The following is a 72089-nucleotide window of genomic DNA, read 5'->3' as shown; positions in this document are numbered from 1 at the left end:
GCCCCCCCCCCACTTTTGTGCTGTATTACTTCTAACTAGCAAATAGTGGTCTGTGGCCAGCCTTCAATCACAAAACTGATCCCCTGTTCAATTTCTGACCATTTAAAGGCACAGTAAAAGGCCATAAGAAAAAAAAAAACACTGAACAGTGCTACTTCATATGGAGAAGCACATATCCTTGGGATGGTTCATAGGTTCTTAGGTGTTTACTAAGCTAATGACCACAAGGGCCTATTTAAGCCTACCCATGCATCCCAATGGCAACCCATAGTTTCTGCAAAACTGTAGCCCTATGGGGTACCTTTTATTTTGCCTCCTAGGTTATTTCCTCCCCCAGCCTTTAAGCATAGCATGCACTTGAAATGAGTTTGCTAAATCACCTTATCCTGATGAAAACATCTCAGTGCTGACAATGAACTTCTTGTCATTCCAAGACCACACCCATTATTCCCTCATCATCAGAATATAAGCTCTAACTGGGTACAGTGGAATTGGACAAGTAGCTTTCCAGCCTTGAATTCTGGTTTGCAGAAGTTGCTGTATATCCTTGTTATACATTGCCCTTGTTCTTTCACTGACAAAAATACTCATTAACCACCATTCTCATCTGTCCATATGGACCACAGTTAATCTAACAGTCGATCTGGCTTTGGATTTGCATTTGGAGCCAGCATTCTGAACCGGAATCACTGTAAACAAGAAAAGGAGTCTGCCGATGAGTTATCTATACTTTTGTATATGCTGTGCTTTAAATGCCATGTTTAACTTTAAACATACAAGGGTGATGTGCCTCATCAACCTGCCCAATCTGGCCATTTGCTATATAAATCATACTGCTATTATTTGAATTATGCCACTCCAACCAGTTCTTCATTGGTTCTCTCTCTATATTTCTAAGGCCACTATTGCCAGAATAACTGGAATTCCATTTCTGCAATTGATCTTCATTCCATGTATCTGACTTTCTATGGTCAGGCCCCACTGAACACAGCACCCAGAATTACCCATTCTAAAGACTTAAACCTTGACTGTGATATAAATAGGACCTGCTGGACAGATAGGTATTGTTAGAAAAATATGTATTAGTAATATGCATGCTTAGTGCATTTGAGGTTTAAAAGGGTTAATACATTTATTCTGTTCACACTGCATGAATCTGCACAGCTATTAGAAACATAACAGGGAGCATTTGATTTCTGCTAATGTCATGAAAATAATAAGAAGTGTTTCATTTCTACTAGTATCATGAGACTTAACAAAGAGTTATTGATTTTCTGCTTATGCCATGAGAAAGTACACAGCTGCTAGAAGCTATTGATAATGAAAACAAAGGATGCTTGAAAGTTTAGACCGTAGTCAGCATTACTTGTACCTAAAATAGAAATGTACCTTGAATATAGGCAAAATGTAACACATATATTAGAACTGTACAATTGAAGAATAGAAAGTGTGTGGTGGGCTAAAATAAGCCCCAAGGTCAGGTTGTTTTTTCTCAAATATTTTGCAAATCAGCAGTTATTCTCAACTAGTCAGCAATTAGTCTAGTAACATTTTCTGTAGAACAATACAGAAAGCTGTGTTTAACTACGTCAATAGAATAGTAACATTTACTGTGTGACATGGAAAGAACTGTATAAAAGTACCATACTAATCATTAATGTTCAGACAAATCATTCTGCCTGCATGCTTTGTCTCCTTGCTGCAAGTTAATAAAGGGTGCCTTACTTGAGCCTTACGTGAATTGGTCTTTGCAGTTTTTTCCTTTGACAGATTGGTCCTTCGGACCGGAACCTTCTCTTCTTCTCGGATCAGACGGGCCAGGTGGTTGAAACCGTATGGGGAAGAAACCAAATCGGTTCTTCTTATATGGAAAGCCCTCCGACTCAATTGTCGTACAAAAGAGGCCAGCCACTTTCTGATCTGCGACTGAAGGACGGGTCTCTGTGAATCAGGTGATCAATCACGTAGGCTCAGGTAAGGTGAATCTACTTTTTTCTGTTTTCTGTTTTAGATCAGGGACTAGATTTGTATTGTTTTCCTCAGGACTGTATTTCACAAGTCAGGGACAGAAAAGATTACTGTCTTATCATAGATCAGGAGAAACAGAATAAGTAGGCAGTCATTCTGAAGAGACTATAACAAAATCCATGGTACCACGTTAAAAATAAGAGAAGTTACGTAATGATCAAAAGGGTAGAACAAAATGGGTAATAATTGCACAAAAAGACCCCAAAATCCGCCGTTAACAGAAGACGCAAAATACATGCAGTCGCAGAGCGCCGACAATATTAAATATTATTCAAAATGGGTTAATAAATATGAATTCGATGGAAAATTAGAAAAATCCCCGCTTATCAAACTCGTCAAACATCTCAAAACCGATTCAAAAGGTCGGGTAAAAAAGCAACGCAAATTAGGAATTCCTCAGGCACACAGGTGGATTGAGGAAGTAAACCGTAGGGAACAAAAGAACAACAATTCAAAAACAATGTTTTTAGATAAGGAGGACAACAACTTAGTAATAGCATCGGCCCCTCCGCCTCCCTTACCCGAATATGAAGCAAGTGAACAGGTTAGTCCACCCCCACGATATCCTGTTGTCACTGAAAAAAAGATACATTATAAAAGTAAAACCATTTATTAGAGATCCCATCGGGACCAGGTCTCGAACAAGGGCAGGTAACTCAAATGAAGGCATTGAGTTATATCAAATGGTTAAAAATTCACGATCTATGAGTGAAGAAGAAATATGCCCACTTATAGAAGTACCCAATCCTCAGGCAGGACAAGATAATCAGGACCCAACTATTTTAGTGTATAGACCCTGGACTCCGGAAGATATCTGGAAAGCCACTGAGGGAATTCCCCATCCAAAAGTTAATTTTAGAAAATTCTCAGAAGATTTACAAGGAATGAGGCTGAGTTATAACCTAAATGGAGAAGAGGTAGAAAAAGTAGTTAGACAAATTATGGGGCCAGATTGGCACATGATTAGTGGCAACTGGAATCCCTGTGACACTGCACAAAGACCCCTCCCACATAGCAGCGCAGAACTAGACAACAGAGTAAAAGGTCTTACAGACCGCATCTCTGAAAAATGGAAGCCTAGGGCAGACTGGACTTGCATTAATCAATGCATCCAACAAGAAGGTGAAACTATTGACTGGTATTATGCCAGATTATTAGAATGTTTTAATAACCACTGTGGAATGCAGGTTCCTGAAGATCAAACACAAGATTCCCCATATGAACAGCAGTTAAAGAATGCATTTTTAAAAGGCAGTATTGCACCCATAAGCAGTTTTATTGCAAAGCACATGGTAGACCATCGTACCAGCACGTTACAGTCATTACTTGAATATGCTAGGCATGCCGAAAGGCATTTTAATAGCAAAAAGAAAAAGAAAGCTCAAGTATTTTCTGTAGAAGATGGAGCAGAAGTTTATGTAGTACAGTCCAGGAAAACGGGCAAGAAAAACGCACAGGGAAACAAACAATCTGATCAGCGATCAGAGGACTTTGAAGGGCGAAAAAAAAGGGGGAGAATGTTTCAAATGCGGTAAAAAGGGACACTTAGCAAAGGATTGCAGGAAAAATAAGAAGGCAACCATGGAAGACAAGGAGGGTGAGGACTGACTATATGGTAGTCGGGAATCACTAGAAGGGGCTAGCGAAGAAAGGACAAATGAGAATGTGATAGAGGGAGTAGAGGATGTGACAGAAGAGATAGAGGAAGTGCAAGAAGTTGGTGACAATGAAGAAAATGAAATATTAGACCTAGCTTTATTGAGCTTGGAGCTCTATTTAGCAGACACAAAACCAGAAGTTACACTCTTGGTAGAAGGGAGGGAAGTCAAATTCTTGTGTGACTCAGGGGCATCACGAACCCTGATACATCCCCCCAAACTGCCAGAAAACACAGAGTCACCTGATTACATACTGGTAAAAGCAGCTAATGGACAGCTGTATCGGGAGCCCCTCTCCTGTAATATTGCAATAACTGATTATAGGTACATAGGTAGATACCAGGCTATCTGCCCTAGGACATTTATAAGCCTAGCCATAGTGTATTTGGCTTCCACCTCCCTATTAGATTTGCCTCTGTAAAGTATGTCACAGAAGGTACCCTTTTAAGATTAGTTTACTGTGCCTCTGTCTAGCAGGGACACAGAAGAGATCCCATGGGTGAATTTGCGATTTCCCGTCCACACGTCCAGATTTCGCTTGAAGAGGGTCAGCGAGGGGCTATGTCTAACATGAATTGGGATTCTATTCCAGAGTGAGGGGAGCCTCTGGGAAATGAGTCTGTCCCTCCAGCATGTCCTATTTATTTTTGTGCTGAGGTTTAGGTCCCTGGAGCGTGTAGCTCTAAGGGACTTGGATTTTTTAGGTGGAGCATGTCCATTAATTCAGGGTTTGACATGGCTTTGTACGTCAGGCATAGATCGCCTCTGAGTAGGCGGTAAGCAACTAAGTAGAGCTAGAGTTTCTTTAGTCGAGCTGCATAGGACATCTGTTTGTAGCCCATGATCCTCTTGGTGAGGTACTTTTGGGGTCTCTCCAGTTGCTGCAGGTGTTGGGTAAGGTACATCCCAAAAGGGGCATTGTATTCAATTATGGGCCTGATGAGTGACGAGTAGAGGGGCACAATGACCTCTCTTGATCTAGATGCGAACCCTTTCGTGATAAGGTGGGCTATATAGAAGGTCTTTCTAACCACTTTGGCAATGTGATTATCAAAGGAGAGATTACTATCTACGTTGGTCCCCAAATCTCTAATTACTTCTTCCGTACTTAATGGATTACCACCCATGTGGTAATTTGTGGGCACCTTGTTTTTCCCAAAGGGGATGACTATGCACTTTTTAGCATTTAGCTTGAGGCTGTGGCTCTGGCACCAAGCATCCATCTCTGTGAGACCCTTTTGGAGGATGCTTGTGTCAGCTGGAGATTCGATTATGGCCCCCAGTTTGCAGTCATCTGCAAACTTTGTCAGCCATAATCCCCCCATGTTAGCCTGAACCTCAGAGACGTATATACCAAACAAGAGAGGTCCCGGAACTGAGCCCTGTGGGACGCCACTTGTAACTGGTTTGGATTCGGACATGGCACCTGCGATTCTGACCATGTGGGTTCTATCTCTGAGCCAGTTTGTAACACATCTTGTGATATAGGGTTTGATATTTAAGCTGGTAAGCTTATTTATGATGCCCGAGTTGGGTATTGTGTCGAAGGCTTTTGCGAGGTCCAGGTAGGCTGTGTGGACTACCTTGCCCTCATCTATGGCTTTGGTAACTGTTTCAAAGAAATCAACTAGGTTTAAGAGGCAAGATCTGCCCTTAACAAAGCTGAATTGGGTAGGGTCCAGTGTCTGGAGGCTCCCAATGTCTTTGTTTATGAGTTCCATGATAATATGCTCCATAGCTTTACAGACCAGACTAGTCAGGCTTATGGGGTGATAGTTTCCGGGGTCAATTGTGGCACCACCTTAGTGGAGTGGGACCACTGTAGCTGTACGCCATTCTTTGGGTACATATCCTGTAGTAAGGCTAAGTTTGAACAGTGACTTAATGTGAGGGTTCAGTTCTTCTTGGAGCTCATGTAAGACACAGCCTGGGACACCGTCCAGTCCCATAGATGCTGTGTTTTTTGCTTTGGAGAGGGCAGCTTTCACCTGTGCATCTGTGATGTCAGGGAGGTTACATTCAGTTGGGATAGGCATTTGCTCCTTTGGGGGGGAAGGGGGGGAGAAGTTTGCACTGAATCTGTCTGCCAGGATGTTGGCTATGTCTGTAGGTTCAGTATATTTTGTACCGTTATGCAACAATTCAGAGCATATCTGGGAGTTTCCGCCCATGTTCCTGACATAACTAAAGAAGGCCTTGTGATTATCTTTAGTGTCTAGGGCAATTTTTCTTTCGAAACTGGCCTTTGTTGATTTTATGAGGGATCAGAGTTTCTTGCTAATACTGATCAGAGATGCCTTCCCTTTTTGGGATTTTGCTCTGTCATGTAGTAGTTTCCTCCTTCTGTTGTATAGCTTATTTATGGTCGGGGTCCACCAGACCGGTCTCCTGTTTTTGGAGGAGTGAGTCTTGGTTTTATTTGGGATAGCACAATCCATGCATTCCTGCAGGTGCTCATAGAATGCATTTGTAAAGGATTTTGCAGATTGGGCTGTATTATCCTCTGGACCAGGGGCTTTGAAGGATTCCACCTCAGTCTTGAGAAGTGCAAAGTTGGCTTTTGAGAAATTCTTTACAGTGATTTCCTTGGCTGGGGGTGGGGACGGGATATGGATGTCCAGGGAAATTTGTTTATGGTCTGATCTTACCAATGAGGGGTTTACCTCTGGTGTGGAACATAGAGTCCCCATGTTGGTGATGACCAGGTCCAATATGTTGTTCCCTCTTGTGGGAGTGGTGACCAGTTGTTCCATTGCTTTAGAGTTTATAAATTCAAGGAACCGTTGAGCGAGGGTGTTTGGGCTTGAGTAGTTTTCCCAGTCAATGTTTGGGTAGTTGAAGTCACCCAATAACATAGTGTTTGGAGAGACCTTCATATTCTCCAGTGTTCTCAGGAATGCCAAGTGGGGTTCCTGTAATAGGGAGGGTGTTCTGTAGCAGGCTACAAACTGAAAGGCAGTTTTTCCCACTGTTAGTTGCACATGGATGGTTTCCGATGCTTCGTGCAGTGCCACTAACCAGGAGGTGTAGGTATCTTTGATGAATATAGATACTCCCCTTCCTTTTGTGCTTCGGTCCGAGTTTTGGGGCCGAAACGCATGGTATGAGTTATAACCTGGTAGTGCTGGGGTGCTGTCAGGAGCCTTGAACCAGGTTTCTGTTACTGCACAGACATTGATTTTCTCCATACTGAGGAGAGCCTCAAGTGCGTGCATCTTGAGGTTTAGACTTCTGGCATTGAGTAGCATTACCTTTAGTTTTTTTATCCTTGGGTTGTCTATGGAGGTGGGTTTGTCCTTTGAGCCTTGCCTAAAAAGGCACTATGGGGGTGGCAAGAGCCTTGGCCAGTATACAAAAGCCTAAGGGTGACAGGTGCAAGCCATCCCTAGTGAAGCAACGTGGCTTGTCGAGCATGTCATCCCAGGCTGACAGACACTGGATCCCCTTTGAATGACACCAATACTTTAGCCAATTGTTGAAACTGATCATTTTGTCTTTATACTGTGGCATCATTCTTGGTGAGGGCAAGATGCTACTCAAGGTCAGGGTCATACCAGCCTGGGCTACATGGTCAGAAAGCTCCTCTATGTCTCTTTTCATGTAGTCCAGGGAGGTACGTCTCAGGTCATTTACACCAGCATGGACAATGACGGAGTCATACTTGTACTTGTACTTGCTTTGGAGTGACCTGAGTGCTTTCATTATGTGGTGGATCCTGGCACCTGACAGGCAGCTTACAGTGACCTTCTCCTTGTTCAATCTGGTGAGCGGGACGTCAGTGTGCCGGACAGTAGAGTCCCCTATAGCAAGTGTATTTGGTGTGTTGTTTGGCCTTAAGGACTGTGACTGTGAGGCACACTGATTTTGTGAGATGTGTGATTCGTGGGTATTGTTGAGGGGTGGCTGTTGCTTGGATATCTGCTTAGGAGGTCTTTGCTGTTTAGGCAGATTTTTATTTAGAGCCTCCGAGTATGTTTTGCGTGTTTATGTGTTGGGTATGCAGATGCAATAGGTCTGTGTGAGACTGGATTTGCGGTGTGGGTGGTTACCTTTTCCTCCTGACTGACTGTGCCAGTCTTGGGATGAGAAAGCTCTGCCTCCAGTTTGGCTGTGTAACTGCATCTCTCACATGTATTAGAGTTTGTTGGAAGGAGGAGAGGGTTGTTTGTAAACATAAGGCAATTGTAACATTGCCTCAAAATTCCCAGATTTACCAGCTGGACTGGAGAGTAACCTTGAAACTGACCCTTGGACATACCAGATTGTATAGGGAACTGTTTTTTTACTGATCAGATTAGGGAAGGGAACTGATTTTTCACTTGATCAGGAAGGACCAATCGGGAGCCTAATACTTATGAGAAGTCAAGGAGGGTGCAGTGCTTTAGTTAGTTAGTGTTTCCTTATAAGAGCTGAGCAAGTGCAGGGCTTTAGAAAGAGAATAGAGTGATTACTTTGAGAGTTTGAACAGTTCTAAGGGAAAAAGTGAAGAGCAGACTTTGTGGAGCCTGGAATAGTTTAAACCTGTTTAGGCGGCACTGCCCGACACTGCTCAGTGCGCAAAACCGTGCAAAAAGAGAGCTGTAGGATTTTAAGAGAGACAGATCAAGGAGTTTAGAATTGACCCAAAATGGCCAATAAAACTACAGCTTCTAGGTAGTAACCACTCCTCCAGGGACAGGCAGGCTGTTCAGTGTTAACCACTCCCACTGGTGAACACAGAGACTTCCCTTTAGCTCAAGCAAGCACTGGCCTTCTAGAAACTTCCAAACAGTTCAGAACAGCAAATCTGTAACTGAACTTTCTTAACTTTCAGAAAGTAGGAAAAAAGCAAGATTTTTTTTCTTTTGTTGTAGTTTAAAGGTAGCAGAGACACACAAGCAGCAAAATAATCACAACAGTGCAATAAATGACCCCACATTTGAGTGCTAGGCCAAAATCAGGTAAAATGCAGTTTTTAGAGAAAAAACGATTTTAAATTAAGTGCAACACAGGAAATGCAGTAAACAGGCTCTAGATGTGTTCCAAGTACTGTTACTGTTACAGATATAAACTTTAGCAAGCCGGAAAATGCCAAAAAGTAGGCAGCAAAGCAGTAAAACTTAACAAAAAATCAGAAGAAAATACTTCCTCTTTCAGGATTGACTCAGAAAAGTAAAATTGTCATTAATGCAAAATGCCCAGTAAACCTCTTGGGCAGAGACCTCATGCAACTATTTGGTATAGCAGTAGTCCCAACCATGCAGGGTATGGAAGCACAGCGGCAAATTGATACCTTTGCAGTGCAATCGAAGGGTGAAATGTTTTATTGGTACAGCCAGGACTTGGTTACGACTGGTCCAGGGACTGTGACCGAAGAATTAATGAATATAGCCATCAGCAAGTTCCCCTCCCTTGACACTGATAAGCAACACCTCTTGCACTGTACCCTGTATTATTGTAACGCACCAGGACCTGATAAGGAATATGAGCAAGAATTGTTTAAAAATCATGCAAACAGATTGATATTATGTAACCTGTACTGGAACACAGAAGGGAACAGTGTAGCCAGCTGTTCATTGCCCCAGGAGTTCTTTACACTTTATAAATCTAATTGATTACCACATGTTAGCTTAACCAAGAACAAAAACATAGAATGGGCAGACCTAGGAGAAAAAGTCACGAAATGGAAGAAACAGACAGAATTAGAACTGTCAGAGCATGGAATACAAATACAGAAGTTGAATTGGATAACTCAGACCAACCCAGCTGTACACTTGCAGTCTAGCAAGGACAGCTGATTAGCACTCCTATTAAAGGAGGAAGAAAATGCCTTACAAAATATACCAGAAACTCTCTGGTCAACAGGAAAATCAGATGTAGGACTTATTCGTACAGCGGGACCAGTAACTATCATGCCAAAGTCAGCATTCAGACCACAGAAAAGACAGTATCCCTTAAGAAAAGATGCAGAGGCAGGGATAAAGCCTATTATAGCAGCCTTACTTAAAGGAGGGATACTAGTAGAATCTCCCGATTCACCATGTAACACACCCTTATTTCCAGTTAAAAAAGCAAATGGAGAATGGCATATGGTCCAAGATTTACAAGCTGCAAATGATGCAGTAATACCAAGGGCACCTACGGTGCCAGACCCACACACCCTGTTGAATGATTTAAAACCTCAACAGAAGTATTTTTCTGTGGTAGATATCAGCAATGCGTTCTTTTCGATACCAATACACCCTGACAGCCAGTATTGGTTTGCATTCACATTTCAGGGGAAAAGGTATACATATACGCAACTACCACAGGGATATTGTGAAAGTCCAACAATATTCTCACAAGAAATGGCAAGCAACTTGGCGGGATTTACCCCACCAAGAGGCAGTCAGATTTTACTTTATGTTGATGACATCTTGCTGGCAGCCCCCACCCAGCAAGATTGTAGAGAAGATACCATAGCGCTATTATGATTTTTAGCCACTGAAGGACATAAGGTAAATAAAAATAAACTGCAGCTTTGGAAAAAACAAGTCAAATACCTGGGATATGTAATATCCAAGGAAGGCAGAACACTAGATGAGGACAGAAAAGTAGCAATTTTGCAAGCACCAAAACCCACTACCAAGAAGGAAATGATGTCCTTCTTGGGTACAACTAATTTTTGCCAGAGCTGGATTCCAAACTATGCCTTGGAATCTGCACCTCTGACTGACCTGATATATAAAAAGCCTATGGCAGCACAGGATTTGTTACAATGGACACCAGAGGCAGAATCTGCTTTCTGCAAACTGAAACAGTTAATAGCGTCCTCATTAGTTCTGGGATTACCAAACTACCATAAACGTTTTTTCCAAACTGTAGATTGTAAGCAAGGTTATATGACATCAGTGGTAACACAACAGCATGGGGACAAGCAATGCCCCATTGCTTACTATTCATCACAACTAGACCCAGTGGCACGGTCCTTACCCCACTGTGTACAAGCAGTAGTTGCAGCTGCAATGACAGTGCAGGCTTCAGCCTCAGTAGTTTTATTCCACCCTCTCACTTTGAGAGTGCCTCATGCAGTCGCGATTATTTTACTGCAAGAGAAGGTAGTATATCTTTCCCCTGCTAGGCATCTTTCCTGTATGACCATATTGTTGAATCAGCCTCATATGACAATTGAACGATGCACGACTTTGAACCCTTCTACCTTGCTCCCAACCCCTGCAGACGGCACACCACACCGCTGCCTGCAGGTAATTGAGCAAAAGACACTACCCAGAAAAGATCTCACGGATGTCCCCTTGGATGATGCCGAGGTGACATACTACGTGGATGGTTCGTGCAAAGGGGGTCCTGCGGGACAGAACCTAGTAGGATATGCAGTAGTTTCTGACACTGAGATTATGGAAGCAAAACCTTTACCACACCACTTATCTGCACAGGCAGCAGAATTGATTGCCTTGACACGGGCATGTACCTTAGCAAAGGATAAATGTGTAAACATTTTTACTGACAGCCAGTATGCTTTTTCTACTGTACATGTTTTTGCACAACAGTGGAAAAAATGGGGAATGATAACATCTACTGGCAAACCTATCAATCATGCACAGTTTATTTTAGATCTTTTAGAATCTATTCAGTTACCTCAGAAAATAGCCATTTGTAAATGCACAGCTCACACCAAGCAACAAGATAAGATTTCAAAAGGTAATGCGAGAGCTGATGCGGCTGCAAAACAAGCAGCTACAGAAGTATTTCTTATAAATAAGGAACTACAACCCTCTGAGATTTTAGACTTAGAAATGTTAAAAACAATGCAGACACTCACTACGCATGCTGAAAAACAAAGATGGATAAAATGAGGAGTAATCCTCGAAAAGGGGCTGTACATCTCTAAAGAGGGAAAACCGATACTACCCTCTAATTTGTTTAGATATGCAGCTTTGTTGAGCCATGGGCAGTGCCATGTCTCGACAGGCGGGATGGTACAGCTAGTAAACCAAGTGTTCACAATGTACGGATTTACAAACTACTCTAAAAAATTCTGTTTGATGTGCCAAATTTGTAACAAACATCATGCACAGGGGGCGATAAAGCCCAAGCAAGGGAGTTTCCCTACACCACCATACCCGTTTCACACTATCTGTATGGATTTCATAGAATTGAACAAATGTGAAAATAAGAAGTATTGTCTTGTCATTGTAGATATGTTTTCCAGATGGGTGGAAGCCTTTCCAACCAAAAATCCAGATGCAGCCACGGTGGCAAAAGTACTTGTCAAAGAAATCATCCCTAGATTCGGCATTCCGGAAAGGATCTACAGTGACAATGGTACACACTTTGTAAACCAAACCATACAGCAGTTAAGTAAGCATTTTGGTATTTCTTTAAAAAATCATTGTGCATACCATTCGCAATCTGCAGGGCTAGTTGAGAGACATAATGGTATATTAAAGAACAAACTGAGAAAGTTAATAGCTGAGATAGGAAAGAATTGGCTGTATTGTTTGCCCCTGGCACTGTTGAGCATGAGAACTGTTCCAACTGCAAAAGGATTGACTCCTTTTGAAAAACTATTTGGAAGGGCTTATTATACACCCCAGTGGAAACTTCTCATGTCCTCAGACCAGGAAGCTGATTTTATGAAAAAGTCATGAATTCTAAACATCTGTTGCAGTCAAATTCTGTTTCAGATAAAGAACAAACCGAAACATCGGAAGTGGCAGTGATCCCTGGGGAGTGGGTGTGGGTGAAGAATATAAAGAAGAAGAATTGGTCATCACCAAGGTGGGAAGGTCCATACCAGGTGCTTCTTTCGACACCCACTGCAGTCAAGATAGCAGAGCGAGCTTCGTGGATCCACCTGACGCACTGCAAACTAGTTAAGAACTTTGAACTGGACAAAAATCTTACCTCTCCATTGGGGCCCTCAGCACAAAGTCTGGCTACAAAGGGGGGTCAGATCAATAGGACTGATCCATCTCAACCCCAGTGAAGAAACCATCCGTGCTGAAGGTCCTATTAGGGCAGAGAGTAAGATCACATGTCAAAAGCGAAAATGATGGCATCCAGAAAAATCCAAATAAAACTACTCGGAAGAGTCGGAGAAAACAGGAATGCAGATCAACCATTTCCTCAGAAGTATTGCATAATCATCCTGTTGACTGTACTAGTGACAATGATCTTTTTGTTGTGGCCATTCCTTTTCCCAGCCACGCAAATTGAACTGAATAAGCATGAAGAGTTGCACGTAGAGTGGCACCCAAACTTCAACACTTACCAGGCAATCAAATATGTGTATGCTGAGACCTTCAATGTTTCGAATTGCACAGCTTTGCCAACAGCATATGGGGGGGTATTGTTAATTTCAGTCCCCCTAGGAGCCAATAAGACCTGGGAAAATTTAGTCTATGATACATCAGATGTTACATCACAAGATAAAGTAGCACTTCACTTGTCTGTTCGACAGAAGGGGACTGTGTGTTTTTACAAAAATGATACAGTTCAGGTGGGTTGGAGCAATTGCAACGTGACTGTTCCCTATAGATGCTACAATAAAACTGATAACACAGGTTCCTATTGCAACACAAGCTATGATTCATTTTTTGAACTGATGCATAGGACAACTGATGAAGTAAAACATAATGCTGACCTCTATAAACAATTGATTATAGTTGACAAAAAAATGTTTCATCCAGAGCCAGGACATAGTAAAGTTACTACCAAAGTAGAAGACTGTTATTTTGTATGTGGTAGGAAAGCTTACAAGTGGTTACCTGAGAATTGGTCTGGCAGTTGTTATTTGGGGTACCTGGTTCTGGCCATACGACACACAGCAGTTTTGCCTCAGGGGAAAATTCAAAATGTTCAACAAGAAATCAAGAAGCCTGTCAATCCAGTGGGGCAAATCAATGCAGGCTGGAAAAATCATCATGCTGTGGGCCTAGGGAAAAATGGACTGTCGCATATGGACTTGGGTGATACCATCATCTCGTGGGCAGGTGTACTGCCAGCATATGGAGCAACAAAATCAATCTGGGAACTGAGAAAACTGTCTAAACTTCTCGAAATAATGAGCAATGCAACCTTTTCTGCTCTAGAATTGGTGACTGATGAACTGACTGCCATGAGGACTGTAGTGCTTCAAAACCACATGGCTCTTAACTTCACCCTAGTGGCGAGAGGAGGTACTTGTGTTTTAATCCAGGAGGAGTGCTGTTCATATATTCCTGACCTCAAACATGAGATAGACAATCACCTTGATGTAATTCAGCAAGTGTCGGCTATGACCAAACCAGGACCAAATCCACTGACAGACTTTTTCCAGAGACTGGGGGGTGGGGCAGTATCCTGATGGACATCCTGATTGCCATCTGTGTAGGAATGATCCTGCTGGTGGTATGTGTGCTGCTGCATCCCCTGCATGAAAAGACTGATTAAAGACTTTATAGACATGTCAGTTTCAGAAACCTTATACCAAGGTGCTGAACTTGAAGAATTGTTGAAAAATTGAAAATGCTTTCATAAGTTTAAACTGAATGACTCTCTTAACTGCAAATCCTGAGTGGGAAGAGGTTAGGAGAAGAAAAACTGTTTATGCTTATTTTGAAAGTAGAATAAAAGTATTAAAAGGGGGGAAATGTTAGAAAAATATGTATTAGTAATATGCATGCTTAGTGCATTCAAGGTTTAAAAGGGTTAATACATTTATTCTGTTCACACTGCATGAATCTGCACAGCTATTAGAAACATAATAGGGAGCATTTGATTTCTGCTAATGTCATGAAAATAATAAGAAGTGTTTCATTTATACTAGCGTCATGAGACTTAACAAAGAGTTATTTATTTTCTGCTTATGCCATGAGAAAGTACACAGCTGCTAGAAGCTATTGATAATGAAAACAAAGGATGCTTGAAAGTTTAGACCGTAGTCAGCATTACTTGTACCTAAGCTAGAAATGTACCTTGAATCTAGGCAAAATGTAACACATATATTAGAACTGCACAATCGAAGAATAGAAAGTGTGTGGTGGGCTAAAATAAGCCCCAAGGTCAGGTTGTTTTTTCTCAAATATTTTGCAAATCAGCAGTTATTCTCAAATAGTCAGCAATTAGTCTAGTAACATTTTCTGTAGAACAATACAGAAAGCTGTGTTTAACTACGTCAGTAGAATAATAACATTTACTGTGTGACATGGAAAGAACTGTATAAAAGTACCATACTAATCATTATTGTTCAGACAAATTATTCTGCATGCATGTTTTGTCTCCTTGCTGCAAGTTAATAAAGGGTGCCTTACTTGAACCTTACGTGAATTGGTCTTTGAAGTTTTTTCCTTTGACAGGTATGTATCCCAGAGACTACCCCATCTATGGAACAGGCTCCCCATCCATGTGAAGCAGAGTTTCTCTCTAACTCAATTCAATTGCAACTTGGACAATTGGATGGGAAACCAGAACTTCATCCCTGGTTTGGCACCTATGTCTCTAATGGACAGAGGTAACCTGTAAATGGTTAATCTTCCAGGCCCATACACTTATCAAGGGTATCAGAACTTGTCAGTGATTTGGGATGCATGGCTAGGCTTAAAAAGGCCCTTGTGGTCATTAGCCTAGTAAACACCTATGAGCCTATGAACTACTAAGTATAGAAGTAGCCCTCCAAAAAACAATGCCCCTCCAGCATCTGTGAATATTTCCATAAGGGTCTGCTTGTCCCTATCCTGCCATGGTGCTACCCTGTTGTAGTCCTTCAGAATCCTGAATCAAACCTCCAAATCCTTCTTCTTCTCCTGAGGTATCTTGGTCCTGTGATGTGGCTTTACTTCATATATCCCATTCCCTCAGCAGTTATCTGCCTTATGAATGATCAATCCACTGGCATTACTCTGCATGCATAATTCATCAATCCTGTTAGTTCTTGCAGTTCATAGGATCATAGGAAGTTACTAGGCTATTGGCCCTGAGACCCTTACAAGCCAAGACAAGAATTTAGCCATGTTCCAACAAGTCAGCACCCTATGCCACTGTCCAGCAGGGACATATGTGGAATCCTAGGGGTGTATTTTCTGTTCCCCATTCAGTTATCCAGGTTGCGCTTAAAAAGGTTTAATGAGGCACTCTGCTTTACGTGGAAATGGAGTCATTTCGACAAAAAGGTGAGTCTCTGGGGCACAAATCTGTCCCACCAGCAAGTCCTATTGATGTCACAGATCAGGTTTAGGTCTCGCATGCGGGTTACTCGAATGGAGCTTGACTTGTGGATATGTAGCAGTCCCATCAGGGCAGGGTCTGAGATTGCTTTGTATGCCAGACAGAGGTCACCTCTGAGGAGTCTGTAGGAAGGTAAGGAATCTTTGTGGTCTCTCCACCTGTTGCATGTGCTTTGTGAGGTACATGCCGAAAGGGGCATTGTATTCAATAATCAGTCTTACAAGGGAAGAATACAGGGATGTTTTGACTACCTTGTCCCTGGATGAGATACCCTTACTAATGAGGTGGGCCTGGATGAGATACCCTTACTAATGAGGGTTGCTTAATTGTCATTGTTTATTGTTCCAGCACTTGATTCAGACATATGCTCAGTTTCTGAATCTTGTCCCTCTGTAATCTACATAGCCATTCTGCAGTGTCAATTTCTATGCCTAAGATTGATGGTTGATTTGTTGGGCCGTCTGTTTTATCTTCCACCAGTGGTAACAATAGTTCCTTGCACAACTGAGCAAAGGTATCAACTGTTCACTGACATTCTCCTGTATCCTTCTGTCCCATAAAAAAAAACAAAAAACAACTATATAAATAATGGTCAGTATTGTCTTCCCCCACCCTCTGGGCCACCATCCAATGCAAAAAGGTACGGAACTTCTCAAATGTGGCACAAGAAACTGGGCACCCTATTAGCATACATTTGTCCATGTAATAATGTCTCTCCAATACCATGCCCAGTCACATCTGGTCTATTGGAGAAATGAGTATGAGTCTGAAATTTGATTCAATGTCCACTTTTCCCATTAAGACCCCTTTCCCTTTCTTCTGTACTTTACCAACTGCCTCATCACGTGAAGCATAGTACAATGAAATCTTACTGTCACCTCTTCAGGCCTCCTTGTGAAAAACACATTGTGATCACCCTATTATAATTTGTCGACATGGTCTTCTCTTTACTGGGGATCCTCTTGCCCAAAAGTTCTGCATTTATAGGATACCCAATAGCCCAATTCTCCCACATCTGTCTTCTGAAATCTTTTCTCATTTTCTGTACAGCAAACCAAGCATTCCTACCCCTATTTTTCTCATTATCTTCCTCTTCCCTATTCATCAAAGAAACTATATCTTCATCCTTACCCCCAGCAATGTGCTGCTTCCCTTTATCACTCAAATGAAAGCCAAGAGGCTGATCCAGTGTGACAGCCCATAGCACACCTGTACTGCTCCCCCTGTTTTCTCCCATGTATCTCCTCATTTTCACCAAATATGATGATCTTTTGCCTCTTCATACTCCTTTTGAGATGACCTATCAAGGACCCATTCTGGTCTAAAACTGCCCCTCCTAATGATGGCACTTCCACTCCTATTGCCCTTTGACTACCTGGCCTCCCAAGCTCTTTGTTGTTGCATGCATTGTTCAGCCCCCATCTTGCAAACCTGTAATTGCAAACCAGTAACTACTGGCCTTAGATTCATTTAAAATCACATCCTTCCTCCTTAAAAAACTCTGACACTGCAACTATTTTAAAAATATTTGATCATCATTAGCAACCAGCTACCCTCCTCACCACCTACCCTCCTCTGCTTTTTACATGTTTTTTTTTCTTGTGTTAACTCTTCCGTGACTTCTTGCTCCCTTTGGAGCCTTCCTCTGTGCCCCAATCACTCCTGCTAGGCCCTACTCACACAGGCTTCCTACCTGGTGGTTACCCGATGATGATACTTGCTGTTGTCCTGACCCCATCTTCTTCCAGAATAAGTCCTCCCACCAATCCTTCACTATAAGATCAAGCATAGCCTGCCACTGCACTTGTATTTGTTATTCCATCTGAATGAGAAAAACAAAAGGATATTTATGCTTAATAACTTGTAACCCTTCTGTCTATGCCCACACTAGCTTATCTATATTATTCCATACCTTCCTTATGAAGCCCCCATCACTCAACCATAATCTCTCTTTCTACATACATTATATGTGTGTGTGTGTGTGTGTGTGTGTAACTAAATATTATACATAAATAACCTATCAAAATTCCCTGTAGAGACAAGCCCACCTACCTTAACACGTATACTAAAAATATATCTAACATGCTCTGTCTATTTCTCTATCTCTGTTTTAATTAAATTTGTAACTTATATGTGTGTGTGCAGCTTAAACTCACACTCAGCCCTTAATAACTAATTTTGTATTGCTTAAAAATCTAAAAATCTCAACCCTCACAATGACCAGGAATCAAACTCTGCACCTCCCACATCTCACACCAAGAGTTGTAGAGCTGAGTTAATTATATTAACGTGTAACTAAATGTATCCTTAATCTTAACTCCCACCCCTTTTATCACATATTTTTATATGGTATTCATGCTTGTGTGTTTACAGGAAAACATACATCCACACCCTTCCTTCTGGCCCATGGCCTGGCTGATAGCATTGCCCTCTAGGACAAAACTAGATTGTGTAGAAATGATATCCCTTACTTTTGGAATTGCTTACCAGACCTAACATTTTTTATGTTACTCACCTGTTATTAATTAAAATGTAATGCAATCTTTAGAGTGTCACTCAACTGATATTCTTTAAAATGCAATGCAACCTAAACAACCTACAAAAACCCGAACCTCATAAACATTCCTCACTACCAACAGTCTGTATGGACTGACAATTGTTGAACTACAGCGAAGAAAATCCACCTAACTCCATCTCAATTACCTGTCTATGCTTCAGCCTGGCCTGCTCACTCCCTCACAAAATCTTTCTTCTTGCCTACCTCCCTGCCAGTCCAGACATATGTCGCTGCCCTTAAAATTAGGCTAGCATGAGAGCCTACCTGCCACCTACTGCACCAAAAAGTACACTGCCCTAACCCTAGACAAATAGTAAACCACCACCACAGATGCACTGACAAAGACTTATACCTTACCTCGGTTTCCAAGACCACCCATGATGTAGCTCATAGGAGAGCCAGAACAGCCATCAATGAGGTAAGTGTTGAAAAGGGTAACCATATGAAATGTTGGAATCTGCTACACAGACTCCCAAAAATACAGAGACTGAATGGTCGAAAGAACAGACTTGCATCTGCTAAGTCCAACATGCCATTTATTTGGAATTTCCTTTTCTCAGAGGTATATAAATTTAGGGGGTGTGAGAGCTTGCCCCCCTAAAAAAGAAGTTTAAAGGAGAAGAGTGATTGTTGAGATTCATGCTTCTCCTGTGTTTTTGATAGTTTTTTTCCTGGCTTGTCAGCCCTCAGCATTTCAAGTGCTGAAATTTCAATAAGGAGCTGTTGAAAAGACCAATCCACCTCTGGGTCAGGACTTTTACTTCTTCTCTCTCTGACTAGCCCTCCACTACTTCACTCTCCAGACCTATCCTGACCCTACCTGCTCCAACCATCCCTACACTTCAACACCTGGAGTCCAACTGACCCCCCCCCCCCCTCAGACAAATGACATCTCATTGTGACAGACTAGTGAGTCATGGTTTTATGAAGTGGAATGACATAGTTTTCTTTTTGGGAAGTTTATACATAGAAAATTATACACAGAGTTTTTATTCATTTAATTAACATTTGTTTACAGGGAAAGTCTGAGTGGGACTGAGCCCATTTTCAGTGGAGGTCCAGGAAGAAACCCTCCAGACACGTCTTTTGAATGTAGGAGGAAACCGGAGCACCCGTAGGAATCTACGTGAACACAGGGAGGACATGCAGACTCTGCACGGAAGGCAACCTAGCTGTGAATTGAACCAGAGAACCTCTTGCTGTGAGGTGACAAAGCTAACTGCTGTACCACTGTGCCACCCTAAATTCCAGATAAGCTAAGAAAAATAGCAAATTCAACCACTAAACCTTGCTGGAGATGCAAGTCTAATGTCATAGTTGACTGTGACCATATTATATACAATTGTTCTTTGTTGCAATATTTCTGGATACGATTCTATGCTTTTGGTCAAGCAATCTGGAAAGATAATTGTTAAAAAGTTCAATATTCTCTTTTTAGAGTATTCTAGCAATAGCTAGAAAACAAGCACAAGAAATACATCACCATTACAGAATTTCTCAAATTGTTAAGATTAGTAGATGAAAAAGAAATTGAAACAATTAAACTAAGGTCGACATCTCAGATTACAAAAAATATAGAGCTAACAGAGACATTTGAGAGTGGGGTTGTTTAGATTAATACATCATCTTACATGTATTCCTCACTTGTTATTAGTGCTAGAAAATATTTCAGTCTTAATTTGACATATTAATTAATAATTATACTAGCAAAATGTAGCATGCAATGCACAATCTGTATATAGTTAGTTGATGGATTAGGTATTTAGTCTGACTATTTTCATGATGAAAATGGCTGAAATATGTATTTATGTTGCATATTAAAACTTCAAAACACATCACAGCTCTGTCTCTTGTGAGTCAGGCAGAAATTGTTCCCCACCCCCACACACTGTCACTGTTGTGTTCTTAAATACCACTGTATTTCTAGTTGCCTGCCTGTTGTGTTAATTTGACCATATATCTCATTTCCTCTCTGCTTTCACTGGCTTGTGTGAGTAAGCACAAAATTATCATTTTGTGAAATCACTCCCCTTCAACTATTTAAATTTATTGGCCATTCTACTGTATCCCATAGTACCGGAATACAAAAGTGATCACCCCCTTTCAATCTATCTTGCTGTTTTAAAAATGGTGACTCTCCACTAAAACTTAACTTTTTAGACAGGTAAAACTTAAGTTACCTACTTTCACATCTAAATTCTCTAGTGCACACTGCAGTGTTTAGGATAAACCATTTTTTTTCATCTTACCTTTAAGCATCCCTGTGACTAGCACTTGCTCTAATATCTGCTGGAAAGCACTAGGAAGCCTTAAACTGATACAAGCACTCAACTCTCCTTATTAAGGAGAAATTAATCATAGGCACTAAACAGCCTATAATTGCAAAATACCTTGCTAAGGTAAGGGAAAACAGCTCTTGTACTTTAAAAAAAAAAAAAGCACCAAACCAGGCATGTCCAAGGTCAGCTTCCATTGATTTCTCCTGTCCACCTGGTGAATCTGGGCATACTGGGGCAATACAGCAATTGCCTCATGTACACAGACAACCCTCTCCTCCTACCACCCAACACTACAACCTGTGAGAAATGCACTTACATAGCCAAACTGGGACCTGAGACGTACCTCCCTGGACTACATGAAAAGAGACATAGAGGAGCTCTCTGATTATGTAGCCCAGGCAGGTATGACCCTGACCCTGAGCAGTATCCTTCCTTCACCAAGAATGATGCTACAACATAGAGACAAGATGATCAGCTTTAACAATTGGCTTAATTTCTGGTGTCATTCAAAGGGGATCCAGTGTCTGTCTGCCTGGGATGACATGCTTGACAAGCCACGCTGCTTCGCAAGGGACGGCTTGCACCTGTCACCCCTGGGATTCTGGATATTGGCTAAGGCTCTTGCCAGCCCCATAGTGCCTTTTTTAGGCAAGGCTCAAATTCTAAACCTACCACCCTAGAAAACAAAAATGGGAGGAAACTAAGGGTAATGCTGCTCAATGCCAGAAGTCTAAATCTCAAAATGCACGCTCTCGAGGCCCTTCTCAGTATGGAGAACATCGATGTCTGTGCTGTGACTGAAACCTGGTTCAAGGCTCCTGAGAGCACCCGGCACTATCAGGTTTTACCTCATATCATGTGTTCCGGCCCCAAAACCCGGACCACACCACAAAAGGAGGGGGTGTATCCATATTCATCAAGGATACCCACACCTCCAGGTTGGTGGCAACGCAAGCATCGGAAACCATCCAGGTGCAATTAACCATAGGCAAAACTGCTCTACAATTTGTAGCATGCTACAGGCCACCCTCTCAAACTCAGGAACCCCACACAGCCTTCCTGAAGACACTGGAGGGTATAAATGTATCTCCAAACACCATTATATTGGGTGACTTCAACTACCCGAATATAGACTGGGAACATTACTCAAGCCCCAACTTTCTAGCCCAAAGGTTCCTGGAGTTCATAAATTCAAATGCCATGGAACAGCTAGTCACCGTTCCCACAAGAGGAGAAAATATACTAGATCTCATCATCACAAACATGGGGACAAAATGCTCCACACCGGAAGTATATCCCTCATTGGTGAGATCAGATCACAAACTTATCTCACTGGAAATCCACATCCCGCCCCCCCCCCCAACAAAAAGACCACAGTGAAGAACTTCTCTAAAGCAAACTTCACACTACTCAAGACTGGTGTGGTATCCTTCAAGGCCCCCGAGCCAGTGGAAACCACAACCCAAGCTGCGGAAGCCCTTACAAATGCCTTCTACGTACACCTCCAGGACTGCATGGATCAGGCAATCCCTATTAAAACCAAGACTCTTTCCACCAAGGGCAAACGTCCAGTCTGGTGGACCCCAGCCGTAAACAAACTTTACAATAAGAAGAGAAAGCTGTTACATGATAGAGCAAAATCCATAAAAGAGAAGACACCCTTGATCATTATTAGTAAAAAAATACGAGCATTCATAAAATCATCCAAGGCCAAATTTGAGAGAAAAATTGCAATAGATTCAAAAGACAATCATAAGGCCTTCTTCAGCTATGTTAGAAACCTGGGTGGAAACTCCCAGATTGATACAAAATCACTGAACCCACAGACATTGCCAGCATACTGGCAGACAGGTTCAGTGCAAACTTCACCCCCCCCTCCCCCCCAAAAGGAGAGATAACTATCCCACCGGAGTGTAGTCTCCCCGACATCTCTAATGCGCAGGTGAAAGCTGCTCTCTCTAAAGCAAAAAACACAGCATCAATGGGACCGGATGGTGTCCCCGGCTGTGTGCTACACGAACTCAACGAGGAATTAAACCCGCATATAAGGCAGCTGTTTAATCTTAGCCTTACCACAGGATACGTGCCCAAGGAGTGGCGTACGGCAACTGTGGTCCCACTCCACAAAGGCGGTACCTCTACGGACCCTGGAAATTACCGCCCCATAAGCTTAACAAGCCTGGTCTGCAAAGCTATGGAGAGGATCATAATGGAACTCATAAACAAAGACATAGGGGACTTGCAGACATTGGACCCGACCCAGTTTGGCTTTGTCAAGGGCAGATCATGCCTTTTGAACTTGGTCGACTTTTTTGAAACAGTCACCAAGGCCATTGATGAGGGAAAGGCAGTCCATACAGCCTACCTTGACCTTGCAAAAGCTTTCGACACAATACCCCACTCGGGTATTAAAGAGAAACTTACCAGCTTAAATGTAAACCCATATGTCACAAGATGGGTTGCAAACTGGCTAAAGGACAGAACCCACAGGGTTAGAGTTGCTGGCGCCATGTCAGACTCCAAGCCGGTCACAAGTGGGGTCCCACAGGGCTCAGTCCTTGGCCCCCTGTTGTTCGGCATCTACTTCTCAGAAGTACAGGCAAACATAGGAGGACTATGGCTGACAAAGTTTGCAGATAACTGCAAACTGGGCGCCATAGTGGAAAGTACATCGGACACAGATATCCTTCAGAGGGGTCTCACGGAAACTGATAACTGGTGCCAGAGCCATGGCCTGAAGTTAAATGCCAAAAAATGTATAGTCATACCCTTCGGGAAAACAAGGTAACCCCAAGCTACCATATAGGTGGCAATCCATTAAGCACAGAAGAGGTTATCAGAGACCTGGGGACCCAGGTTGACAGTGGCCTTTCTTTTGACACTCACATTGCTAAAGTGGTTAGAAAGACCTTCTACATTGCCCACCTGATCATGAAGGGATTCACATCCAGATCAAGTGATGTCATTGTTCCCCTGTACTCTTCACTTATCAGACCAATGATCGAGTACAATGCCCCATTCGGGATGTATCTCACCCGACACCTGCAGCAATTGGAGAGACCCCAAAAGTTCCTCACCAAAAGGATAAAGGGACTCCAAAATCTGTCATATGCTGCCAGACTGAAGAAACTCCAGCTCTATTCAGTTGCATACTGCCTGCTCAGAGGTGACCTGTGCCTGACATACAAGGCCATGTCCAGCCCGGAATTAATGGACATGCTCCACCTCAAAAAATCCAAATCTACCAGATCCACTAGAGCAAGCGACTTAAACCTTAGCACGGATATAAATAGGACATGCTGGAGGGATAGATTTGTCACCCAGAGACTCCCTATGCTGTGGAATAAAATCCCAGTCCATGTGAGGCAGAGCACCTCGCTGGCACTGTTCAAGAGAAATCTTGACTGGTGGATGGGAGATCGTAGGTTTACTCCGGGAATCATCTCTGTGTCACTGCTGGACAGAGGCACAACAAACTAATGGGCACAGTATTTTTTAACATAAGGGGTAGCGTAAGCCACAAAACTTTGGGCTAGGCTTATAAATGCCTTAGGGCAGATAGCCTAGTATAAACCTATGAACCTATGAAGATTGTGTTAGACAGTCAAGAGGAGAAGGTTAACACCCGCACTACACCTCAAGCAACACATAGCCCTTCTAAACTCACACCACCAACACCCACACATAGCAACACTAAATCCACATATGTGGAGGCCCTTAACTGTAACCTGCCCAAGCAACAAGGACCTCCGAAGCTGAAACACAAACAAACACCAATCTCAACCAAAGTGTCACATAGCTCACAACACCATTGTGCCACCCAGCAACAGCCCCTAAGGCAAGATAACGTACCTAACACTTTAGTCATAGGTGACTCTATAGTCAGGCACACTGATGTCCCACTCACCAGGCTGAACAAGGATAAAATTACAGTGAGCTGCCTGTCGGGTGCCAGGATCCACTACATAACTCATGCACTCAAGTCACACCACAAGTACAAACATGACTCTGTCATTGTCCATGTTGGAGTGAATGACTTGAGACGTACCTCCCTGGACTACATGAAAAGAGACATGGAAGAGCTCTCAGATCATGTGGCCCAGGCAGGTATGACCCTAGCCCTGGGTAGCATCCTGCTTTCACACAGAATTATACCACAATATAAAGACAAAATGATTGACTTCAACAACTGGCTAAGCTTCTAGTGTCATTCAAAGGGGATCCAGTATCTTTCTGCCTGGGATGACATGATAGACAGACCACGATGCTTTGCCAGAGATGGTCTGCACCTGTCGCCCCTGGGATTCAGGTTACTGGCTAAGGGTCTTGCCACCCCTTTAGTGCCTTTTTTAGGCAAAGTTCAAAGGACAAAACCACCACTGTAACAGGTACAAGCATGCAAGATCTTAAGGTAATACTACTCAATGCTAGAAGTCTAAACCTCAAAATGCACTCACTCGAGGCACTCCTAAAGATGGAGAACACTGATATCTGTGCAGTAACTGAGACCTGGTTCAAGGCTCTAGAGAGCACCCCTGCAATACCAGGCTACAACACTTACCACACTTTTCGGCCATCAAACCAGGATCGAAACACTAAAGGTGAGGAGTGTCCATATTCACCAAGGATATTCACATCGCCAGGTTAGTTGCCCAACACAATGCGTCTGAAATTCTTCAGGTTCAACTAACCACTAGGTAAGACTGCAATCCAAATTGTAGCTTGCTACAGATCCCCCACCATGCCCCAAGATTCTCACTACACCTTTGTAAACATACTGGAAAATATTAATATACAACCAAACACCATAATAATGGGTGATATCAACTACCCTGCCATTAACTGGGAAAACTACTCATGTACCAACACCTCTGCCCAACGGTTCTTGGAATTCATAAATTTCAATGCCCTGGATCAACTAATCCATAGTCCCACCAGGGGCTCAAATATCTTAGATCTGGTCATTACCAACATGGAAAATTTATGTTCCACACCTATGGTTATCCCCTCGTTGGTCAGGTCAGACCATAAGCTAATCACCCTTAACATCCACATCCCACCCCCACCCCCACCACCTAGTAAGGAAACCTCCATAAAAAACTTCTCCAAAGCCAACTTCATGCTACTCAAGTCAGAAGTTACAAACTTCATGACACCCATGCAGACGGGAACTGAAAGTTCGACTGCTGAGTCCTACACTAAGGCACTGTACGAGCACATCCACTCATGCATGAATCGTGCCACCCCAAATAGAACCAAGATGCTCTCCTCCAAAAAAAGGAAGCCAATCTGGTGGTCACCTGCCATAAACAAACTTTACAACAAAAGAAAGAAACTGTTGCAGAAAAGAGGAAAATTCCAGGATGCAAAAAACTCCCTTACCAGCCTCAGTAAGAAGCTGAGATCCTTCATAAAATCCTCCAAAGCTAGTTACGAAAATAACATTTCCAAAGATTCCAAAGACAACCACAAGGCATTCAATAACTATGTCAAGAATCTAAATGGCAATGCTCAGATCTGCTCTGAGCTAAAACAGAATGGCATTAAATATACTGATCCCAAGGATATTGCCAATATCCTGGCAGATCGAGTCAGTGCCAACTTCACCCCCCTCTCACCCCCTAAATGGCCCATTTCAATACCGGAAGATTGCCAAATTCTGGTAATAATGGTCACACAGGTAAAAAACGCACTCTCCAAAGCTAGGAATACAGCATCCATGGGACCAGATGACATCCCAGGCTGTGTACTACATGAACTACAAAATGAACTGGCACCTCACCCAAGTGTCATGTTTAATCATACCCCCACCTCAGACTTCATGCCCACTGAGTGGCGCACAGCTACAGTTATCCCACTCCACAAGGGGGGATCCACCTTGGATCCCGAGAACTACCGCCCCATCAGTCTGACGAGCCTGATCTGCAAGGCCATGGAACGTATTATCATGGAACTTATAAACAAAGACATTGGCAACCTTCAAACACTGGACCCCACCCAATTTGGGTTCGTGAAGGGCCAACTTTGTCTCCTGAACCTGATTAACTTCTTCGAATCACTCTCCAGGGCTGTGAACAAGGGTAAGGCAGTCCACACAGCCTATCTGGACCTCGCCAAGGCCTTTGTCACCATCCCCCACTTTGGAATCATAGATAAACATACTAAGCTGGGCATTAATCCCTACATCACTCAATGGGTTGCCAACTGGCTTACTGACAGAACACACACTGTAAAAGTAGCTGACTCCAAATCCAGCTCCAGACAAGTGACAAGTGGAGTACCTCAGGGTACAGTCCTGGGACCTCTCTTGTTTCACATCTACTTTTCTGAAGTACAGGCCAACACTAAAGGACTCTGGCTCACAAAGTTCGTAGATGACTGCAAACTGGGAGCCATTATTGAATCCCCAAATGATGTGGATACTCTACAAAAGGGCCTTACAGAAACAGATGCTTGGTGCCAGAGTCATGGGCTCAGGCTCAATGCCAAGAAATGCATAGTTATCCCCTTTGGGAAAAACATGTACCCATGAATTACCACATAGGTGGCAGTACACAAAACACCGAAAGTGTGATAAGATACTTAGGGACACAGGTGGACAGTGGTCTCTCCTTCAATAACCACATTGCCACAACATTCAGGAAATCTTTCTATGTGGCACACCTCATCACTAAGGGCTTTTCATCCAGAAAAAAGGAGGGTATTGTCCCACTGCACTCATCCCTCATTAGACCCATTATAGAATACAATGCCCCATTTGGTATGTACCTCTCAAGACATCTGCAACAACTGGAAAGGCTGCAGAAATACCTCACTAAAAGAATCACAGGTCTAAAGCAGATGCCCTATGCTGACTGCCTTAAAAAACTCCAGCTATACTCTGTTGCATATCGTCTACTCCGAGGCGATCTCTGCTTAACATATGAGGCCATGTCAAACCCAGAGCTGTTGGACATGCTACACTTAAAGAAATCCCAATCCCTCAGAGCCACATGCTCCAGGGATCTAAACCTTGTCATCACAATAAACAAAACATGCTGGAGGGATTGGTTCCTACACAGAGACTCCTAAGACTCTGGAATAGACTGCCCCTACATGTCAAGCAGAGCGCCTCTTTGGGCCCTCTTCAAAAGGAACCTTGATAATTGGATGGGAGAAAGGAAATTCACCCCGGGGATCACTTCAGTCGCCCTGCTAGACAGGGGTCCAGGGAAGTAAATAGTGTGGGAAGAAATAGCCAGGGAATTGTTATGGCTAGGCTTGCATAGGCCTTAGGGCCGATAGCCTAGTACCAACCTATGAACCTAATCTGTCTGCCTAGGAAGATATGGTCAACAGACCACACTACTTTGCCAGAGATGGTCTTCACCTGTTGCCTCTTGGCTTTCAGTTACTGCCAAAGGTACTTGCCTCCTCCAAAGTGCCTTTTTTAAGAAATCTCATAACAACAAAATCCAAGTAATCTCCGTGGTATCCCCGAAGTCTCAAAACAACCCACTAAACAAGTGTAGTAAGTCCAAAAACAAAACAGTGTAAGAAACTTCTCTGTGTGGAAGATTTTCAGTCCATATATTTCTAGTTAATTACTGTATATTAATCAGATCAGACAATAGTAGTAGAAGTAGCGAACTTAAACTCGTCTTAAGTCAAAACAGAACAAAGCAAAAAATAATAGAAAATATATAATTGAACAGCATTACTAAGTATTCAAAAGTAATCCAAGTAAGGCAGGCAGTCTATTTCCAGTCGAAAATCCTTTATTAAGTACACAGACAAGCGATCCAAGTAAAACAAAAATAGAGTAATAATTTCCTCACAAGCTTTCTAAATATATATATACTTTTTATCAGGCATGGGAGTGGTGTATTGTGCTGCAAAACAAAGTGTTATTGGTACACATGTTAAATTCACATCCCTTCCCCCATCAGAGTGACATTCGAGCTGGTCCTACTGTACTTAGAAGCTGTCATAATAATATAACCCTTATATACTTTAAATAAAATTTATAATTATGTGGTACCTATTATTTAACAAGATTATTAAATCTGTGATTTTATCCAAGACAATATACTACATGGCTGGAAATATATCAACCTTAGTTCATTTGGCAATCAAAAATATATATATAAATATATACATATACATTTTGCATGTAAAAATCAGTTTCTATTTTCAAAACCTATTGTTAACAAAGATCGCTTTTGTCCTTCTAGACTTCTTCAGGTCTGTGTACAAGAACCCTAAAAACAATCTATAAAAATATATAATTGCATAATTAGTTAGTATTGTTATTACACATCATTTTGAATAAAGTGGAAAAAAGAGAAAAGAGCCAGAAAAAAACAAACAATTAAATAAATAAAAATATGAAAAAATGTATGTATGATGATAGAAACAAAATATACACTTAAATTACAACTGATTTAAAATGGTATTTAAAGACAACTGGTAGAATAAAATAAAATAGAATTAGTCATGTAAAAAATGTGGCAATTTTTCTAAGTTCCTGTGCACTTTTAATTGAGCAGTAGTAGTTTAGTCCAGGCTTCCTAAAAGAGTTCAGCTTTAATTGCCACGAGTTCATGTTTCTCCAGAATATTCGGGATGTCTCCTTCAAGATCACCCATGTCTATGCGATCCAGGATCAGGAACTTCTTGTTCACTTAAAACCTGTGTGTCTTTTATGAAGAGAAAGGTGTTTGGCTAGTGCATTATTTTTACATCCAGAGTGGATTTCTGACAGATGACATGAAATCCTATGCTTGAGTTTATTTACAGTCTTGCCCACATAGAATGCATCACATTCATTGCACTGTGCCCTGTAAATTACTTTTGTAGTGTTACAGTCACCCCCTGCACTGGTTTTAATGATTTTCTTTAAATAAGGGCAATAAAAACTATCTATGAAGAAAGGAAGCATCTCCTTTTGAAGCTTATGTGCTGACGTTGCTGACTCCTAGGTTTCCGATTGGATGAGGGCATGAACGTGCGCCCTCCTTCATAATCATTAATGTCCCTTGTTAACTTATTTTTTTTTATATTCTATTAGGTCTGATTCTAAAGAAGACAACTTCTTGTTCTCTTTTTCTAAGAAGTTGTTAATATTCTGCACCCCTAAGGAGTTACTGATTGTATGGGAAAGTGTAGCTAATTCTTGCTACAAACTCCTGTGTTTCACTTGATCTCTTTCTAGCAGGATATGTTGCCACTCCATTACACATTTATGTGAAGCATTAACCCAATGTTCCCTAAACTGTCTCTCTGTTGGGTAGCTCAAATTAAAAAGTGTGCTAGGATTTTTTATGAAATGCAGACCTCTAGGTGTTATATTGAGGTCTATATAATGTTGCAGACCCAATATATTAAAGTAAGTCTTTGTTTCTTTTTCCAAAAGTCTTTCAAACTTATCACACATTTCCCTTTTGTCTGCGGGTATCACATTCAATGTTTGACCCACAGAAATAAAAGTGTCAGTCACTCTTTTAGACCTTTCATTTATAAACACATCAAAAAGGGGACCAGTACCTTGGCTCATTGGATGGTTCACCATAGCCTGGCCAGATATATGCAATGAACCATTCAAGTAATGTTCCATTGTCCAAATGTTTAGATTTGTTTGTAAATTGTATTTAAGAAACTCTTTTGCCATGCAAATAGATAGAGGAAATGTGACGATTAATAATATGGTACAAGTTGGAAATGAATCTGATGACAGCTTTTTTTCATGTTGTGAAGATGTTGAAGAAATGTTTCAAGTTAATAGAAATGAAGATGAAACTGAAGTTTTAAATTCATACTGTAAAATTGATGTGTCTACTATTCCTGTAATAAACAAATATATTCCCCCATTTGATAATGCACGTATATCACATTTTAGTTCTATGATAGGTTTTGGAGGGTAGAGTATCTGTAAAAATGTTTTAAAAAATAGAGATAAAGTATGTTACAATTTAAAACTAAGAGAATGGCAGGCATTAAAACATTACAAAATAGAAAGGATTTAATAATAAAAACGTCAGATAAAGGTAACAAAATAGTAGTTATGAATGTAAAAAGTATTATAGAATGTGCATGGATTATCTGGAGAATGTTGAGGTGTATAAGAAATGTGATAGGAAAGTATATGAACAAGCTTTAACTGATTATGAAAAAATACTGGATTAAAGTGTAATGTTAGGTTTTTCACTGAAAAGGATATAAGAGATAGGTTATTTAATAGAAACAGTGAAAAAGCTATTTTCTTCTGCGTGCCTAAAATACACAAAACTTTAGAGAATTCCCCTGTCAGGCCTGTAATCTCGGCCTGCAAATATTTTTTTACATACTATCGGTTTGGTATTACACAAGGTATTGTTGCCTTATGTTCAAAAATCTCCTGTATATGTACAAGATAGTTTTGATCTCCTGAAAAATAATTCTCCTATAGTTTGGAATAGGAACAAGTATTTGTTAGTACTTGATGGCAAAAGCTTGTATACAACAATTAAACATAAGGATGGAATAGAAGCCATCAAGTATTTCCTGGGAGACCGTCCTTTTTCTAATTTTATTGTTGACATGGTAGAATTTTGTTTAAAAAATAATTATTTTTATTTTGATAATCAAATGTACAGGCAAAAACAAGGTACAGTCATGGGGGCAGCTTTTGCCCCCATGTACGCTAATCTATTTATGTCTTTTTTGAAATGACTTTTTTATTTAAATTAGATTTAATGAAAAAATATGCTGATTTTTATTTTCGATATATAGATTATTTGATATTTGTATGTGAGAGTCGCTGGGAAGAAGTTGAAAATGTTATAATTGAGTTGCATAAGAATTCATTTAGTTTGTCATTTGACGGCCTACAGAAATGTGTGAAGGTTATATATTTGGATCTCATTTTGGAAGGAAAGGAAAATGGACATATCACAACACATTTACATAGAAAATGTATTAATGGTAGTCAAAACCTTCATGCTACCAGTTGCCACCCCCCCCCATGTGTTGAAAGCTTTACTTTATGGAGAATTATTACGAATATCTAGGTTATGTAGAATGGTAGAATTGACTGAATATTACTGGAAGTATTTAGTACAAGATACATTTTTGGCTAATGTTCTACCAAAAAAACTTTCTTCTCATACACTAGAGGTAAAAACCTAAGGGACATGGTAGTACGTGATATGTTTAGTATGCCAACCATGGAGATAAGAAGACCTTTGTTAGTTAAAGTAACTTCTAAGTATGGCAAATGCAGTATGTGTGCACACATTGTTAATACGTTTCACAGCATGAATAATGTTAAATTTGAACCTAGAGGTACATTGTCTTGTGAAAGTAAAGGGGTTATATATGCTTTAATTTGCCCATGTCACCTGTATTATATAGGGGAGACAAAAAGAAAGTTATGTGTTAGATTTGTGGAGCATATGAGAGATATAAAAAACTGTAAGGAAGATAAAATAATTGCTTCACATTTTAAAATGTACCATAATAGTGATGTTAATTTGTTGCATGGCACTATTTTAGAGCAAATAGAATGTATAGAAGGTAATGAAAATATATTGAAACAAAAATTATTATATAAAGGGAGTATTTATATTTTAAAATATAAGACATTGGTTCCTAAGGGTTTAAACAATGAATTAAACTGGAAGTGTTTGCTTTAAAACAGGAACCTATTTTATTTATTGTTTAATTGATTAATTGAATGTAATTTGCATTGTACTATAAAAGACAAAGCTTTTGCAGTCTTTTTTTTATTCCTTGAAGGTGGTAACACCGAGGTGCTAGAATAAATTGAACTTGTTTTACTATGTGTTTTTTCTTCATAATTCAAGTAGCAGTTGGATTTAAACTTCCATTCAGATCCAGGTTGTTGTGTTTGTTATATTCCTAGAGGATTTTTAGTGTTTTTTTTGTTGTGGTGCCTTAAGTAACAAATAGTTTACATAGAGCAGAGGGTGGCCACAACTGGAAGATAAAGCAAAGTGAAAGAATTTGCTTCTGAGTGGGCACAAAGAAGGATCTGACTGGAGTGTATGAAAACCATGATGGCACAATGGACTGGCTTTTTCCAAGAGATTGCTGGGTATTGAAAAGGCTTCCAGGTTTGTTGACATCACTGGCTGATAAGGCTTATGGATAACAAAGACTGATTCTGGTTCAGTCTGTGATGTGGTACAAAAAGGAGTAAGTTATGTTGCAGCATTATTAATCTGGAAACAAAATAACAGCTGAGGGAAGACCTCTGTAAGTGGATCATTATTTCTTGAAAACTGCCATGCAGCAGTAGGTGCTATAAAAATGCACTAATGGCATAACATAAGGTATCACAGCCTACTAGTCATTAAAAAGATGCAAAAAACTTTTTTCAAAATCTGCTTGCAAGAGAGAATCCGTTGCTGGACTGTATAATTACAACGGTGGAGGAAACTTCGAAAGTAATCAACACAACCTCTGAGAAAAGTGAATTTTTGACTTCTTTAAAGACTCTGGAAAATAAGGTAATAACCTTTAAAAATACAGTGGCAAAGATTTAGTTTTAATACATATTTGGAACTGGGTATTGTCCCACGAGAACTTCTTATTCTTAACATGCCCTCTTATGGGAATTTAGATCCAGACCTTCTCAAAAAATGGCAAGAACTGAATATTAATCTCAGTCTGAATTATATGAGGCTTATGAATGACTTCTTCTTACTGAAAGAACAAGAATTATGTAAGGAAATAGAAGAGATGGAGAGGAAATTGTCTAATTCAGCCTCAGTTCAAGAAAATGTAGGCTTGTATGATGAAATGTTAAAGAAGCTAACTGTTCTCGATAACCAACTTGATAATACTAAATGTAAAAAGATACATAGAGATGTTTTTGACTTTAATAATGGCTGGATTTTTTCCTGGCTGAAACGTACAGTAACTCAATAAACTACATCCAAGTTAACTTCTAATAAATCTAATTCAAAAACTTAATTCCATTTAACTTCTAATGCCCGTGGTTTTATGCATGAGCTAGACATTTTTTCACCTGATGGAAATGAACCAATGCTTTCTACGAACACGGAATCTGTATCGCAGAGTGACATTATCTCTGGCCAATCAAATGAGGAGGGGGAGACGTCCATCGAATTCTCTTCGTCAGCGTCGTCAACTGAACACGTAGTTCGGAGAAAGGAGAGGTTGAATCAACAACCCTCAGCATTTACTAGCAATGAAAACCATAAAGCAAGCCACAATCCCATTTTTTTAGAGGGGAACCAACATATTGCTATCAAGCTACCAGAACAAGTGGTATGGAAGGACCAAAATGTCTCGAGACGTCGTTCACAATCTAGGGAAGAAGCAAACAAGGTCCAGTAACTTGCAGCAAACACAATGAGTAATGACTGATAAGACTGGTAATACCAATGAGACTTTTAACATAAAGTGCCTTGATACATTTTTTGTTTGTAGTTTTATATAGCCTTTTCATGCTAGTAATATAATTACCACGAATTGTGCACAAAGTTATTTTGAAAAACAAGCTAATGGAATTGATTCTCCTGACACTATTAATATGTATAACTCAGAATTTGGTGCTGCATGTACAACAGAAACAAGTGCAAATGCTGATTAACTTTTAGATAGACAACGAGTTTGTTTGAATTCTGAAAACAAATGTTATGCAACAGTTTAAATGCTTGATACTAAATGTATGCTTAGACAAGGGGCACAGAACTTTGAGCATGTTACTGATAGTTATGTAAGTTTATATAAACCAGATAAATCTACTGAAACATCTACACAACATATACTAATTGAAAATCAGGTTAAAGGGCTGAATTTTAAGAACTATCAAATGGTTTATAGTAATAATAACTTAGATACATTAGCAACAACCTCTTACTCTAATGGCATTGTAACTAATGAGTTGGAAAATGACGAACATGGTTTTATTAATATCCCTTTCAATTTGAGTGATGTGGCAGCAACTCATGTTAAAGTCCATACAAATGAGTTAAGTGACAACAAATCAGCTGAGATAGCAAATGCATGCACATCTAACCACTTGAAGGAAGGTGGTTCAGATGTTGTGCTAGTTGGTGGTATTGAAACAGTAAATGAAGTATTAATGATACAGCTGTAATTAATCTTACAAATTATGGCACATCAAATGGAAATGAAGGAATACCTTTGGAAAGCAATAGATGTGATAGTGCATTTAATAATTATGCACTATCTGATATAACTTGCAAGAGTTCTGTGGTGAATCTATCTGATCACCAGTTAACTGAAATAGAATTTTCTTTACTTTCCAAGGGGCTTCAATTTATTCTGATGTACACGAATAATGTTGTGAATTCAATAACTGATTCAAAAATATTTACACATAGATTAAACTTGAAAAAATATGTTCAAGGACTCCAATCCCAGTGTAGAATATGGATGTAAGAGAAGTAGTACGTTCATTCCCTATAGTGATCCACAACGATATATGTGAAAAGCAAATTAGGGAGATTTATGAATGTAACCATTATAAAAAAAACATATAATTTAACTAGGGAAGAAACTATAGGACTTAAGAATTTACAGAAGAATAAAGATTTGATAATTAAAGAAGCAGACAAGGGTGGTAGCATAGTTCTGATGAATATGGTGGACTGTCTTAAAGCAATGGATGACTTAGTCTCTGATAGAGCTACATTTAAATTAATAACAGGTAGGAATATAAATGAGATCACCACTAAAATTAATATGGCCATCTATGATCTACAGCTTTTAGGTGATATAGATATTGATACTTTCAACTTTTTCACTGTCTCATGTCCCACAATACCTATCCTATATGGCCTCCCAAAAATACCTAAATCAAAGGAGAAACCACCTATGAGGCCTATCGTGTCAGGTCGAGGATGGGCCACTGAGCCTTTATCAGTATATTTGGAGAAAACTTTGAGAGGCTATTTGATTAATGTTTCTAGTTATATTAAAGATACAGGAGACTTTCTTACACAGTTGTTTAAATGGTATAATGAAAGCTTAGAAAATAATTTCCTATTAGTAACACTAGACATTAAATCTCTTTTCACTATGATTCCAAATGAATATGGAATAGAGAAAATAAGAGACGTTTTGTTGGAATGTGGCCATCTCCCTGGTAGACATATAGAAACAATTTGTGAAATTTTGGATTTAGTTTTACAAAACAATGTGTTTGTGTTTAATAAACAGCTATACCAACAAGTTTCTGGTAGAGCTATGGGGTCAGTGACTGCTAACACCTATGCAAATTTAACCCTAATTAGATGAGAAAAAGAAAATATCTTTAGTCAAGCAAATAAGGATGTACATAAAATATTATTCTACAAACATTTTGTAGATGATATTTTTAGCCTGGTATGGCACTAGTGATGAATTAATAGACTTCTATTCTTATTTGAATAGTGTGAGTGATTTTCTGAAGTTTAAAATAAACTATTCAGATTCAAGTATAAACTTCTTGGGTGTAACTTTGTCTGTAACAGCAACTGGGTTAGATACCAGTATATATAAAAAAGAAATACAAGCAAACAAATATTTACATACAACCAGTATGCATGCTAGACATAAATTTTAAAGGTATCCCTAGAGGACAATATTTACATGTTAGTAGGCTAAACACCCAAGATGAAATATGTTGTAAACAGATGCAAGATATGACTGATGATTTTGTAGAAAGAGGTTATGATTTAAATTATCTGGATATAGCCAGAAATGAAATAATGTTTATGAGACAAGGGAGGGCAAAGCCCTATTTTTCTGATCAGGATGGCACTTATGCTACGCATTCCTTGTCCGATAATAGCTTAAGGTACTTAATGACCTTTAGTAGGACAAGTAAAAGCATAGAAGAAATTATTAGAAAAAAACTGGTATATATTAAAAGCTATGCCAGGTTATGATAAATGGATTCCAGATAGATCATATTTCACTTACAGAAATTGCAATAGTCTTAAGAAATGTTTATGTTATAAAGATTTTAATTTGAATAGAACAGAATCCATGTTATATAATAAAAAAGGTACCTATCCATGTTATAACTGTGTATGTTGTATGTTGTGCCAGTATAGCTACAATGACTGAATTTGTACATCCATGTAACGGGAAAAAATTTGAAATTCGTTGTACAGCTACATGTAATACAAGTAATGTTATTTACTTAGCTTTATGCCAACAATGCCCATGCTTTTATGTTGGCAAATCAACAAGAAGGCTAAGAGATATAATTGTGGAACATAAATCAAAAATAAGAAGAAACGTAGTTACAAATTCTTTAGCCAAACACATACAAGAGCTAGGTATGGGACATTTTTTCTCTTTTTGTGAAATAGATACCCTTACTACAAATATTACACGTGGAGATATGGTAAATAGACTGGATACAAGGGAATATGAGTGGATTATTCGCTTAAAGGCTGACACTTACCCTGGTTTGAATAAACAAGTTGCAATTAAACCTATTTTGAAGATAAACAACAACAAGTAAAATAAATGATTGCTATTTTTAAATATTGATAATATGTATTGTATTAAATATTTAGGTTAATATGCATATAAACGTTATAATGAAATTATAGTAAGTATATGAATATATTAGACCTAATAATCATCTTGATAGACTATTGATTAAATATGTTTAACTATAAGTACATATTTATAGAATAGAAAGGAAACATATATATAGTTCTATTCATATGTTTTCATATGGTGGCATTTGCAAGTGTAATATGTGTTTTACCACGTTTTTCAGCAGTCAGTAATTTAAAAGTTTCTGATTTATTGAAATGTAACATATTTCTTTAAGACCTTTTGATGAGAAATCCATCCAACTGCTGTTCTCTTAATTACTTTATTAAGTCTGATTTATGATAGGTAGGCTGTGTCATGTGTTTTGTTTTTTAAATATAAAGGATGTGATGTCCTGATTAGAATTTTATCTAAGTCACAAAAATAAACTGAAAAAAACAGTAGAATAAATCCAAATGAACCAGGAATCCAGGACGCCAGTTAAAAAATGTACAAACAATCCATTTTTAATGAGACCAAAAGTTTTAGCGCTTTCATCTTGTGATAGAGACTTCATCAGAAACCATCTGATGAAGTCTCTATCACGAGATGAAAGCGCTAAAACTTTTGGTCTCATTAAAAATGGATTGTTTGTACATTTTTTAACTGGCGTCCTGGATTCCTGGTTCATTTGGATTTATTCTACTAGAATTTTATCTAACACTGAAGAAGGACTTTTTGTCTGAAAGCTTTGTTTTTATAAAAGTTTTTGGTATAGCACTATGGAACTTGCTTTTGTTTGCTGCTTTGGACTTCGTTGTTGCTGGTTCCACTTTATCTTTAGTTCACTATATATTCGTTTTGATTATTCATAACATAAGGTATAAAATAAGCTATACCTGTTTATTTCTAGCAATTCTGTATTTTTTCCATCAGGGATTTAACTATTTATCTCTAGTCAGTCAACAATGGGTAGTTTGTAAGGGTTTCACAGTTGCTGAATTATGTGTGCGAGAAATTTATGGTACTGGAGTAGGACAACAGAAATATATGATTGAGCGGTGCTGAACTGGAAGAAGATTCTGAACAACAGCCCAAACAGAAGATGAGGCTGTTGTCACTTGTACATAGTAAGCAGATATGTCATTTGGACACGAGTGAATGTTGAACATCTAGGATATAGTGACATTGGTGGGCAAGCATAGCGCTGCAAAAGGAGGGCTGCATAAAACAGCCTGTGTTTTAAAGTGTTTCTGACTTTTATTTTGCTCTTCAAAATGCAGCTGCCCAAGCATTAAACTATGACTTCCTGTGATGAAGAATTTACATAGTGGATAAATGGGACTTGACAGGCAGTTGGAGAAAATGTCCTATTTAGAAATGCTTGTATTTGAGAATGGACTTTGAATTACTTGCAACGTTAAGATTATGCTCCTACAGAAGAGGGAATTTCTTGAGTATGTTTTCAAAGACTTTAAGCTAAAAACAAGACATAAAAGATGAGAAAATCGTACTGCCTGGGATATAACATATTCAGATCAGATAGGAAAAAGAAAAAAACAGGAAAACTAGTAATACAGGTTCAAAAATAATATAGTAAGGTCAACTTCCTCACTCAACCCCTCCCCCCAATTAACACTGCAGAAGTTCTGATATTTTGAGTTTAGCTCAAGAGTCAAAAATCTAAATATGATATAGTAAGCTATATCCCTCCTGGCAGCAATGTCAACACTGCAGAAAAACTCTTCTGTTGGATATCTATGCACATTACTCAAGAAACAAGAATTTTAGGTGACGTTAATTTCAACTTGCTAACTTTAAATTTTATCCCCCCCAAATTACATAAAATTATATGGCTCACAGAACTCATTTATATACCTACATGACATAAGAAAACTAGTACTAGGCACTCTCTTACTGACTGGATCCTTACTTCCTCTCTCAACAATGTAATTTCCTCTGGCACTTTATTCGATACCTTCACCAAATGAAACTATAATAACTTACACAAACAATGCTGCTACAACCAGGTAATAAATCTTAAATCCTTATGTAACTTATAGTCATGTGATTAGAAGCTCTTAAAACACCACCCTTAGGTGGAGCTGTATCTGAATTCAACAGAATATTTTTAACTATTCTAAATAAACTCACTCCTGTCAGAATTAAGAGTCAAAGTCAATCCAGCACTTTAGCTGACAAAAGATAGTAGAACACTCATGAACCAAAGGGAGGAGGTCTAGAAAAAATGGTTACAATGTAAAACTCAGGCTAATCTACTACACTACAGGTACCCCAGAAATAAAGTAAAATACAAGATTAAAACAAATAAGGATTAGTACACAAAAAAATCAAAGCATCCCTAAAACATTCTGGCCAACCACGAATAAACTCCTAAAACCTGTACACACAACACAACCTGCTCCATCCACAGACACCCAATCAGGCAGCATAGCAAATCAATTTAACACTCCTTTTATGCAAACAGTAATATCTAATCAACTACGGTACTCACTCCACAAGTGACAACAATAACAAACTGACCTTCAAATGTGTATCTACATCCAGCATTAACAGATGTCCTCTTCAGCTAAAACCAACCCCTCTAGCTCCAGACAATATACCCGTTGAATATCTCACAGCTGCAGTGAAGAAACTAGCAAGTCTAATTTCAATGTTAATGCACAGATCCATCACTCAATGCTATGTCTCTACATTGTGGAAAAAAATCTTACATCCTACGTAAAGGAGGCACCTTTACGACAACTCATACTGTACACCAATAGTTGTTCTATCCCCTGTCAAAACTCCTTGAGAAATATTCCCAGTTCCAACTACTCAGCTATATCACTGAAAATAACCTCCTATCACAATCTCTGCACAGCTTTCATCCCCCTTCAGTGGCACTACTGCATTTCCCAATTTCATCTGCATTGCAAACCTGCATAAAAATGCAGGAAATCTGGTATCTGCACTCTCTCTAGACCTATCAAAAACATTTGAGTTGGTATCCCACCCAAAACTGTTGCATAAACTGTTTATATTACTATTCTCTATACCATCACTCACCTGGTTTCAAAATTACCTTTCTGACAGATGTCAGAGAGGTAAATGGCAAAATGACTTATATTTTTCCCTTTATCTGCAGGTGCTCCTCAAAGGTAAATCTCTGGTCCTCTAGTGTTCAATATATTCATAAATGACCTGTACACAGCAGGTGAATATACCTCCTTAGTACAGTATGTGGATGCTTTCACCTTGGTCTGTTAAGTTAAAACCCTGGAAAAATTACAAGGAAATAACCCAATATTCCTTTACCTCTATAGAAATATGATTAACAGACTTTTAATTACTTTTAAACTTAAAAAAAGTAAATTAATTGTATTTACTGCATAATCATAAATGAAAACATGATGTCTGATATTCACATAAAGGTGGCAGTTAAAAACACACCAAAAACTAAGAATACTGATTTTCATCATTTATCATGTAAGTGGATAAGATTATTGACGTAAGTATCTTAGTATAAAATTATGGGAAATACAGAGTTAAGAAGCCCAACAGATCTCTGATGCGGATGAAACACTTTGTTTTGAAATAAAAACTATTCCCAGTGCAAAGTACGGGAAAGTGAAAAGAAATAGGTGATTAAGCACCGATGTAAAAAAAGATGAAAGATTTATTTCACTTTAATAAACACTTTTAAATCTAGTATGTGGGCTAGGCTAAAGATCATTTTCAGCCATGACAAATGCACAATGCTTATACAAACAATGATGACAAAGAAGAAAAAAAGCAAAACAGCATAATATCTTGCAGTATAGAGTACTACAGGACTGAACGGGAAACATCACAGATTTTTCAGTTAACTATTTAGAACTAGTAGTACATTTCTGAGTGATGCAAAGTACATCATTTAAGTGCAAAGCATAGTGTGACACCCGTGCCCTGGCCCAGCAATCAAGGAACGTCAATCCTCATCACTAACACCAGTGAGGGGTGTCTCATATAGGAGGAAAGGATATCAAATACAGACAGTAAAGTGCAATTTCCCTTAAGAGCACAGAGAGATCACAGTCAGTCCGGGGCTGGTCACTCCCTTGCTCTCCAGGTCCCCAATAAGACTCCCCACTGGCACAGCTACAGGGTCCAGATCTCAGCCTAGTGGGCAAGCTAAAACCTCCAGCACCCTCTCTGTCCAACCAGTGCTTTGTGTCCCTGCCCAAGTAGCTGACACACACACACACACACACACACACACACACACACACACACACACACACACACACACACACACACACACTTTGAGATACATTTATACAACCACACAGACACTCCTGGGAAAGGCTGGCACAGGTTCTTCAGCTGTGCCCTTTTTACCCAGACTATACAGTAGAAACCACTGCCACCACCCAGCTAATAATTATCAGCTACCCAAATGCCCTTAAAATGGTGTCCAATTATTACTGTGCAATATTATTATCCAATTGGTAGTATAGCCCATGGCTAAAGCTATTGGAGTAACTTTGTACAATTTTACCAAAGGCATGCAAGTACTCTAGAGAACTTAAATTATCTCTACAAAAACAGCCACAGTTGAAAGGTTTTAAAATATTTAATAATAAATAATAAAAACACAAGACAATACTTTTTACTACACAGTGCTAGTCAAGAGATCAGAGATCACAGAGAAATACTTAAAATAATTCAGTAGTACAGTCTGACATCACAGAAAAACACTTAGTCTAATCTTTCTAGTTTCTAGCCATTTCTAAGAGGAAAACACAAGTCTAAGATAAACTTACATATAGAGCAAAACAGAGTGCTGATGAGTTGGATGGTCAAGACAAAAATGCTTAATGCTCTCTGAGTCTCTCTGTTTTTAAAATCACATTCCTGGTTCACATTACATCATTCTTCACACTTTCCTGTGGTTCTCAGGCTAACAGGCTACATTCTTTAGTAAGCTCACACCAGGTCAGGAAGCAAAGCCATTAAGGACATTTATGCATGCAAATTCTGGCCATTATTCTGGCCTTAAAACAATAGCAAGATTTCCTTCATCTAGACTGGCCAGAGATGTAGTTACATCAAAGGGTCACATCATGCTTCACTTGGTCAGTAGAGTGTGCTGTTGTTACATTATTTTCCAGTTCCACATGTAATACTATTTTTACCATTTAAGACAACAAGCCTGTGGTTTACATTAATATTTAAAGATGACAGAATTATCTATAAAATTCTAGCTGACTAGGCTGGCAGCCTTCACATTTCTCCCCCTTGAGAACTCAAGCTAGTTTTTCAAGTGACCCTTGAGAAACGCTGCTTGAGAGGGTTAGGTCTCTCTGAGTATACCTTACCCCATTCCCTGTCTTGAGAGCCCATCTGCATTGGCATTGCTAATCCCACTGCGGTGCTGCAATGACATATCATATGCTTGCAACCCCAGGCTCCATCTTAGCAACTTGGCCTTTTGTTGGCTGGCTCTGTTTGACAATGTTAGGGGGTTGTGATCTGTCATAACAGTGAATTTCCTTCCATACAGATAAGGCTGACATTTCTGCAGTGCCCACACTATGGCTAGACATTCCTTTTCTACAGCTGCATAGCATTCCTCCCTGGGTTGGAGCCTACGACTGAGATAAACCACTGGGTGCCCTTCTCCCTCTGAAGAAATCTGGCTAAGTACAGCCTCCACCCCATGGTTCGAAGTATCCACCTGCACAACAAATTCTTTGCTGTAATTTGGACTGGCTAACACAGGGGGTCTTCCGAAAGCTTCTTTAAGCTTCTGGAATGCTTGCTCACATGCTGAGGTCCACACTACCTTATCTGGCCTGTTCTTCCTTGTCAGGTCTGTGAGGGGAGCAGCTATGGTACTATAAGTGGGGACGAACTTTCTGTAGTACCCTGCTTTCCCTAAAAATGCTCTCACCTGCTTTTTAATAACAGGTGCAGGCCAGGCCTGAATGCCTTCCATTTTGGCAGGTTCTGGCCTTATCTTACCACTCCCCACTCTATGTCCTAGGTAGGAGACCTCTGCCATACCCTCCTTACATTTGCTTGGCTTAATGATAAACCCTGCTCTCTGTAGTCTGCCCAGCACCTCCCTGATATGCTGAAGGTGCTCTGGTGAGGAATGGCTGTAGATGGCAATATCATCTAAGTAAGCAAGGGCAAACCCTCCTGCTCCTGCTAGGATGTGATCTACCAACCTATGGAAAGTTGCTGGGGCATTCTTCATCCCAAAGGGCATCTTTGTGAACTCATACAAGCCAAAAGGAGTCACAAAGGCTGACTTCTCTCTAGCACTTGGAGTCAAGGGCACCTGCCAGTAACCCTTAGTAAGATCAATGGTTGTAAGATACTTAGCCCCACCCAGCTGCTCTAGGGTCTCATCTGTCCTAGGCATGGGGTAAGCATCTGACTCTGTGTGACTATTTAATTTTCTGTAGTCCACACAGAACCTGGTGCTGCCATCCTTCTTTGGCACCAGAACCACTGGGGAGGCCCAGAGACTGTTGGACTCACCCCTAGTTCCAACATCTCCTGTACCTCCTCCCTCACAGTCTGTTTGACTCTCTCAGGCACTCTATAAGGGGCCTGCTTAATAGGCCTTTGGGGTCTTGTATCCACCTGGTGCTGCCCCAGGTGGGTGCACCCTGGTTTCCCAGTGAACATGTCCCCAAATTCCTGCAACACTGCTGGGATTTCTCAAACATGGGTAGGAGATAGCTGCTGGGACACTGCTACCCCTTCCACTGAGGTGTCAGCCTGAGCCTCATTGAGAAGATCAGTCCCCAGATCTCCCTCAGACTACTCCTGCAATCCACTGCAAATACTCAGCATGAGGGCCTCTCTATCATGGTAAGGTTTCATCATGTTAACATGGTACAATTTGTGCCCCTGCCTTTTGCCTAGCAGTTCCACCATGTAATTGCAGTTTGTTGTGTCTGACAAGAATGAGAACCATTACCTGCTGCCCCACAACATACTCTCTAGCTCGAGCATTCCTGTCATACCACACCTTTTTCTGTTGTTGTTTTTTTGCCAGATTCTCCTGGGCCAATCCCATGAGTTCCCTAAGCCTTGTCCTGAGGTTTAGGACGTATAACACAACAGATTCCTTCTGAGATTCACACTCACCTTCCCACTCAACTCAAATTAAATCTAGAGGTCCCCTCACCCTATGCCCATACAGCAACTCAAAGGGTAAAAAACCTGTGGATTCCTGGGAAACCTCTCTGTAAGCAAACAACAGATGGGGCAAATATTTGTTCCACTCCCTCTTAAACTGATCTGCAAATGCCCGTAGCATGGACTTGATTGTAGAGTTTAACCTCTCAACAAGACCATTAGTCTGGGGGGTGGTAGGGGGTAGTCTTCATGTGCTTCATCCAACAGGACTTCTACAGACAAGCCAGCAGGTCTGACATGAAGAAAAAAGTATCCAGGCTGGGTAAACATATACAGAAACATATTAGAGACATAGCAAAATTAAAAGAAACTAGTGCTCTAGCTCAACATGTCCAGTCTAATGGCCCAGAACATGTTTTTAATTTTATGGCACTTGAATCAGTTGAACCCAATATCCGTGTGGCAGACATCAACAATAGAGTGGAAGAAGTCAAACAAAAATGGATATTACTATTAAAGTCAGATAGATTCCCAGGTCTTAATAGTGCAGTGTCACTTAAACCATTTTTAAAAGCAAGGCCTTTGAGGCATTGATGGAATGTTATTAAGTCATCCAAACATAATAAGTACCAAATGTATAAATATTATATCTTTAGGAAATATATATATATATATATATATATATATATATATATATATATATATATATATATATTCAATTATTTATTGACTATAAAAGGAGTCACTAAAGTTTGGTATCTGAAGTATGTATAAATAAATGCTTAGTTATTTATTGTATTATACACTTTATATTAATACCCTGTTTTGTTTAGTTTTTTAATGTGATGTACAATTTATACTTGAACATATTATATGCATCTGTGGTGCTGTGGTAGCATTGTCGCCTCACAGTAAGATGCTGTCCGGTTCTATTCTCAGCTAGAGCATCTTCTGCATGGAGACATGCGTGAATGCGCATACCTTTGTTGAAGGTTGTGCATCAGGCCTGGCAAGCCGGTATGTAAAAATCAACTGCCAATCATTAGCGGACCGAAGTTTCGCTGTGGTGACCCCTAACCGGGAAAAGCCGAAAGACACAAACAAACAAACTTAGTTAATAGAGCTTAATTAATTATGTCATTGATGAGCAGCTTCCTGATTGGATATGCAGTATTTTAAATTTCAGAGTTTGTGTTGTTTTACTAGAGTCTGATGAAGCGATTTGCTATCTATCGTGAAAGTGCTTACTTTCAATAAATCTTTTATTGTTTTAAACAGTCGTGGTAAGTTCGCTTTTTCTTTTCTTTTTACTTGAAGGTCTGATATGAAATTGGCACCTATGTCAGTCAGTATTTCTTTTGGGAAACCTACCTTGCTGAAAATCTCTAACAAAGCATTTGCCACCTTCTCTGCCTCAATAGAGGACAAAGCCACTGCCTCAGGGTATCATGTAGCATACTCCACTACCACTAGGGTATACTTTTTCCCTGTGGAACTTAGGGTACTCAGAGGACCCACAATATCCATAGCTACCCTCTGAAATGGCTTCTCAATCACAGGCAAAGGCATCAAAGGAGCTCTCACCTTGTCTCCTGCCTTGCCTACCTTTTGGCACTGCTCACAGGTCCTGCAGTACCCTGTTACATCTCTGGAAATTCCAGGGCAATAGAAGTTCTGCATAATACGCTTCTTTGTATGTTTTATGCCCATATGACCTGCAAAGGGAACATCATGGATTATGGCTAGAAGTGCCAGACTAGGCACTACCAACTGCTGTACTCTCTCACCTTCTAGCCCTCCCTCAGGGGTCCACTCTGTGAATAGTAACCCTTTGTCCCAGTATACAGATTCCCCCTTTTTTTGAGAATCAGGCGCCTCTCTAGCTACCTGCCTCAGGCCTTGCAATGTAGGGTCTGAGAGCTGAGCCTGCCTCAACTCTCTCCTTGTAACCCTTCCCAGCTCCCCTTTCACAGGAAGTCTGGCATCCGCTGACAATGGTGCCGCACTGTCAGCCTGGGTACTACTACTCACCTCTACCTTTGCAGTTACTCTGTCCAAGGGACCATCAGTACCCACAAGCAGCTGTGGCTCACATTCAGTCTCATTGCTACAGAGTAGCTCCCTCCCTGAAGTAACCACCTCACCAGTCCTGGCTGCAAGCATGCAGTCTATCTGGGTCTCCCCCAGGCCGCCAGACCTACATGCTTATCTCCTAGCCTGACTGCGCGTAACTGTATAAGCACATGGTACTGCCTCATCCAAATCCTTCCCTATCAGGACATTTTGTCTTTTCCACTTACTGACTCCCTCACTTTTTGTTCCCCACCTTGCCTCTCTGGACACCTGTATGCCACATGGTCCCACTGGTTGCATTCAAGACATTTAAGCCTAGCTCCTGGATGTGTACCTGGACTAGTGGCTTCCCCTGCTACTGGCAGATTCTGTTGGGGCAGTCTGTGTTGCCCACCATGGGTTCCTTTAGATCCATGAGCAGTACTGGGGGTCCCTTTCCTGTGCAGGGCTTCCCTGCTTGCCAGGTATAGGTCTCCCTTCTTCCTCAACTCATCTGAAGTAGCACATTGTCAATCAGCTAACCAAATCCTCATGTCCTCAGGCAAAGTGTTAAGGGCTTGCTTCCTCACCAAAAGGTCTGCCAGCCCTTCAAAAGTGACGACATCCACTGACATCCACTCACCCAATTATGGAAATAAGTGCCCAGTTCTGCAACATATTCACACACACTTTCATCTGCCTTCTGTCTATGCCCACAAAACTTTTTCCTATATGTTTCAGGTGTTAGCTTAAACAATTCCAACAAGTGATTTTTAACAGCGGTATAAACAAAACATGCAATATCATACATTTTTGACAAAACAGTTACAACTTTACCATGGAGTAAGGGGGTCAGGAACCATACACAGAGCCTTTGGTCAACACTCTACTGTTTGCATACCCTCTCAGACATATGAATGAAATTATCAAAATTATCCCCCTTTAAATTGCGGAAGAAATTTACTGACCTTTTGTGCTTCTGGGGTCCAGATACTCACTTTCCCATTACCTCCATGACTCTAGAGAAGAGTCAGCATTTCTCTCTCATGCCTCCTCTGACACTCCTTTTCCTTGGCTTATATCTCCAAACACCTGGCTTCCAACTCAAGTCTCTTTAGCTCCAGATGGATTTTTAAGTCCTCTAAAGAAAGGTTGAGCTGTCCATTCTCCGAGGGTATTATATCTTCACTGCCAGTCTGATTGTACTCCTGGTTGCTGTTTTCTGATGCAGCTGTAACCAAGGCTGCCATCAGGTCTGTCTTAGTCAGGTTTCCGTGCACCAGTCCCCTAGCCTGGCACACCTCCGCCAGCTGGATCCTTGTCAGCTTTTCATACTCCTCTGCTGACATGCTGCCTGCTCACCCTGACTAACTAAGCTAACAAAAGAAATAAAACAATTGTGATCTGAACTCTGAGTATTCACTTTGTGGCTGATTTAGAGTACAAAACACCTTCAACGCTCACTGTACACAAGATACAGGAATTCACTCTACCCACACCACTACAAGCCAATTAGTATTTGCCAACCAATGACTATGTGGTGTGGATATCCTACCACTGCAAAACAATTAATATGTGATGCCCTTGCCCTAGTCCAGCAATCAAGAAGCCTCAATCCTCACCACTAACACCAGGGAGGGGTGTCTCATATAGGAGGAAAGGATAACAAATACACACAGTAAAGTGCAATTTCCCTTAAGAGCACACAGAGATCACAGTCAGTCCGGGGCTAGTCACTCCCTTGCTCTCCAGGTCCCCAATAAGACTCCCCACTAGCACAGCTACAGGGTACAGATCTCAGCCTAATAGGCAAGCTAAAACATCCAGCACCCTCTCTGTCCAACCAGTGCTTCACTTCCCTGCCCAAGTAGCTGACACACACACACACACGCACACGCACAAACACACACTTTGAGATAAGTTTATACAACCACACATACACTCCTGGGAAAGGTTGGCACAGGTTTTCCAGCTTTACCCAGACTATAAGGTAGAAATCACTGCCACCACCTAGCTAATAATTATCAGCTACCCAAAGGCCCTTAAAAGGGTGTCCAGTTATTACTGTGCAATATTATTATCCAATTGGTAGTATACCCCACGGCTAAAGCTATTGGAGTGACTTTGTACAATTTTACCAAAGGCATGCAAGTACTCTAGATAGCTTAAATTATCTCTACAAAAACAGCCACAGTTGAAAGGTTTTAAAATATTTAATAATAAATAATAAAAACACAAGACAATACTTTTTACTACACTGTGCTAGTCAAGAGTTCAGAGATCACAGAGAAATACCTAAAATAATTCAGTAGTACAGTTTGACATCACAGAAAAACACTTAGTCTAATCTTTCTAGTTTCTAGCTATTTCTAAGAGGAAAACACAAGTCTAAGATAAACTTACATATAGAGCAAAACAGAGTGTTAATGAGTTGGATGGTCAAGACAAAAATGCTTAATGCTCTCTGATTCTCCCTGTTTTTAAAATCACATTCCCGGTTCATATTACATCATTCTTCACAATTTCCTGGGGTTCTCAGGCTAACAAGCTACATTCTTTTGTAAGCTCACACCAGGTCAGGAAGCAAACCCATTAAGGACATTTATGCATGCAACTTCTGGCCATTACTCTGGCCTAAAACAATAGCAAGAATTCCTTCATCTAGACTGGCAAGAGATGTGGTTACATCAAAGGGTCACAACATGCTTCACTTGGTTAATAGAGTGCACTGTTGTTACATTATTTTCCAGTTCCACATGTAACACTGTTTTTACCATTAAGACAACAAGCCTGTGGTTTACATTAATATTTACAGATGACAGAATTATCTATAAAATTCTATCTGACTAGGCTGGCAGCCTTCACACATAGTATCAAACAGTCATATGACACACACATTAAACATGCTTTGCAAGATCAGTCACAGTTTCCAGACATTTTGAATGGAAACATTTTAATAATATTGGAAATAAAGGTAAAGTTACCACTGACCCTACAAATTACTATTAAGTAAACAACATATGCATTTTGACACTGCATATCATTCCCAATAGAATGAAGTTGGATAACTTAATAAAGGGTTGATGTGCAGTTATTTAAAGGTAGAAGCTAGCCATCAATAAAGCAGCAGCATTTATATTTGTCCTTCAGCTACTTGATTAAGTTCCCCCTGAAAGCTGTATTTTCTGTTTGGGTTCTAAAGTTGTGTATCAGTTGATGTCATTTGGTTGCCACTGTCTTACTAAATAATTTTTCTTTCATCATCTGATCAAAGAATGGACATTTGAACCTTACTGCTTTATCATTATTTTCACTGGAGATAGTTCAGTGAGCTTTTGATTTGAAGTTTGTATAAATAACTTGTAATGTTTTTCCAGTTGAATTTTTTTTTTGAAATTGTTCACTGTACTTTTTGCATGTTAAACTATTATGTACATTTTATCTGTATTGCAATTGGAGCTTTTCTCCTCGGGTCTCCATTGAAAATGGGCTCCTGGCCCAGTTGGACCAACCTGGTTAACAAATGTCAATAAATAAATAAAAACAAATAAATAAATAAGTTTAAATGTGAATTCCAACAAGAGGAGGATAGCCCTTGCTGTTACTGGTAGCCATTTTGCCTTTGTGAAGGTTAAGCAATGATGCAACTGCCTAGGGAACACATTGAGGAACCTACTTATTCCATTTATGGTAATTTGCATTGTGGATGTATTCTTACAGTTCAAAGCAATTAATGGCAATGCATATTAGATTCTAGATATAAAAGCATTGACCAGTAGGGCACATTTAGATCTAGGAGTGAGATATTAGTGATAATGTAGCAGGTTTTTAACTGGTCAGTGACCTTACCAGTAATAACCTCAGTATGACAGGCAAATGCAAGTGTGGGATCCCATTAAGTATTTTTTTTTTTGTTTTTGTTTCTTGCCTAGCTGGTCATCAGGTACTTTGGCTGCTCTCCCTTTATTCTAGTCTTGCCCCACCCATTTCCATCTGGTGTAAGAAAAAGAGTTATGGGAATATCATGTAAGTCTGCTATTATACTCCCTCCCCCAAGTAAGGCCATCATTTATCATTTGCAGTCAGAGAGATGAGCTTCAGAATGGAGGTAGCAGCTAGAAGCATTATATACACTGGCAATAGTGCTCGTCTAAGTCCTACTCCTTCACCAGCATAGTGATATCTCTAGAGTAGGCAGGGTGAGCTATAAGATGTGAAGACATGTCTACTCCTGGGCCTAGGGCAGCCACACCTCCTTCATTTACCCACAAGTCCTAGCCTGGCAATCTTCTCCAAGTCCTGGCTTCCTCCAGGACTTGAGGGAGATGCATCTAGCATGCTTCCTCTGCCCTAGGATGGGCTTGTCTATCCTGTCTGCCAGAAGCTAATCAGACTTGGGTCACCTGGGCTGTAGTCAGGCTTCATCTCTTTACTCCACCAAAACTTCCACTAAGTATCTATAGTAATGAACCACATAAAAATATGTTCTTGCCATGGTCTTTTAGGTTCAGTGCCCTGCATTCCCTGGGTTTGTGTTGAAACCTGAACACCATGCATGCTGTTTTATTAGAATTGTTAAAAATCAGTTTATTTGCTACATACCATTGACATATTTTAAGTAATTTCTTTTGTAGCTGACTGTCAACACCTATGATGGGTGATCCAGATTTATAAAAAACGATGCCACCTGAATCGAGGCTTATAAAGTTAATGGAGAATGACAGCTGCAATATATTTTATAAAACATGAAAATAATAAGAGACATGGTACTGTACCTTGTGGCATTCCGCAATAAATGTGTCACTTCCAGAGATATGAGTGCCACCTTAAATAAGTTTAATTAAGTATGATTTCCAGTTTATGATGGAATGGCAGGGAAATGTGAAGTCCTTGAAAATGCTGAGGTGAAAGTTCTGTGTGCATCTGTGAGGCTTGCCTGCTGAAGCTGCTCTGTGACTATTTTGAATTCCTTGATTTATAGCTTGCAAACTTGGATTGTTTCTTGTCTTTTACTCTTGTTTTATTTGCAGTTTGTTTTACTTTAAATTCATTGTTTTAGCTTTAATTTGTTTTTCCTTGTAGTTATAAAAGAAAGGTTTTGACCAGGGTGACTTTGCAAACATCTGTGATGCACTCTTTGGTTGCAAAAGTATTAATTCTGTCTGAACTGTGGGAGGAGCTCGGAAGTATCATTTTTATTTAAGGTAAACAGAACGCGACAAAGTTCAATGCATGAGATATGCCACCTAAAGGTAATCTGTAATTATTTTGGATTTTTGCTCATCCAACCCATCATGTCTCTGTTGTGTTTTATACTCAGTGGATCGTGAGTTGCCTATCCCTTATGTAAATTTGACTTTAGAAACCCCACAATGTTATGTCATCAGCTTATACTAATCTGCACTCAAAGATCATACTGGAAAAGCCTTCCCCATACACTCATACAGCTTCAGTTACTCTCTTCCCACCCACAAGGTGATACATTGTGATACCCGTTTTACAGTTTAGTTTTAAAATCTGCACCATTTGGGATGAGACTATATGTCAGAAGAGAGACTACAAACATTCTTTTGCCAGCCATCTTGCACTAGGGGCAATGAGGCAGTGTAGCTAGTGCCTCATGCTTACTGAGAATCCCTTTTTCTTATCTTGTGTTCGTACAGCTTGTGAGAGTTGCAAATAATTATTCAGTTTGGAGGTCAGTTCTCACATAACCCATGTGTCATAAGCAGCTTACCACCACATTATAGCCACACAACACTAGACCCCACACATACTGAGCTTGTTAAGAAATCACTATACACACTGCTAAGACAAAACTCAGTCACACCGTACCATATCCACAAATACACCCTCACATGCAGCTTCACCACACCTAAAAGAAGGTACTCTGATTCCAAGCCCACACCGATAAAGTCTCTAGTGGCTGTGGTCACACATGATAATATATTTGTTTTAGGCAACTCTATAGTCAGATAGACTGATATTCCACTCAGCAGGCTAAGTAAAGATAAGGTCGTGATCAGCTGACATTAAGATTTGTGACATTACCAGTGCCCACTGGTCTCTCCACCCCAAATGCAATGTATGAACTCACAGCTGCCTATCTCTGGGTGAAAAATTGTAGACATTCAACCCTAGGGGAGATCCAAAGTGACATGGTTGAGCTCTCCATGTCCAGGACAGGAAAAACACTTGCCTTGCCTTGAGCAGTATTTTGCCTTCTCCAAAAGTAATCTCACATCTGTAAAACAAAATTATTGATTTCAGCAAATGGTTAAATAACTGATATCATTCAAATGGGATCCAATATGTGTTAGCATTGCCAGCAATAATCAACAGACAAGCTGTTATACCAGGGATGGCCTGTATCACTGCTGTCAGGGTTTCAGCATATTGTCTAAGACTTTTTCTGCCTCCATAGTGTTTTTTTTTGACAAGGTCCATCTCTTGGACAATCCAACCCAGCAAATTAAAATCCAGATTAAATAAAAGTGAATACTACTCATTGCTAGGAATATGAAAAAAAAAAAAAAAACAGGCCAATACTGACGCCTTTCTGACACCAAAACACAAACCTATATGTGCACTTACTGAAACTTGGATTCACTGTATTGCCAACACTCCCTCCATACTAGGGTACAGAGCCAGATCATGGTAAAATGGGGCTAGCTAAACCCCTCTACAGCCATTCAAGTATCCCATTACTTGGCTGTCTCTTCCCAGTTACTAAATTATGTTATTAAATAAATGCAGCATTGTATAGCTGTTACTCGTGGTATTTGAACCCACAACCTCTGACTACAGTCTTATACTTGACTCCTAAAGTTGGTTTGTGCTACAGACATATGTATGTATACTTGCTTTTACAGTTAGGATATGCATGTTCACTTTGCTACTACTGTATAGAAACCAAAAAGAACAGGAGGAACTGTTGTCCAACAATAACAAGTACCAAGAAAAGGACAATAGAAAGTAGCACTACACCACTCGTAGCTGTAAAAATAGACTCCTGGATTTATTGTTCTTAACACAATTCAGTAAAAAACAAGCAGCGTTTTCGTCCAAGTATTCCTCAGACTTCATCAGACAATCAACATGTTAAATCAATTGATTTTATATATCTATATATATATATATATATATATATATATATATATATATATATATACACACACACACACACACATATAATTGATCCAATTGTTGTTGTGTCTTTCGGCTTTTCCCGGTTAGGGGTCACCACACCGGAACTCCGGTCCGCTAATGATTGGCAATAGATTTTTACGTGCTGAGTTGCTGGCCCTGACGCACAACCTTCAACGAAGGTATGCCCATTCACACATGTCTCCACACAGAAGACGCTCTAGCTGAGAATTTAACAGAACAACGTCTTACTGTGAGGTGACAACACTACTGCAGCACCACCACTGCAGTTATATATTAATAAAAACAAATATTCATATTTAAAAGGGAAATGACCCAGGGTGTTTGATGAACAGATAAAATAAAATGCATGTGATGCTACAAAACTCAAATACTATAATACTATAATAATATTACTGTATAGAAAACAAACAAAAAATATCTTAAACTTTAAAGCTATAATAATACTTCTTCTCTTGTACTGCATACATACCACTTGCTTCCCTCAGTCCCTCCAAATGATCAGCATGAGCATGTCAATTCAACTCAATTTCAGAATTAGCTGTGAAAAGAAAATAAAAGAACAGAAGAGCATTATTCATACCAGTTTTGTCTATATGTAGCTTTCTATGTATTATAAATTGTCTTTATTAGCATACTTACACAATTGTGAGATCTCGCTAGTTTGAAACTCATCCAACCACTGGTTCAATGTATCCTTCTTGCGCCTTTTTAGGTCATTGAAATGAAATTTCACCAGTGCATAGGATGCCAGTCACACTTGATACAGCCTTGGCCAGACTATTCTAAGCCTTAGACTTGTACTGGGAGCCAGAATAGTCCCCCTGCAGAAGTCTTTGACTGTGGTGCTCTACCATGAGGCCAGTAAATATCCTGGACTCCTGAACACCCCACCTCTGTGTCTAACTCCAGACATGTGTAATCTCAAAAGTAGAGGAATGGCAAATGATGGTTTCCCACCAATTTCTGTTATTGTATTTGCTGGTAGTGCGCAAACCCGAGAAACAATGCCAACTACATTTGCATGATGTTAAAAGGACAGCAACAATGCCAAGCAGGGAGGAAAGCTATTTTTGAAATGAGAAGGTTAATCTGACATTTGACATTAGTTTGAGGAGTGTCTGCTGCTATAACTGTTAGGTGATATAACTTTGCAGACATGCACTGAGGGCATAAATTTCATGACCTAACACATTTTTGGTTTGGCTTTATACACTGATAAAATTGATTATTACAGTGTGGGATTCAAACCTATTTCTAAAGGACAAAACATTTTCTTCCATGTAGTGATATTCTATCTTTGCCACAGAAAAGGTGTTTCCTGGACATAGTCATGAATCATTCATAAATACAGATGACAGTTGGGGGTGTTAACTATGTATGTGTGTGACCTGACAAAGTCCTTATGTATAGATTCATTTGTGTGTGTGTTATTTAAGTAATTTGGTGGTGCTGCAGTAGCATTGTTACCTCGCAGACATTGCCCGTTCGATTCTCAGTTAGAGCGTCTGCTGTGTGGCGACATGCGTGAATGGGCATTCCTTCGTTGAAGGTTGTGCATTAGGCCCGGCAAGCCAGCATGTAAAACTCTACTGCCAATCATTAGCGGACCGGAGTTCCGCTGTGCCGACCCCTAACCGGAAAAAGCCGAAAGACACAAAAAACAAACAAGTATGAAGGCCATCCAAGTCCAGACAGCAGAATTATATTTACAGAAATATAGTAGACAGTATGCCCTCAGTCATACATCTGAAAACACAATAAGGGTGTCTTATCCCTCATAATTATAATTGATATCAGTTCCACTGTCTAAAGTGTTATAAGTGAGATTGAATATAATGTGAAATGGAACAACAGTAAAAATGTCTGGAATGTCCTGTATTAGAACCCAGGACCATCTGTTTGGCAGCCATACACTTACACCTGTTGCCACAAGAATGTTGAATAACTGTTGTATATTTTTGTGTTCATTACTATAAACTGGACTGTCACAACAGTAAAAATATGTTGCACTTCCTGCATTAGAACCCGGGACCATCTGTATTACAGCCCTACACTTATACCTGCTTCCACATGAATAATTAAATGACAGTTGCATAACTGTCTATTCATTCTTAAGTTCTGTGTGTTAACCACCACACAACACCACTTAGCGTGTCTGTGCAGTGCCCAAAATAATTAATAGAATGTATCCATGTTAAATTGTTGAGTTTCTGCATCCTGCCTGCAGGTGTTCAATGGCTGTAGGTGCTGGGGAAGCTTGCTAACTGCCTCACAATGTTGCTTAGCTGCTTTGCATAATGGAAAGCAAAAACTGCAACATTGTATCCTTTTTTACCTTTACACTGTCTATCCCTGTCTGAAAGTGCTCTGTCTGCTTCCTGTGTGGTCTAGTAGTCCAGGTTTGCACACTGCTAAGTGTCAGGTAAATGAGATAAGCACAGCTAAACCTGACATTCATTGTGTTTCTCCATTTCCCTTGTTTGAACTAAGCTGCACACTGCACAAACACTGGCTTTTTTAAAAATAAAAAAGGGAAAATTATTTAAAATGTAGAAAAGAAATCTATGAAATAAATGCTACAAAATATCTGTTGGTACACATGAAATATTTTTACACAGTTCTGGATTTGCACTCTCACTCCAATGAACCTTCAAACCAGAGTAAGGGTGTCATATCCCTCTTTGTCAAACAGACAGCTTTGCAGCAGAGAATTGAAATCATTGTGCATACAACCAACTGCAGCATCATCCACAGTACTAACAAAACATATGACAGATGTTTGTACATGTATTAATTTCAGATGTAGTGCACTGAGTAATCAAACAACCATTTATGACTATTGCTTGCAAAAATGCAGCTCTGTCTTATCTCTCTGTGTTTGCTGTTCATTCTTGTGTTATCTGAACAGTAATCTGAGATATGCAGTCTGTAAGGCATTCTGTATCATTGTCCTTAAAATGTGTGAGTATATTTAATGGCAATTATGTACAGTTGTCAACAAATGAAGGGGAGTTTGGATGTTACTGAACAGAAACTGTGAAATGTGTGCTGTTTACTTACATTTAAAACATTGGTACAATTACATCTACACTTTGTTAGTCTAATCTGGCTGACATACCAGTGGAGGTAGGGCAGTCAGAATTGCTATTGTGTTTTCCTTCTCCCTACTAGTAATCATTTACAGTTGCAATCCATTACCAACAAACACTGAGGGAGTGTCTGCACTATGTTTATATTTGATACATGGAGGCAAGTATTTGGGATTCAGCAATTCTAATAAGCTCACACCTCATTTGCATCTTCACCATGCTGATAGCCCTGAATTTACACCATAAAAAGGGAACCGTGTACCTAGGGAAGCTGAAGGTGAGGAGACTTGTTTATGTGGCTAACACAGAAGAGGAAATTACTTTGGGATATATCTGCACATAATACTACTGCCCTTGATAAGGTATGCTTGCATTTGTCAGCTATATACTGCATATGCTGAAATGTCATTAAGAAAAATTTGTTAAAAAAATAAATAAATAAATATATATATATATATATGGTTCTACCTGACATAATCGAAACCACACAACACCGACAACCACATCACCGACACCACATATTCGACAGTCCATAAACACGAAACCACACATAACCGACAACGAAATAACCGACGGTACACAAACACGAAACCCCATACAAAACAAAACACATCCCATTCCACAAACCACACACAACACAAGCACACCAAAATCCTTACAAGCCCACACTAAACCTTACCCTAACCCTAAGGTCCGTCACTATCGCACACTTACCTACCCGCTCTAACCCTAACTCACTTAACCGCCCCCTCGCTCCCTAACCCTAACTCACTTAACCGCACTCGGCTCCTAACCCTAACTCACTTAACCCACCCCTATCCCCACAGACCGTCAATCTCCACACTTACCTGCCTCGCACCCTAACGTCCGTCACTACCGCATACTCACACAGCCTTTCCCCATGTCGGCATCCTCGGCGTTGGTGTTGTCATCCGTCGTCGGTCTTCTGCATTGTCGATGTTCTGCAACCGAAGGTCGGTCTTCTTCGCTTCGATCTTCTGGAGCTCGGATTCGATGTCGGTCTTCTCAGCTGTCGACGAAGTCAGGTAGAACCATATATATATATATATATGTATATATATAAAATTGGATCTAGTACTGTTGAACGAAAGTTCAACAGTCTGAATCCACTATCACCGAACACATGCGTTTGCTAAAGTGTGTTCAAAAAAAAAAAGAAAAAAATAGTAAATTAATGTTTATGCAGGGGGGCAAGCCCACCTCTACCCAGGCTGTGCCCCCCCACACCCCCTTACTTTAATATTCTTACTCCAAGATCGCACTACAGTGAGGTGAAGGGAAGTTTTCCTTTATCTGAACTGTAGTACAGTCTCAGCAACAGTCATTCCCACACAACTCCCTCTAGCTGCAGTCATACTTCCACGAAAGTGCTTTTTGGTGAAAAGCACTTACGCATAAGTATACCCGGCCATTTTTGTTTCGATTAAAAATTCCTTCAGTACGGATCCCATACATATATATATATATATATATATATATATATATATATATATATATATATATATATATATATATACCTTAGCAAATGCTACTTTTATCTGTATGCATCTCTTAGAAGTGTAATAATGGCATGGGCTTGTCTGTCAGGATGTTTTACTTTTTTGGATGCACACCCTTACTAAGAGTCATCAGAAGTGCTAATGTTACAACTGTTTTTCTCTGTAAACTCTTTCATTGTTGTTTCTGTGAAATGTAAATGTTCTATAGTGTCAATGACATGGGTGTTAGGCTTCTAGGATGGACCATTCACACCTTTAGGGAAGTGCTGCCCATGGGTAGACATGACTGGCAATAGCTTAAAATTTAATGTTCTTTGTTAAATCTGTACATATCTTTCAGTGACGGGTTATTTGATAGCTTTTTTAGCATTTCATGAGAAAGCTGAACTTCCACCTCTTCCATGCATGGCTCACACCTGTCTGACATACCAAGACGTAGAGCTAGCACAGAGCTTGGCTGTGTTCCTGCAGAGACTCACACACCTATTTTACCTGGAGGACCCATTCAGGGACACACACACACACACACACACACACACACACACACACACACACACACACACACACACACACACACACACACACAGCAGTTACATGGTTCACTGGCCATTTGTTATTTTATCTGAATGTCTGCCTGCTTCTCTTTCTTACTCACACACACTCACCAACCTTTCGTCTCAGCCTAGGCTCCCTGCTCCCCCTACACACACAACTCACTGTGCAACTGATAACTGTGCCAGATCCTTATTTTCTATCTTTTAGATTCAGGGATACATAACATTTGTGTCTTATGCTCAGGATGCATAGCTGACTATATTCTTAGTATATCTGTATTTGTGATATTATTTTGCTAATTGTACTTTTGACATATTTTGGTCTTAGAAAGTTAGACAGTTGATAGGGTCAAACATTTTTTGCGTCAGTACTTTTAATAATCTTCTGAGGGTTGTGAAGTCTGAAACTGAAATGTGTCTCATTACTTTCTAACTTCTCTCTTTAATGATTCTCCAGTACAAAAGTATGATGCCAAACTGAGGATATTCAGTGGCCATCAGTAATTTTGAAAGGTATGAATGTGTGAATCTTTGATGCCCGAGGCCTACTACTTGATAGAGTGCATAGTCACATTCATCTCTGATGTCACATGCTAAAGTCATTTCTGTAGAAATCAACCAACTTTTACTTGCTTACACTACCAAGTAACAGCATGCAAGGATATGCCATTCATTTGTATTATTACACAATACACTCCGGATTCAACACTTACCTTGTAAATCCAGCAGTTGCAACAGCTTTAGTTCAGGGCTGACTCTGTTTGACACTAGCAGTACACAGCCATGAAGGGTAGAAAAGGTTGTGAGCATTGCCTGGCATCAATGTTACTATATGTATGTGCGTAGGATGATGGTTTTAGCCCCTTAAGTGGTGAGTGAGTGACTGTGCTATGCGTTGCCTCTTAGCCAATGGGAGGGCATATTGAGCATGCATACATCTGCCTGCACCCACAGCAGCTGCTGCCTCCCCCTCTGACTCCTCATCTGCATATGGCTGTGGTGACCTTGTCATTGGTGGTCAGATGTGTGCCCCTTCCCCTTGTTGATCCTGCTGAAGATGCTTTCTCAGGATGATTTTGTGTAGCATGGCACAGACAGTGAATACTTCAGTACATGTACATGGATTGTACTGCAGTGGTCTCCCATATGTATCTAGGCACCAGAACTGTGACTTCAGCAGTCCAAACACATGCTCTGTGATAATTCTGGTTTGAGCTTGTACCTCATTATGGCATTCTTCGGTGGGTGTGCATGCATTTTGATGGGCATAATCAGCCATGGTTCCAGTGCATAACCTGCATTCCCCCACTAAATAACCCTGTGAGATATCACCCCTAGTGAACATCTGATACAGTTGGGAGGTGTGCCAGATATGTGAATCATGGTAACTGCCTGGGTTGCCAGCACACACATTCAGGATGATTCCTTTGGCATTACACACAACTTGGCAGTTAAAGTGGAAGCCCTTTCTATTTATGTAGAGCCTTCCCTGTTCCCCATGTGGTGCCTTAATTTCTATATGTGTACAATCTATGGCACCCAGTACTTCAGGGTAGTTGTGCTACAGGGTAGAACTCCTACATATTTGTGGCCCTGCCCTCAGTCGTACGGGGAAAATATATGTGGTCACTGACATCTTTGAGCATGGCATTCAGGAATTGATGGAGGATCCTGGATACTGATGCCTGTGACACCCCCAATATGTCCTCTGTTGGTCTCTAAAATGTTCCTGTAGCTAAAATTCTAAGTGCTACACATACCTTTGTCTCCACTAGTATGGGTTCTCCTCGGTTTGCCCTGGGTCTGATTTGTGGATGACAGAGGTTGCAGAGTTTCTGTAGTGTGTCTTTATCCACCCTGTAGAACTCTACAATTTCAACCTCATACAGATTGTGATAATTTAACTGGGTTCTGAAACTCTTCTCCTTCTTGGCCTTGGTCTATTAGCAGCAGCATAGACCTCAGCCTTGTTGCACATATACATGAATTAAAGCAACATCAGCCCCTAACATTGTTTCTGTGTAGACTCCTTTCCTTGGCTGTATTTCAATAGGTTTTGGAATTCACAGGGAAAACAGGCACTGAGTCTACACGGTTGCTTCATAGCTTGTTGAATAGCTCCTCAATCATGGGTTGGTTGATTAGCATACAATTCAGCTGCTTATGTTCTAATTAGCATGCTATGGTGTTTACCATGTTTGCGCAGCTCTACACAGCATGTAGAGCCACTTACTGAATACAAAACAGTGAGCTACCATGTGTGCATCAAAGTGCAGCATGCACACAGTGTTATTGAACCATGTAGGGCTTATTGAATCTGTCCGAACTTGTACTTCAATGATAGTTTAGGATGAACTACATTATACTGTATAAGAATCATTAATATCATAGCATAAAATCCATCCAAGTGAGTGTAGCACAGCTTAAATAAGAGTATTTATGAGAGCATATGAAATAACCACCTGAAAACATATGCTAACTCGATATGCACAATTGCTACAGAAGTAAAAGTCATCTGAATAATTCCATATTAAAGAGAACTATTACTAATGCAGATGTTGATGCTGACAAATAGCTTTTCATTTCAGTGCTTCATCTACAAATGTAGTGCCTGCTGCTCTTGAATAAATTGCCTATGCTGTTTTAAAAAAATGATGTGCTGGTTATATTGCCATAATGTTTCCTGAACTCGAACAGAAGTGCAATGGGGAGGCTGGCAAATAACAACTGGTTCATAGTTACTAGACATGCAGTCCAGGAGACCATTAAAAAGTCTACCCCAAATTGCCAGTTACTCAAAAGCACTGTCTGGTTAAGTGACTTGCTCAATGTCACAGAACAGGTAAATGAAAGTGAATGGATTCAAATCCTGCACCCTTGCCACAAGAAACAACTCATTAATAAGTCAAAGCTTTAATCCTCTACACTAACTGCCAGAGTAACAGTTTTTAACTAAAGGCAGAAATTTTTTACAATCTGATCTTGTAGACAAGATTGTATCACAGTGGTGCAGCATTTAGCGTTGTTGCCTCACAGCAAGTGGTTATCCAGTTTGATTCTCAGCTGTGGTGTCTTCTGTGTAGAGTCTGCATATCCACCCTGTGTTCACGTGGGTTTCTCTGGTTTCCTCCCACATTCCAAAGATGCGTCTAGAGTGTTTCTCCATGGACCTCCGCTGAGAATAGCCTCATTCCTAGTCGGACTTTCCTGATAAACAAATGTTAAATAAATAATAAATAAATAAATAAAAAAATAAAATAAATAATATAAAACAATGACTACATAATGGAATCTGAAAATCAGAGTGTTCTGATCATCACTCCAAATAATGCAGGATATATGCCCAGACAAATGTCAATCACTTTGCAGTAGCTATAAAGAAGGTACTGCAAAAATATATTACTAAAAGGCAACACAGACTATATTACACAATCAAAGTCTATTAATGAATTAATTGTGAATAAAGCAAAACAACTATAGACTAGAAATGCTACAAAACACAAAATCTGTTAAAGTCTTATGACTGACATTGACTGATTGTAATCCACATTGATTTACCAAATGAAGGCCTGGCAAAGGATTAAGGCTCTTGCTGCCTTTAGCCAAAGTATAGAGTTTGAGTCTAAGCAAGTTAACTAAACTGCCCTCTCTAATTTAGGCATCACATACATGCTTACTTCTGCATAAGACTTCTACATGGAAGTTCATTCTCTGAAGCATAAAAGCTGCTACGCACGCACACACATTTGCACTGCTGCCTTCATCCACAGTTGCTTCTGCATAAAACCACATGGAAGTTCATTCTGCTGCCTTCACTTCCCTGAAGCATAAAACTGCTGCATGAAAGTTTGTTCATTTTGCTGTGTCCATCCAGAATGATATCTCGCTTGTTCTCTGACGCATATTGTGTACCTGCTCCTTGCTGCACTGAAGTTTGAATTTCTTGTATGTTTTCCCAAAATGTTCTGCAAAATGAAATCACATACCACTCCTAATTTACTGTGTATCTGTCCCGTCTGCCTTCTCATTGGCTAGGTCACCTAGTGCTGGATATGGCCCTACTGGGGTACTGTACCTATAACTAATTTAGACCTTTTGAGAGTGGCAGTGTTGTTGCAGTATTCATTTTCATCCTTTCCCCATTACTTCATGCCAAATCTACCATGATACCAATTGGGAACTCCTGCAGATCTTACTAGCACTGAATAAAACCAACTACTGTAAATTATAAAGTTTTTTTCTCTATCTCAGGAAAATTATCAAGTAAGATATATTATTGGGAATACTAGAGGATCCAGATAAGGGAATAGACTGTCAGTAGACATGTGTAGGGAGTTAGAAGAAAAAAATGCAAGTATGGAAAAAAGTAGCAAACATTAAATACCACAATTTATTTTAAGTAGATAAATGCGAGTGAATCACAGACCCTTTTATAGGGATGACCTTGGGAGAAATGTCCACATTACAAACTCAAGGATAATTTGCAATACACACTCTGCGCATATTTGGGACAAAACATATACTAACAAGGGGGAGAACAAGCAAACTCAAGGCACATAGGAGCCAGAGACTAGAACTAAATCCAAATCCCCGGACTTAGCAGTGGCACTAATACGAAGTGGGCTGCCCAGCCAGACTGTGCATCTCTGAAAGGATGTGAGTGCAAGTGCCTGACATGCTGCTCAACGCAGTAATACTGTAACTACATCTCACTAAGAGGGAAACACATTCTAAGGTCTGGGCAGTTACATAAAATGTCCCCATCTAAGTTTTCAGACACTGAACAGTAGGATATACTACATCATTTACTATCATAATCTTGAGCCACGTAGTCTTAAAAATCACAATCCTGAGACCAAAATGCTGACAAACACAATATCAAATTCCTGGCCTTGCTCCCCTGCAGGATTCATGTTAGTACTTGTTCTTGGCTCCTTATCCATGCAGGTCCCATGTTAGCACTTGTTTCTGGGTTCACACTGGTAGAGGGATTCAGTTTTTGAAATTTTTTTTAGACATTGGGGTTTTCAGCATTTTGGATTTTTGACATTAAGTTCTTAGGATTATGATTTTCAAGATAATTTGGTCTGAGATGGTGATAATAAAAAAAGATTACATCTCATACCATTCACTTTGTTTGTGGTGCAGGTTCACTCAACACAGAGACAATAATAAGGCACAGGTATATGATAAAAATAGAAAAAAAAATGTGCTAGATAAGGAAATATTCCAGCCAGGGCCATTGTCAGAGCGTGTAGAATTCTAATATCTGCTGCTCAGGAAAGCAAGCACTTGCTTGCTCTGACGGCACCCACCTGCACCCTCACCAGATGTCTTGCAAGAACATATAATAGAAACAAAAATAGGAGTGTAGACTTCAAATGGGTGTTGGCATCAGGTTAAGCCCAGACTTGAACTTCATATGATGCCCAAGCCTGCATTCTTGCAGTGATATCCATTTTACAAATAATTCTCATATTCTTTTTGTTTAATAGGTCTTGTGTAAATACAGGGTGCTGGGTGTTCAGTGAGCTGGTTATGCTACTATAGCCAGTTTATGCAAACTGATGACTGCTACTGCTTTATTGTAACTGAAGAGAAAGGTGAAACAGGATAATTTACCTCAAGTCCAACACAACCTGCCACCTCCACAAGCTAAGGCTAGATTTGGAATACTGTTAAATTTGGTTTCCAGTTTTAATGCAGTAAGTTATTTTGGAGCACTAAAAACATGAATCAGTCACAACGCTTTTGAGTTAATTTAAAATTATAAACGCACAGCTATAACTTTAAGTATAGTTATGGTTTTACAAATGTGTATCCTGTGCTATATGTTGGTATAACCAAATGTCATTATCTGACAAATATTGGCAACACCAGCAAGGAGCATTGTGACATTTTCAGCAGACCTAGTTAAATGTATTTCGTCATCGCAGGGTTATGTGCACATACCCTGTTTACTTTCAGCGATACCTGTCTACCTCATGCAGTTCCCAATATGAGCACATTGGAAAAAAAAGTAATTGCAGTGGTTGCACACTGTCCAGACTATAACACTTATGGAGGTTAGCAGCTTAGTCATAAAGGTGTGGAGTGATATGTAAGCAGTTTTCTCAGTCTTGCATAATGCAAGACCTTGTATTTAGGCCAAGAAGGATGCCTCATTACCTTTCCTCTAGCTTTCTGCCAGAATACCATTGTTTAAACATGTATAACTTCTATCCCAAACCTGAGGATTCTGTTTCAGTCAGTGGAATTTCCCACCCTGGAGCACAAACAAACCCCAGTATTCTGCTTACTAATTTTACATTCAACTGCACCAGATGGTCTCAATCCAGTAGTTTAGTTATAACTGCTTGTTTATATTATGCAGCTTAATAAAAAGACTGGGATTCTTAGAGCACTTGCATGAGATACAGTGCATTCTTATGCTGGAATTGGTAATACATAGACTGGTGTAGGTTAGCACTGATTCATAGCCCCAAGTTATTAACCAGTCATCATTTCATGTACACTGAAATTCCACACGGGCTGCCTAGCTGTTGCTAATCTTAAAGTATGCAGCTACATTTCTAGCATGTTTATATGTAGTAACCTGCCCACCACATACTTATACGCTTTTGCTGGTGACACTGGATACCCATTGGAGCTCTGGATTTTGGCACATATATGGAATCCACAGAGTGTGGATGAAAGTTAATATAACACCATTCACACATAAACCCAAACATCACAGAGCGCTTGTTTGGCTGGCTCAAAGTGTGTGTGTGTGTGTGTGTGTGTGTGTGTGTGTGTGTGTGTGTGTGTGTGTGTGTGTGTGTGTGTGTGTGTGTGTGTGCGCCTTCAGTATGATTCTGTGACAGCCTGCAGCATATTCCTAAAATGATGCATGCTCCAGAATATGTTGTTGAGGAGACAGGCTGGGCAGCCCCTGGAAAATTGTACAGTCATACCACACTCATGCATATACGCAAACACATACACATGGTCAGCATGGGAGGCACAACAACACCATCATCCCAGGAGAGTTTAATGGGGCAGCAGTGACCAGCAACTGCACAACAAACCCTCCAGAAATCAACCGATGCTGTAGACAATAGTACAAATTCAGCAGAGACTAGTCTGGATACACTGGTCCTGATGATCACATAATGATAAGGGCAGTGTTGCACAGATTAAACATGAGAGATGAATGCAGTGTAAACATCAGGCTATGCTGTCATTGTATGGCTGAGTCACATTGTGAGTCAGACACTCTCATGTATACTACACAGGAGGGAGGATGGAGTGGATCACAGCTGTCATCTTGAACACAGTTACAATGATACACTGGTGTACAGGCAGACTGGATGGGAGCATGTCTCAGAAATCTAATACTGGGGGTCATGAAGTGTCTGGCATTCTGTGTCATATACAAATGTTCCCATGTGATGCTGTGGGCATCTCACTATGTGGCCTGATGAAGGAGTGGGAGTTCTGAGATGATGGGAATTCTGTGCAATTGGCAATGTCCTTCTGTAATGTGTGTGGTGTTGCATGACATGGCCATGATTAGTGGCCACCTTGTTAGATTTCTGCACTAGGACTAACAGCTTCCACTAACATGGGTGGTGTGCATCTCTAGGACTGTGACTTTTTTTTTTTAATTTAAATATTTTTTGCCCCTTCCACTTGCAGCTGATCATTAGCTGCCTCCAAGAGTCTTTTCTCAAACACCAGGTACTGAACCTGACAACACTCCCTTGTACTTTCTCTGACCCATGTTTAGGACCATTGAGGAGACTGAGACATCTCAGAGTAGCATCACATATACTGATAAGGAGGATTTGTTTTAGATATTACCTAAGTTTCGCTTCCCTTAACACATTGAACAGTCCCAGGACAGACATGCAATGGGCATGCTGGCCAGAAGTGCAGAAGTGTAGCTGGCTGGCTGGGTGGTCCCACCTACTAGTGCCCCACCCCCACAAGAGCAAAAAAAAGGCTTCTGCAAAAGTTGCAGGATGCTTTCTCCAGACAGTAACTGATCTGTGGCTTCTGCGATACACACCCACAAGCTTCTCAACTGAAATAATCCATTACGTTTACTGGCACATCAACCTGGTAGCCACAACCCTTCCCCCAACTTAACCACTCAGGCCCCGTGTCTATGACTTGCCCCCAACCCTTCTTCCTTACAATTTAGTAAAATAATAAATAAATAAATAAACAAATAAATAAATAAAATAACACGTTTTTTTTTTCTTTTAAACTGTTTATACCCTGCAAAGAGCACTATGGCACTCAGGTTCTACTTAAAAATATATATATATTTTCTCTTTTAAACTGTAGCAAAGTGTTTGCTACAAATGTATCAAGCAGTTGTTACAGTTTACACTGCTCACAGAGTACTATAGTGCTCAGGTTTAATTTAATGTAGCGAACAGGTGCTACAGTTTAGACCACACAAAGTGCTACAGTGCTCAGGTTTGACTGCAAAAAAGCCAATCTTACACTAAAGAGCAATTGGGATGATTGGTTTCTGATCAATTCCCATAACACTAGCACCTGGGGCAGTTGCCCCTTTCACCCCACCTTAGCTACACTACTGATGCTGGCATATAGTCCGACCTGCAAAGGAGACTCAACCAATACCTTGTCTCCCTTGACATCAACACCTCCTGTGCATCTGTGGACCCCACTAGTGATCAGTTGTAATGCACACTTGTGTTATCTCTGTTCCTCCCAGGATGGCCATGCCCGTCCTCTCTTTTCAGTGCCTGAGCTGCTAACTGAACCTATGTCACCTGGGCCATTATCAGGGCTTTATCCCTCTAGTTTTAATAGTTTTAAAGTCATTTTGTGACTGGGTGGTGGTTAGCATATGATTAAATTTGGTTATTTTAAATGCTCTCAGTTGTGTAAGTCATTAGTTTAGATAAAGTCTATGATTATTATGTAGGACAAAAGCACTAAAATCTTTGGCTTAATAAATACTTCCTACCTTTCAAGGATATTTTGTTTATTTATTTTATTTATTTTCTAGGCTGGTTTGTTGGGTATTGGTTATTACTTTATTCCTCTAAGCCATGATGCTGGTAAATGTGGGTCAGTGACCTGGAAAAGCTCTGCTCAGGAGGTAGATGCAGTAATGGATTGGAATCATAGATGAGAGGTAGCAGATGTTAGTACATGTAAAGATGCAAGCATTGACTGTGTACCTTGCAATGGCCCCCCTTCATAGCCACCCCTGGTATATACCCTTCCCTGACCTAGGGAAACTCTACCAGTGAATACAGTAATGGTGGCACCAACAATCCTATATACTGATGCCAACATTGCGTCAGTATGTACTAGCATAGACTTCATCAGGCCAGTCATTGCTGGTTCCCTTATAGATGCCATGCAACACAGTAATGAGGTCCATGCTTGATCTGATTGTGTCAGGTTGTGTCTGGATAACACTGCAGCACATTGATTGATTAATCTTTGGTGCTTCCCACATGTTAGGGGCCATGTGTGAGACATGACAGCATTGGTCACTCTTGCAAAGATGTGAAATGGTGGGTATACCTACTTTTGATGCAGAGAGTGTGTGTGTGTGTGTGTGTGTGTGTGTGTGTGTGTGTGTGTGTGTGTGTGTGTGTATTTGCTGTGCCAGCCACAGAGGAGGCATCAGTGATGGTGATTTGGGCCACTGGGGATACCTCCCCAGTGGGGATGGTTGTTGTTGGTCTTTCAGCTTTTTCCCGGTAAGGGGTTACCACAGCGGAACTCCGGCCCGCTAATGATTGGCAGTAGATTTTTACGAAATGTTGAGGTGCCAGCTCAATGCCCAACCTTCAACAAAGGCACGCCCATTTACACACACATGTCTTTCGAACGCTAACCAACCGCAGGGAGGACATGCAGGCTCCACACAGAAGGCACTCCAAGCCATGCCGAGAATCGAACGGGAGAAGCTCTTGCTGTGAGGTAACAATGCTACCGTCGTACCACCAGGGACGGTAAACACTCAATATTTACATCCCCTTATTGTATTTGTGAGAGGTCATATCTTCAGCCTGTATGGGGTGGGGTGGGGGTACACATCCATCTTGGAGACAGACAGTGCCTCTGTGTCATCAGATTATGTTACAGATATCTGTGCCCTACTTATCATCAGCCCCAGCACAGAGGTCAACATTCAGTCAGTAGTTGTGCCCCAGCCTGTACAGGTGTCACTACAATAGTGCTTTGAACTGTGAATCCACAAGAACAGACACATTGGAGTGAGCAAGGGAATCTATGCCAAAAACCTACCCCTGTGGTATGCACATTTAGGATGTTTATGTAGGATGTACCATACAAATCTAACCTACTTCTGCTGTCATCCTGACATGGCTGGCTATATGATGTACCTAAAATAATAAATAGCCAACACCATGGTCAGTCTACAGTGTCTATGTGCAGTGCAATTCTACAAAATTCTAGTGTTAGAGGTGCATCAGCCCCAAGACACTTGGGAGTGGGTCCATTTTGATATCAGTGTCCACTCCTCCAGATATAATCCCCAAACCAGTACCCCCATGCATGGCACAATATACTCCTCTGGCTCTGTCATTCTGTTGCTCTAGGTGCCATCCCCATGTGTCCAGTCTCTTGGCTGCTGTGGAATAAGCCTTAGCCTTAGTATGGCAAAACATATGGGTAACATACTTACGACACTGTTGTAAAGTGCAGCTGCATCTGCAATGGCATTCATATCATGGACCACCATCTGCCCCATCTGGTCAGCATCTCTTCTACCTTACACACACTGCACGTGTCCTAAATTCTTGCAGTAAGACAAGACACAATTTGCAGAAGGACTGAAATTGTCCAGGCTTTGCTTTTCACTACATCCTCTGGATATATAGACTGTATACTATTGAGATGAATAAAATGACAGCTGTGGACAAAGGGGTCATCTACTTCAACCATAATATAATCAAAGGGATAGCTGTGGAGGAATGTCATACAATAGCTGTAAGGACAGATATTTGAGGAAACACGTGTGTTGGCTTATGAACCACTGTACTCACCACCATAGGCCAACACATACATAAGACAAACCATAACAGTACTGCAACAGTGATAGGCTTGTAAAGGGATAGGCTGTCCAGAAATTTTGAGCTATCTTGTTGCCTGTGCCTTGTAAAAAATGAGCCACATGCAGGCTTATATATTCCAGTTGCTAGCCTTTTATAATGTAAATTCCAGTGGAGGGGTGCACATCCTTAATAAAGAAGACAAAACACAGTTTACCATACATATTTATAGTACTGTGTGCTAATCCCCCTAATAATGCTGCACAAATGTGCACTATAGCTTCAAAAATAGATATGACTTAGCCTAGAAAACAACTGTGTGCCTGCAGTACTATGCAAGTTTATGCCTACTAAGAGGCAAATAAGAAAATTAGTTCAGGAGGTATACATGTGTATGAATCACTATATTTTTGATGTGGCTCACTTGTGGCATAAAGTGCAGCTTACTGCCTATGCTCACTTATCACATCTCATGGCCACAAGCCAATACTGGAGACTTGCCTAGGCATGCATGTTGTGGGTGTCTCAGTGCAGAAATCATACTGTAGGTATGACTCAAGCCTATCATCTCATTCCTCTTGAAAGTGACAACATTTTCAGAGGGGATTTCAGAAAATGGCAGCTGCACTCACTGGGAGAGCACCTGCTTGGTACATGAAGGAGAGCAATATAGCTTTATTTCTTTCATAACCACTTCATGGAGAGCGTCCTAGGACCCTATCATGGTGCATTAAAAAAAAGTGGATGCCTGGTATGATCTGGATGAGGAGCTGTCCTCAGCCACAGGTATCACCATGATAGGAATGCAGTGAAGACATCATTTTGATGACCTGTGGTGCAGGAACCCTAATGATATCCGTGTAGGGGAAATAGAAGTTTGGCAGGAATATCCTGAATGGTACATATATATATATATATATATATATATATATATATATATATATATATATATATATATATATATATATATATATTTATGTATATATATATATATATATATATACATATATATATATTTATATATATATATTTATATATATATTTTTTTTTTTTTTTTTTTAAGAGGCTACTTACTACTGGCAAGCACTTGTCATGCTTATCATAGGAATTAGGTCTGCTACGGTCTGGATCTTCCATGTCAAGATGAAGGTCATGGTGATGGTGGTGCTGCATGTGATATGTCCGCTATATGTCATGTAGGTCCCTGCAGGGCTCTGTTCTGAGGTGAGGTCATGCTGTACCATGCCTGCAGGACTGCAATTACCAAGTGTGCCTCTATGCACGTATGTGCCATATTCTGTTTGCATATCTTAAATATGCCCAGTGGGCAAACTATTGCTTGCAGCCAATGGAAAATGTTATGGGATTGTCTTGTTTCCACTAGCATCTCACATTACAATTATCATAGTTCTGTGTTCTGTCCTTTCTATTTCAGAATGCACAGAATGTGATGAAAAGCATACCACCTTCTACAAGATGTTGGAGGGATTTGTGGTCAACCATAGTTAGTTCCCCACAGAAATGCTGACATGCCTGTTCAATTGTTCAGAGTAATGTCAGGTTAGATAAAGTGAAGACTGCCTTCCCATTTTGTCTCCTTGATGCAGCTTCACTTGATAGATTTGCTTTACAGGTGCCTCCACAGTATCCTGCCTCTGATGAGGCTGTGGCTGAAGTGCATGAAGCAATGAGGCTGGGAGTGCCTTACCAAAGGGTATCTCTGGCTCTCATTGGCTAGTAGCCTGCCTGTGTTGCCTGAGGTGGACTAGCTGCAGTAGTCAGTTGAGGCTTTGGATGAGAGAGCAGTGGGTATCTATATGGCCTGGGTGGAGAGCATGAATGCTTGACCCCTATCATTAGCTCATCATTTGAGGGTGTGGCTATACCACTGGCCATTCTAATCCATCACAAATGGAAAGATCCCTGTAATAACCCTCTATTCAAGCTCGGGGAAGAAACATCAGCTATTTCCACCCCCACCACCAGTCACGTGTGTTCCCTTTGTCTTGTGTCATATTGCATACTGTGTGCAGTCTCCAACACTCTCTAATATAATTTATCTAACCTCTGTCATGATTACACTGGAGTCCCCATTGAATGACATAGTTCTACTGTGTTTCCTCTGAAGCCAGGTGGCACCATCATTTTCTGTAATTAATATAATTAGTTCATCTTGTTTTCTATTTGATGCCTACCCAATGCCATCAGTAGACAAATTAGCAGAGAATGGGATCAGCCAGTTATCTCATGACCTGGCTCTAACAAAGGATTATTTACTGGCTGGTGTCTCTTACAGATAGGAAGCGTT

The sequence above is a fragment of the Protopterus annectens genome, chromosome 14.part0, assembly GCF_019279795.1.
Source record: "Protopterus annectens isolate FY-2018-M chromosome 14.part0, PAN1.0, whole genome shotgun sequence".
In the NCBI taxonomy this organism is placed as follows: domain Eukaryota; kingdom Metazoa; phylum Chordata; order Ceratodontiformes; family Protopteridae; genus Protopterus; species Protopterus annectens.
Note: the sequence above shows the minus strand (reverse complement) of the source record.